Source organism: Ziziphus jujuba, chromosome 1 (genome assembly GCF_031755915.1).
Source record: "Ziziphus jujuba cultivar Dongzao chromosome 1, ASM3175591v1".
NCBI classification, from domain to species: domain Eukaryota; kingdom Viridiplantae; phylum Streptophyta; class Magnoliopsida; order Rosales; family Rhamnaceae; genus Ziziphus; species Ziziphus jujuba.
In genome coordinates, this window is record NC_083379.1 from 9,419,503 (window position 1) to 9,476,387 (window position 56,885).

Sequence of the window (56,885 nt, forward strand, 5' to 3'; positions counted from 1 at the left end):
CAAAATTCAAGTATGACTAAGCAACTTATTCAACCATTTGTCAACTTCCAAAACAACTCTTTTTCCACTTGGCATTAATTAAAGCTTATGCAATAACTAAGCAAAAATTAAGAAAATACATAAAACTTACTTAATCGATTTAAGAAATAATATTAAAACGACTTATGTTTGTATGGTAAAACACATATATTAAACTAGAATATTACAGAAGGCTAGCATAACTTATATCATGTGAGGATATTAATTTGAGGATATTGTGTAGATTTAATCATCTTTAAAAGGATATCTATGTATTTCAACTGTATTTTAAAATACATGTGTATCATTAAGTTAACTTCTTCACATGAATCGAACTATATCTATACATATGTTGGTCACGTGCAAGGGAGGTGGCTTAAATAAGATTAAACATATTCTGTCAGGACCCATTTAAGATCTCTTTCCGGAATCCTAAATAAGCCATTATCCTAGGGAAAACTCTACCGGACTATCCTATGAAAAATCTAGCAACATCTCCCCAAAGGGCAGAGCATGTCTCATAAATTGCCTGTACAAAAATGCACTCCTATATCATACCCCACCTAATCCCTCACACCTTACTACAATAAATTCTGCAATTGGCAGCACTTTGATAACTAATATAAATATATATGCATATATAAGAAATAATTTAAAAATACGAAATACCTTTAATTAATCGCGTCCACCCATACCGCCCACTTAGTACTGTACATTTCAAATATCATTTTACAAATATACGTAATATAGAATGAAGAATAATAAAACAACCACTACATTAACAATAATAAAGTAATCATTTTAATGATAGTAATAGTATTAATATAACTTGCTTGAGACATCTACGTACTTGAGGCTTCCATATTTGTTCGAAAACTTATATACTTGCTCGAAAGCTTCCACATTTATCCGAAGGCTAACATATAATACTAATAATAATAATAAAAATAATGATAAATGATAATAATACCAATAAAAATAATAATTAGAATAAGAATAATGATAATAAGAATAATAATAATAATAAAGAATAAATAATTAATAATCATAATAACAATAATAATAATCACAAAATAGCAATAATAAAAATAGTAACAATAATGATAATTAATGATAATAAATAATGGAATTAATACTAAAAATAATCATAATAAATGATAACAACAATTACAATAACAATAATAATAACGATGATGATAATAATAATAATAATAATAACAATGAAAATAATACTAATAATAATCATAGGAACAATAATAAATGATATTGATAATAATAATAATAATAATCATGATTAAATAAATAATTAAATACAACAATAAATAGAAGGATAATAATAATAACGACAACAAAATCAATTAAAAATATTATCAAGTAATCAAATCATGAATAGATAAGGTAACATAAGATAAAATAATATTTTAAAATCCTTAACATATAATGACACACTCATAACGGAGGTACATATGATACCATCTAACATGTTATGCGATTCATGATTCCAGCTGTCGACGGTACCTTACTACCAATACACCGAGGGTGGTTGCCTAGATTGGCTATCCAATCCTTTGGACTCGTAGGCAACATAGTTACGAGGCTAACTCTTTATGGACCACATCGGATTGTCGTCCCATATGTTGTGATACATAAAAACATAATATAATATAACATACATATATAAATGTATATATATATATATAAAGATACTTAATGCACTATACTATATAGCAGTAGTGTCTGACGGTACCTAACGTCTCGAGTACGGTCTGACAGAGAGGTTAAAGAGAGAACCTATATACGGTCGCCGTTGCGTTTCAACGGCACCGATGCTTATAATCTGCCATGGTTAAACAGTCGGCCGAGAAGGCGATTGATGCTCATTGTGCACGAAACTTGCCATACCTCGAACCCATAATTCCCACAAGATGGCCATGGCTATATGCACACTAACCATACTAATAGCCATCCCGCGACTAAGGCAGAGAAGACTAGTGTTAATTTTGCATTATATCCTGCCTACCCTCATGGAAACAACCTTAAATATAACTTGCGTACTGATCCATAATAGCCACCTGTGGCCAAGGAGAGGGGCGGCTAATACTCACAATGCAATACACTTGTCAATCCTCATGTGTATGACATCCATAGAATAGCCATAATAAATAACCAACAGTCATCCTGGCCATGGAAGGGATAGCTGATGCTCACTCTGCATTAAACCCTACCTACCTTTAGAACCATAACTTCCCCAGGAAAACCTTATAAACTTGTTCGCTATTCTCGTATATAGTATAGAATACCAGTACTGTATAATGTATCTAAAAAATATAAAATTTTTAATATTATAAAATAGTTGAATTTTGATAAAATACAATCGAATTTATGCAACTTTACCAAATCCAAAAAATTTCACATTCTTGCTTTAATCCATCATTACCAATCCATTAATTTACATAATCCATCTCTACCACCAGAAAATCAAGTTCATGAATAAACAAATTAATTAATTAATACATAAATATATTTTTGGAAATACTAAATTTTAAATAAATATATATTTTTTAAATCCATGAAATCAATTTACACCAAAACAATATTAAAAAATACAGAAAAAATTATACATAATTAAAATCACATAAATGCATTATTTATGCGTCAAAATTTCAACATTTAAATTAACAATAAATTTAATAAAAATTAAACCATAATTTCATAAAGTTACATAAAAATTAATTTCCATAATTTATCAGAAATCAAAACGTGCCTTAATGCACATATATATTTCAATTTATTCCAATTTTGTCATCAAAATTTCAAATTGAAATTTATTAAATATTCAACATACAATATAAAATTTTCAAATATTTAAATATCACAGTATATGTATAATTTAACATCTAATATAAATTTAAAAGTAGATCACTCACATTCATATATATATATATATATATATATACATACACACATATATACGAAATGTATATATTTAGAAACATGAATGTACATATATGTACATAAACTTGTATACGTATATAATTTACACTTAAGCACATGAATATAAATATTAATTTAAGAATGATAATAAAACTAAAATCATAAAGCTAAATAATGAAAATAATTATCCTTCTTTATACACAAAATTTTCATTATAAGCTCTAGATGCGCATATCAATCAATTAAGTACCAATTTCTAATAAAGGGAGAATAAAATGAATGCTTTCATGCCTCAAATCTTTAAAAAACATACCTTAAATCATTAAATTGAATGGACTTAACGTAAATATATGCATATCTATATATATAAATACATAATGATATATACACATCTCTATATAGAAATTGAAATACACAAATATATATATATATATATATATATATATGTCCGTATATTATTCCAAAACTCAACAATATGAAGGCCAATTTTTAGCCACCCTTGTATATATACCTATATATATATATATATATATATATTTCTCAACTATTAGTATAAGTATATATCTGTTGATATATTTATTTATAATTTGTCCACTCACAGCAATTGAGGTGCCGTGCCTAAACCAAATTCACTTAACAGTCGCCTTGGTTGGCTTACCGATTCGCTCCTTCCTTCAAACTTGAAAGAACCCAAAAAGATCCTGCTAAGTGGTGGTCCGAGTACATAAAAACCGGTGAGGCAGGGGCCATTTCTGGGTTCAAAATCAAGGGGTTTATAGGAGAAATTAGACTCTAAAACTTGTTCCAACAGATTCAGAGGCTTCAAATCCTTTGGAGACAAGTTAAGGATCAAAGTGGGTAGACAAGGATTTGAAGAAATCTCTTTCCCCTTCCCCCTTTGGTCAGAGACAAAACTAGAGACAGAGAGAGAGAATGTGGGAGACGAGCTGTCCAGACAGGTGAAGAAGAAGCAGAAAAGAAAAAGAAAGAGAACGAGTGGAAGAGAGATCCCATCGGGAGAGAGAGAGGAGAGAGAGGAAGAGATGGAGGAAGAAGAAGAAGGGAAGAGATGAAGACAAAGAAAGGAGGAAATGAAAATTCTTTTTCACCCCCACGTGGGTGAGAGAAAAAAAAGAGTAAAAGCAAAAATAAATAATAATTAAATAGTTAAATAATAAAATAATAAAATGATTATATACACATGGTGCGTTATCAATGCGATACACATGCACATTCCATATGATTACACATGTCACATTTCAAAGTCTCTTCTGAATATTATATTACTTGATAAATCAATTTCGGAAAAAATGAATATAATTTTACATATATGTCATTTTTTAACTATATATCCAAATTAAACATGCTGCCAATTTACGGATTCATTTTGACGAGTATTTTACAATCATATATATTTGCAGACAGGATATTACATATTTCATTGGCATATTATTCTTGTTTGTGTTTTAATTCATATGTTTAACTTTATTATAACAAGTACTAATTACACTACTAAACGAATTCTATATAGTACCATTATAAATATATAATTTAACCCCTATTTAAAATTACTATTAATAATATTTACTAATTAAACATATTTGTATGCAAAAGTATTGAATTGAACATTATAAAATGTGTTCAGAAATATATGATTAAGCATCTCAAATATATTTAAAAGTATATGATTGAACATTTCTAGATATGAAAATCTTGAATGTGTTCAGAAGTATACGACTGAATATCTCAAATGCATTCAGAAGTATGCGACCAAATATTTTCATATATTAACATGTCAATCATGTTCAAAAGTATATGATTGAACATTTCAAATGTGTTCAGAAATGTATGATTGGCCATCTTTAGAAATATTCATAATTTTGATATTGAATATTCCAATAAATATATTTTTTTATTGTCCAAAATTGTTATAACCGAAAAAAAAAAAAGTGGAATTTTCATTACTATATATGTTTTGTCCAAAAATATTATAAAGAGTTATGATGGAGTAATGTTTGATCTGTAAACGATTTGTGAAAAAAATCTTTTTTTTTATTCAATTAAAATTTTAAAAATTATATATATTTTAGATATTAGAAATATTATATAAAATTATTTTATATTTTTTATATATTTAAATGGTAATATGTAAAAAACCAATATTATATAAAAAAAAATTTAGATTGTAAAATGAACTATTATAAATAAATTAGAGGAAAATTGACATGATTAATCTTAAACTGTATTAAATTTTACACATTACAACCTAATTTTTTTTAGCAGTTTGCACCCGACTTACAAAATACTTGTATCATTGGTCTTCTGTTAAATTACCAGATGAAAACAGTCATGTGTACTGCACATGTTGCTCCAGCAAGGGCAAAGGAAGGGGGGCGGGCGGACAAGGGAAAATTCCATTAAACAAAAGCAATTAGATCTGATCAAAAGACATTAAAAGGATTACTTCAGATCAAGATCCTGGAGGCTGGATCTCACGTTACTGTATACTTAAAATTTGCATTAGGCCCTCAAAGTTCTCATGGAACTCAAGATCCTCAAATAACTTGGCTGAAGGCTGGTGCAATAGCGTAAAAAAAAAAAAAAAATATTATCTACGAGTTGTATTATTTATTTATTTTTATTTTGATGCTAGAAATTAGATTCCATTCCCATGGAGTTTCTTAATATTGCCATTGTTGATTCCTTAGGAAGCAATATTTTATAATCACTCCGGATTTTTGTGTTTAATGCATTTTGTATTCACCAAAAAACAAAAAAAATAAAAAATAAAAAAAAATAAAAAAGAAGAAGAAGAAGAAGAAAAAGAAAAAGAACTACATCATGCTCGTCCAGTGGCGACCCAAACCGTGAAGGGTAGCGGGCTGGATCAATGGCACTGGCTGTCTAAGATTGTAGCTAGCGGTGCCACCCTTCTTCCTTTACATCTAGTTAGGTTTTTGTACCTGTGTGTGTTTCCTGTAAATGTTACATGGTCTTTATCTATGTTTTGAAAACGTTTTTGGTATTTTTTGTACCTTCATAGATTATTTTCTACCGCCATTGATGCCCACCTTGATTTGATCGAGAAAGAAGAGCTTGGTTGAGTGTATATTTGGTTAGAATAGGCCTCGGGATCACAAGCTGATGCAATTGTTAAAAAAAAAAAAAAAAAAAAAAATGGAGCTGTGGGTAAAATGACGATAACTACCCCTACTGGAGCATCTTGTGCGGCTCTCGTGATCATTTCTAATTTGTATTGTGACAGAAGACAAACAGTGCAAGTGTTTTTTAGGTTCGGGATGCAAACTGTCAAAAATAAATAAATAAATAAAAATAATTTATATAGATGCAATGTGCAAGATTTAATAGAGTTTGGGTGCAACATGCTAATTTCTTTAAATTAAATTTAAAGTTTTTTAAATTAACTAATTGAAATAAATATTTCGAAAAGAGAGGGGAAAAAATAAAAAAAGGAAAGTATAACTGTGAATTTTTTGTTAAATTTATCGACAAATTATGTGATAGGATTTTATCTTATTCAGCCAAAACTGAAAAATGGAATAGGTCCAAAGAGTGCCTTCGTCTTTCAATTCATATTTGTATTCGGACTACAAAACCAGAAGCACCAAGGAATCAAAATAAGATTAGAATTTATTGATAACCCGATAAAAGATTGGAGTTAACTGAATTATATAAAAAGGTATCATCAAAATTCTGAAATATTACCTATTAAATGCATCGTACAGGACATTTGACAAACATTAAAAGGCTACAGCAAAAACTACCAACATAAATATTATTTCAGGTTACATGCTTAGGATAAGTCAATGACAAAATTAGACAATATATATAAAAGTTTATGAATAAGGTAAAACGACACTTGTTCACAAAAGTATTATAATGCAGCTGCAACCTGCAGAAACTAAAATAGAGAGAGGCAATAAGGTCTACCAACTCTAAATGAAGAATTCTTTACAGCTGTTTGAGACTTACCTCCACATCTAAATTCACGCCTAAAAGTAACGGATCTTCCTTGGCTAAGATACTCATCTACAGAATGGGTATCTCAATGATACAGCTATAATTTGTATGAAGTACATAACATAACAATCATGTTACAACATTTTCTCTCTGTCAGTATTAGTAAATGCGAAACAACCTCACTAAGAAAAGCCCAAATTTGAAGATCCACGTGACCATTAGGATGTGATCGGCATCATTTCACATACTTATGCTCCTAACCAGCAGGATGTTCACGGAAAGAAATGGATAACAACAACAAACTAACTCATGGATACCAACAACAAACTAACTCATATATAAAATTATAAATGATAATAATAATAATAACTAAGTAAAAAATCTATAAGCCAAAATAAGTTTGCATCATAGCTATTTCTTACTATCTAATTTTGCATCATAGCCATTGTCGATAAAACTTAACGAGAGAAAACAAAACCCAGGTCCATGAGCCTGCCTAAGTAAGAAATGTAAAAAGAAAAGAAGAATAAAGTAAAATCACCACGAATAAAAATTATGAAAGGATGTAATTAGCTGACAATATTGACCTCTAAATACGTAAAACCAACATGATTTTTAATCAGATATTTATCTAATTTTGATTATTCAATATATTTACTAGAGTACATAAACCAGAAACAGATCAAAAGAAGAGCCAAGTATTTTTTGTGACATGGCCTCAATATTATGTTCATTAGCAAAGTTGACAACATTGTTTTGGCTTCAAAGTCCAAGTTTCTGTTTATTTCTAGTAATACTAATAGGAAATTTCTCTGATTCCGATAGCAGATTTACCAAATTAGTAAAGTTTCTCCAATACCAAAAGGAGGATCTGTAAATTGAAAAGGTATACAGATTTGGAGGCATGAGAAATGAAATTACTACCAAAAAAACTCAGAAAAGTAATATTTTCTTTTCAAAAATTCAATATAGAATATGCCAGAATACAAACCTAATTGAGATGGAAAATTAGTGTCATACACAATAGCAGAAACTGGTCTGACAGTGCCCGTTCCACATGCTGCGGAACCTAGCTAGGTTGACCTCCAAGATCCGACAACTTTATTGTAACATTCCCTTTTGTTACCTTTTTCATAATAAATCCTTCCTGCAGATTGATATGCATCCAGTATTGTTAAAAATTAATGTGATATATTCGCAGATGGAAATGAAAAGAACTCATTATAAGTGCAAAGCGTACAAGCATTTGATTTATCCTTACTATGCAAAAATGAGTAGTTATTAACCATAAACCTTTTCAAAAGCTGTAACTCACCTGAATGATCATATCAATTTTCATCGGCTCTTGGAATCAGACAAAAGGAAAGAATGTTAATAAATGCAAGTGATGTCTTTCTAGTATTCTATAGCCCTATCAAAGAGAGCTCCATTTCCTGCTTGAAAAATAAGCTGAAATTTAATTCAACAATGAAATTAGCACAAACACCGCAAAAGGTGATACATTAAGGTTAAACAACAAATGAAAAGGCAAACTGATGATATTCTTGAGAATTTTGCCATAGCTGCAAAGAGGTTTTTGGTGCAATCAAAGAAACATCTATAAGAAATCAGTTTCTATCTGCAGTCATAGCTGTTAGAACTATAATATCATTATTAAATTAGCTTTACATATTGTAGGACATACGTTGACTTCTAAAAATTTCCAAATTCTAGAATCTAACTGAAAATTCCTTTCTTTACCTGCTTAACAGTTTTAGTGATTGAGTTCATTCAAGCTGCAATACATGCTCTTCCTCTATAATGCCCAGCAATATGAAGCGGTATATTTCATCATTTTTTTTAATATACTTAAATTATAATATCCAATCTGGCAACTGTAATTGTTCCATTCAAGTTCCTTTTTCTTTGAACAAACCCCATTCTTCTTGTTGCCAGTAGAATATATTAGAACCATTGGAAAATTAAAATATCATTTCAAACTAACATTTGGACCAGTAGAAATGCACAAGTTGAACAAAGTGCAAAATTTCACGTACAGGGAATGTCATTAGATGGACATCCTTCGATAAAACAGAACAAAAGCATAGCATTGTATGGGGAATTTTTATGCAATTGACTGCTGCAAACAATTGAGTTTTACAAAGTGTAAATATTTACATTTTAAAACTTATCTAAGCTATTAGAAAAGATATAGGATAGCTATTGTTTACAAAAGATGCAAAGTTTTAATGGTTGATATTGTATTGCATAGTCTGTTGTTTACTAGATTTGTTGTGTAAAATAGATGAGCAATTTCTGCGTATGATTCCCATAATGAATGGTAGGATTTGATTTGACATAGTGAAAACTTCATCCAAAAGCAACAAATATGATGGTCATTGCCCTATACATGATAAGCAAGTAACCTTTAGGCAATATAGAATGAGAAAACCCTTGGCAAAAAAGTATAGTAACTTGCTTCAAATCCAGTTTGTTTAATAAGATTTTCTTTGCCATGCTAGTATGCAACTATAAAGGTTGGATTGGCCATGTCAGAAACTATAATGATACAGAAAATGATAGGTTAAAGATCTTTTCAACTACTTTTGAAATTAGAGTTTTGTACCCATTCATGGAGTCTACGGCACTCTAAGAACTTAACACGGGGACATTTTCCTAACTGAAGTAAAACCTGTGCTAATATCACCAAGGTCCAAAAAATAGGGAATTGACTGCAGCCCATTGAAAACATCAGGACCAGCTAATGCTGGTTGAGATCCTTGAAGTGTCAGAAAGCCAAACAGAAGCAGAGTCTTTAGAAAACGACCAACTGAATTATCAAGGGAAAAAAAAAAAAAGACACCCCTAAGTAACACCCCGTATCAAAAATACATATATTTTAACAAGTTTGACCAGTGAACAATACGTGGGGCCAAATTTGACTTTTTTTATGGATAAGATTTTTGGTTTGACTGATGTACCATTGTTTAGAGCTCTTCGATATGAGTTCATAGACTGGTGGCATGCCAAATTCTGAGTTACGGATAAAAAGTTATGATTTTAAGAAATTTTCAGTATAAGTTTTATATTAGTGTTCAAACCAGTCCCCAACTTTCGTATGTTAGTGATCCAAGGCTTTATATAAGTGTGGGAAAGCATGCCCAGCTGGAAACAAGTTCTAAAATACTCATTTTGTCACCCAAATCCAAGAAATTTCTCTCTAGAGCCACAGACCCAAACTGGGTCATTTTGAACTCATTTTTCGCCTAACCGAGTCATCGCCGTTTTGTCCAATTTCGGCCACCTCCTTATGCACGCACCTGACACCCTTATTACCCACCTTAAGATGACCTCATCGGCCAAATTTCAGGCCAAACCACTGGCAAATGCGTGGGGCTCGGCCTTTGAAGCCGGCTACAGCCGTTTGACGTTTTCCGGCCATTTGGCCCTTTTTCGGCCATTTCAAGCCAACCCATAGACCTTTTCCACCATTTTTGGGCCCTCTAAACTCATTTCCGTGGTCCATTTGCCAATATTCCTCACCGTTTGAGAGATACCTCAACTTGGACTTTGACCGAAGTTTCAACCAAGTTTTCCGACCACCGGAGGAACTATTGGACCAAGGTGAGCATACTGGTGAGTTCCTTGTCTCTTGGACTTTCCATCAATATAAAGTTTGTGAATTTTAGAGGTCATTTGATAATTTTTTCATTTTTGGGTGAATTAGTTAATTTTCGGATAAATTCGGGTTGTGTTTAGACAAAATTGGTTAAATTGGATAAAATTGGAGTTGTATTAGAGAAATTAGATATTATTAGAACCCATTAGAAGATTCAATTTTAAAAAATTAGCTTCCGGATGAAAAGCTCCAATTTTGAGTACCAGGTACTAAGGGCACGCGGTATAATTGGACCTCCTGGTGTTCAATTTATACAATTTTATAGTAGTATAAATCAATTTGAGACATTTGGGTCATACAAGTATCTTTGGTTTAGTTATTGGAGCCTGAAAAATATTTTATTATATTATAGACACTCGTGTTTGAGTTTGGAGGCAGTCCTGCAGGGGAATAGGAGTGAGTATCTGCAGTACTGTGAGTGATTATTATTTTTAAAATATTTTGGGTATATATAATAATATATATATATATATGTGGTTTAGATATTTTATTTATATACCAGTTGATTAAAATGTTTGTTTTATACATATTTAATTATCTGCTATTACCGATATGTGTTATCATTTTATGTGGATTTTAATAAGATTTTTAATGGTTTCTAACTTTGATGAGTTCATAGTGAACTCATGAATTTTGTTAAATTAAACATTCTAGTATTTGAATTCAGATTTTAAATCATTTCAGAAATTGTTTGATTTGAGAAAGCAAATTGTAAACTTTATAATGTTAAGCATGTTCAAGTATTTCAGAATTTTATATGCTTAAAATTGGTCTATGGTGAATATATTTCACTGTGGTATTTCTGGTTTTCGCATGAAATGATGATTTGAAAATTTTGAAAATAAACGGTGGAATTTAAATATTAAATTATAATTTATGATACAGTATCGTTTGGGAAAAATATATATGATTTTACAAGAATGTTTTAAGGATACTGTATTGGTTATTTTTAAATTGATGTACCATGTAATGCCATTATCTTGGATCAGTATTATATTATATTATATTATATTACAGCGCGTTGGGTTTTTGCCACGATATCGTGAGGTTGGGCTCAGCTTATAGGATATTATTGCCATGGACCGTGGGATTAGATTTATCCGACGGTTTATTATTATTGCCACGATACAGTGAGATTGGGCTCAGCCTACAGGATATTATTGCCATGGATTGTGAGGTTGGGTTTATCCCACCGGTTATTATTACCACGGTATCGTGAGATTGGGCTCGGCTCACAAGATATTATTGTCACAGACCGTGAGGTTGGATATATCTAGACAGTTTACTGTTTCCATGATACCTTTCGGATATTGAGGATCGTGAGGTGGAGGTATCCTACGGTTTACAGTTTGGTACATTAAATGGTATATGTATACGTTCTAAGTACATTGTTGATTTTCAAATATTGTGATTATTACTAAATTTTCATAAATATTTTGTGGAATTACATTCATTATATATTATGATCAATATTTATATTTTGATCAAGGAATTTATAATATTGTATTGATTGTTCAGTTTACACTTTTGAGCATCGATTTTATGATATTAATTTAGGTACAAGTTTGGGTTTTGTGAAATAATTTTTAAATGGGAAACTTTTCAAACGAGTGGAACGAGAGGTCTTGAGGGAAAGATTTTTACGAAAATAAATTATTATTTTTCTATTATATTATGACATTCATTGAGATTCTTTATCTCAGTTTTTATTTGTTTTAAATTCGTTCCCCTAGGTTCAGACAGTTAGTAGCAGTCTACCTTGTGCATCGTTTATCACTTGTTCTTCCACGATAGCAGCAATATTTATCTGTTCTCTATCTTATCCTTACATTTTTGTACTCATTTATTTATTATTTGTACATCTAAACTTTGTTAACACTCTTAGAATGCTCAGATCAATGTTACGGAGTCCATATTACTTATGTGTGTGGTACTATAGGTCGGTTGTGGACTTGTGCTGTTGTGGATTTATTTTATATTTATATATTGAGGCATTATTGATATCGCTTGTGTTTGTTGTCCACGTTTTAAGGTAAGATTCCATTGGATATTCTCTAAGGATTGTCCAGGGAGACTTCACTAGGCGGGACCACTTGGAAAGTCCTAAGAGGGTTCCCGGGGTGGGTCCTATCACCTAGCTTTGAGAAATTCCCCTTTTAAGTGCTTTATCTAGGGAATCATAACCATCCATAACATGACTTGATTCAGTGGCTTCCCTGCACCTCTTGTAATCAGGATACCTTAATTCCTGCTTAAATTTACATTAGTAAAATAAAAATATGTATTGAGAAAATAAGGATGAAAATTATAACCTAACAATTACTTAGAAAACAAGTTTGGCATATGACATTAGTAAAACTAATTCTGCGCATTTTATACAAGGAAGTCTAAAGTCTTCTCTGGATGCCAAGTAATTCCATCATTGAGGAAAAATTCGATGTATTTTGAAAACAATAAAAATCAAGATTTAACATGCAGGGCATGAACATACTGAACTTTTGCCTTACACTATGTAAAATAAAGGATAACTCATTCATGTATTGCGAGAGTTTATGGTTTCTAACCATGACAGAACAGAAGTTAGGCATCTATATGACAATCTACTTAGACCAAGTAAGTAGGACTGAAAGAACCAATAAGGTCCTATTTGAAAAATTATCCAATAAGAGATTCATTTAATGGTAAGTAATTTTTGTACCTGCAAGGCTAAACAATCTTATAGAGTAGGACTAAGCAACTAATTCTTTTAAAACATTTAATGCAACATATATTCATAAAAATCTGATCCTAGTTCAATTTTCAATTTTTAAGGAAGGACAAGAAGAAAAACATGCACTTGTATTGGACTGGAAAAGGGTCCCGGGGCAATCTACCTCATTTTAATTGGGCCTCTAACATAGGCAAAAAAATTGTAACTCCTGGTAAAAAGTTTTCTAAAGAAAGATTTTGGTCATATAAGTAGAAGTTTCCACACTCTTTTTTATTGTTTTAAATGAGAATGTCAGACAATCAAACATAAATTTTTGGCTGGCATGGTTTCATGTATATCATTGAATTAGAGTCAAAATTGAAAATGACGAGGGACTATCTCCACACAGATATTTCAGTGATTACTTTGGCTTCAATAGTATTTGCTTTGCTGCTTTTATTGCTTTGGCTTGGGCAATGGGCTGGTTTAGAAAAGAAGAGCTTCATGGTCAGATATATTGTAATAATTTTCTGCATCGATATGAGCAGGTCCAGTGGCATTTGCAGAGAAGATGGTATTGGCAGTGTTTTCGATGCGTTTCCAAAACACCCTCAATGTTTCATTAACACTGCCTCTCAAGGTTGTTTTTTTCTTCCATATAACATGGCAAAATTTGTGCAGGTGCTAATAGTTCTATGGATGACAAGAAGCATAACAGATGATCTTCTTGGTTGGGCTGCACTCTTCAATGGGCAACTAGGTGATGGAACTGTCAGTTTAAGTTTCTCTGCTTTCAAGAAAATCCCAAATGCCATCCACACATAATAATCCCTTATCGAATTCAGATTGATTTTTATTTTTTATTTTCTAACTCTGAAATTTGAGAATAGGTGATGATGGCAACCTTGTTGTTCATAATTCCAAACAAGAAGCAAAAGGGTGAGAAGTTAATGGACTGGAATAAATGCAGGAAACTACCTTGGAAATCATATTGATCTTAGGGCTGGCTTTTCCATAGTTAATGGTGTCTGGACTAGCGGATTGACATATTTATTGTCGAAAGCCTTGGATTTTTTTGGAGGAAGCTCCATATTTAGCCATTGCCCCTGTTGTCTGTCTTATTTGTGGGACTATCACCGAGTTCTCAAACAATGCCACTACAACCCTTGTGATTCCTCTGCTGGTTCAGATTGCACATAGTATGCATGTCCACCCACTTTTGCATATGGTTCCTGGAGTACTTGGTGCATAGTTTTCATTCTTGCTCCCAATAGGAACATCTTCAAATGTTGTTGGGTTTTCAGCTGGCCATATTGAAATCAAAGATATAATCAAGACTAGTAGCCCACTTAAGATTACTGGAACAGTCGCACTGTCCCTTTGAGTGCCTACACTTGGTAATTAATTACTAATCCATCCTTTAATCTTTTGTTCACATGTTTCATTTATCTTAATAGCTTAGAAAATTTGTAGGCATTATACTGTATGTGTGTCATTAGAAACTGAGTTTTGCTTCTGCAGGAGCTTATGTATTCGGGATGATACGAACCTCGGACGACCTACTCCTAAAGCTGTATTATATTAGCCTGGATCTAATTATGTTCATGTTTTAATGGTCATTTTGACCCTTAATCAACCTGTGATTAGAAACCTTGGTATATAATGAAGACGCCACAAGGTGATGGAAGGCTTATTGATAAGTCAAACTAAAACACTCATTCACTAATTATGTTTTAGGTGTTCAAAGAGAACAAAGATAATTCAATCTCATAAATAATTTTCTGTATAAATAAAGTGCTGAATGCTATTGATAAAACAAGCCGTTAGATAGGCTAAAAAGTTACAAAATAAAACCCTAATTAACTAGGTAAAACTGGCCACCAAAAGAAAAGGAAACAAGTTGGCCGAATTTTACACTAATTTCCTAAATTAATTAATTTTAATTAATTATTTTATTTTGAATAAGAAATTAATTAATTTACAATGAAAAATTATAAAATAATAAATTTCCTAAGTTGATTTTTCCAGCCAATAAATAAATAAAAGCAAAACGAAAAGTCAAACGCAAATTAGGTAACGAGTTGACTAATTTGACAACTAAGTTGACTTATGCCTGATGTCCGAGCTAACTTGTGTTTATCTAATATCCGAGCTAACTTATGTCTACTTGATGTCCAAGCTAACTTATGTCTGCCTGATATCCGAACTAAGTTATATCTGATGTCTGAAGTCCGAAGTCCAATGTATGGTTGTCCGATGTATGATGTCTGATGACAGATGTCCAATGTATGGGTGTCCGATGTAAAATGTCTGATGTATGATGTCTGGTGACAGTTACCAGGATCCATATCAACCTCCACCACTTGGATGATTAAAACAGGTCTTGTATCTTTAGGTATGGACAAGCCCTTTTGAGAATGAATTACTTTTTGGATAAAGGTAGCAAGATTGTCCTTAAGCCTCTTAGCTTGAGCCCTAGTGATCGACCCGATCTTTATCCGTATCGGATCAATACCCCAATGGATTATCAGTTGTGCGAGCTCGGGCAAATTTGCATCATTCCCCTCCTCTTGAAAATGATTTGTCATCAAATCAAAGTCATCACCTACAGCAAAAGGAAACAAATCAGCAGCATTAAATGTAGCACTAACATTATACTCACCCGGCAAATCAAGTTTGTAAGCATTGTCATTTATCCGCTCTATAACTTGAAAAGGTCCATCTTCTCTCGGCATCACTTTTGATTTCTGCTATTCGGGAAACCTCTCTTTTCTTAGGTGCAACCAAACTGAATCTCTAGATTCCAACACAACTTTTTTTCAGCCTTGATTAGCATTCCTTGCATATTGCTCGGTCCTTCTCTCAATATTTACCTTAGTCTTTTCATGAATTCGCTTCACAAAATCAGCTTTTTGTTTCCCATCTAAATTAGCACATTCACTTAAAGGTAAAGGTGTTAGATCTAATGGAGTCAAAGGATTAAAACCATAAACAATTTCAAAAAGAGTAAATTTAGTTGCTGAATGCAAAGACCTATTATAAGCAAATTCAACATGTGGCAAACAATCCTCCCAAGTTCTCAAATTTCGACTAATTAATGCTCTCAACAATGTAGACAAAGTTCTATTAACTACTTGGGTTTGTCCATCAGTTTGTGGATGACAAGTAGTTGAAAATAAAACCTTAGTACCTAAATTAGCCCACAAAGTTTTCCAAAACTAACTTAAGAACTTAGCATCCCTATCCAAAACAATAGTCCTAGGCATTCCATGTAACCTCACAATTTCTTTGAAAAATAAATTAGCAACATTAGATGCATCACCAGTTTTATTACATGCAATAAAATATGCCATCTTAGAAAATCTATCCACAACAAGAAAAATTGAATCCTTACTTGTCCTTGACCTAGGCAAACCAAGAATAAAATCCATAGACAAATTTACCCAAGGATGTGAAGGAATTAGCAAAGGTTGGTACAATTCATGCGGCTTCAACGTGGACTTAGTCTTTCGGCATTTCAAGCCCCTTTCACATATTTTCTCAATATCTCTTTTCATGTTAGGCCAATAAAAATGTTCTTGCAGTAAGGATAAAGTTTTAAAAACACCAAAATGTCCCATTAGACTACCCCCATGACCTTCTCGAATTAACAATTCCCTAACGCTACAATTAGACACACAAAGTTTGTTTTCCTTAAATAAATACCCCTCAAATATGTAAATTTATTAAATCCATGTTTCAAACAGATTCTAAATATTTCTCCAAAGTCACTATTATGCTCATAAAGTTCCTTTAATTGTCAAAACCAAGCAATCTAGCATCTAAGGTAGAAAAGAGAATATACCTTTGGGATAATGCATCGGCAACCACATTTTTCTTACCTTTTTTGTAGCGGATCACATATGGAAAGATCTTAATAAATTCAATCCACTTGCCATGCCTTTGGTTGAGCATTCCTTGGCCTTTAATTTGCTTCAAATATTCATGACCCGTATGAATTACAAATTCTTTTGGCATGAGGTAATGTTGCCATGTTTCCAAAGCCTTCACCAAAGCATACATCTCCTTGTCATATGTCAGGTAGTTTAGTGTAGCTCCATTTAATTTCTCACTAAAGTAGACTATGGACCTTCTTTCTCGCATTAATACAACTCCAATACCTATACCCAAAGCATCACATTCAATTTCAAAAGTATTAGAAAAATTTGGCAAAACTAATAGAAATGCATTACATAATTTTTCTTTCCACAAATTAAAAGATTTTTCTTATATTTCTCCCCATTTAAAGCCAACATTCTTCTTTACAACTTCATTCAAAGGTGCTACGATGGTGCTAAAGTCCTTGACAAATCTTCAATAAAAACTTGCCAAACCATGAAAGCTCCTCACTTGAGTGATAGAAGTTGGTGTCGGCCACTCCTTGATTGCTTGAACTTTAGATTGATCAACTTTGATTCCTATAGCACTTACTACAAATCCTAGGAAAACAAGCTCATCTTTGCAAGAATCACACTTTTTCATGTTAGCAAACAACCTTTCTTTCCTATGGATATTTAAAACCTGCCTAAGATGATTTACATGTTCATCTAAGTTTCGGCTATACACCAAAATGTCATCAAAGTACACAACCACAAATCTACCAATAAATGGATGCATAACATGATTCATAAGCTTCATAAAAGTATTAGGTGCATTAGTTAAATCAAAAGGCATGACTAACCATTCATATAGCCCATATTTAGTGCGGTCTTCCACTCATCAGCTTCTTTCATCCTAATTTGATGGTATCCATTCTAAGATCAATTTTAGTAAACATGCAAGCACCGTGCAATTCATCAAGCATATCATCTAATCTAGGACTTGGATTTCTATATTTAATGGTGATATTATTTTTAGCCCTACAATCAACACACATTCTCCAAGAAGCATCTTTTTTAGGCATTAATAAAACAGGAATAGCACATGGACTTATACTCTCACGAATATAACCTTTATCAAGTAACTTACTTACCTGTTTTTGTAGCTCCTTTGTTTCTTTGGGATTGCTTCTATGTGCAGGTCTATTTGGTATGGAAGCCCCTAGAACAAAGTCAATTTGATGTTCAATCCCTCTAATTGGTGGTAATCCCTTTGGTATTTCAGCCGAAAAGACATTTTCAAAATCTTGCAAAAGAGAAAGAATGGCAATTCAAGTTCTTCAAGGTTAGCTTGATCATTAAAATAATTATCTTTATAAATCATGACCAGAAATGGTTTTTTACTCAAAATAGCTTTATTTACATCTTCAAAACTCAAATAAAAATTTTTATTCTTTCTTTCTTTCCTTTCTTTTCCTCTCTCTCTCTCTCTCTCTCTCTCTAGGCCACCATACAATTTCCCTTACTCTCGGCTTTTCTCACACTCTCAGGTTTCACTCCCCTTCTCACATCACTTTTGGTTTTCTCTTGGTTTTTCCACTCAAGTTAGGTCTTAGAACACTTACCTGGTTGGTATTGCACGACTTGGACTCCTTGGATGGGTGTTGTTGCCGTAGGGGCCATGCTATCTCTCTCCTTGAATTGTTCGGCCACACTCCTTTGTTGTATTTGTATTTGATCTTTGTACACCTTTTTAGGAGTTAATGCCTCTAGCTTAACCTTCTTACCTTTAAATCTAAAAATAATACTATTCTCTCTACCATAATGAATAGCATCTCTATCAAATTCCCAAGGCCTACCATGTAAAATATGTCTCGCATGCAGAGGCACAACATCAACAAAACCACATCCACATATTTATCAATGCTGAATTTTATTTTGGCTTGTTTATTAACTTTCATCTCACCACTATCATTAAGTCATCGTAACCTATATGGTTTTGGGTGTTTAATTGTTCTCAAGCCTAATTTATCGACCACAAGATTACTACTTACATTAGTACAACTTCCACTATCAACAACCATGCTACAAATCTTACCTTGGATCTCACATCAGGTGTGGAAGATGTTCTCTCTTTGAATCTCATCCTCATCTTTGTATGCAGCCAGCACTCTCCTAGAAACCAAGCTTAATTCAGCATGGGAAGCATTCAAAGTTTTGGCCTCACCTTCAAGCTTTTCCTTATCCTCTTGCTTGGTTTCATCACCACTTCCCTCACTTTCCGACTCTAGCTCACCATTACCCTTCAACACCATGATCCTTCTATTCGGGTATTGGCTAGCGATGTGTCCTCATCCTTGGCACTTAAAACAAATAATTTCTCTTGATCTTGAAGGTTTAGGGTCATATTTTACCTCATTTTTATGTGCTTGGACAGATTCGGCTTTAAGCTCCTTTCTTGACCAATTAGTGCTTTCTTCTTCCACTTTCGGCTTTGGCTTGCTTTCATAGGTTGGATTGTTTCTTCATCCACTTGGAATTGATCTTCTGCTGTTGGAAACTCCTTCAAACCATGAGCCTACACCCCTCCTCTTGAATTGATGCTCTAATTTAATAGCCACATGCAACATCTCCTCCAATTCCATATATTGTTGCAATTCTAGTTGGTTGGCTATCTCACGATTCAAACCACCTAAAAATCTTGCCATGGTTGCTTTTCTATCTTCATTCATACTTAACCTCATCATAAGCATCTCCATCTCCTTGTAATAATACTCCACGGACCTAATTCCTTGAGATAAAAATTGAAGTCTTTGATGCAGCAACCTATGATAGTGTGATGGTATGAACCGCTTCCTCATGGCTCCTTTCATTTGTCGCCATGTAGTGATCAAGTCATCACCAACTCTCCTTTGGGGTTTTGCTCATTGGTCCACCATTGAAGTGCATAATGACTAAACTCCATTGCTGCCAACTTCACCTTGTTGGCCTCCAAATAATTATGACAATAAAAAATTATCTTCATCCTTTCCTCCCATTCCAAATATACTTCTGGATCACTTTTTCCCATGAAAGGGGGAATGTTTACCTTGATATTCCCTAGATCATCATCTTCATTCCTTACTGGTCTCCCATGGATTAGCCTTTCTGAGGTTTAAAAGTTTCATCAAACCCCTCATCCAAGTCATCTCCAAAGTTACTTCCCCCAAATTCCTCTCTTGGTCGCCCTCGGCCTCCTCGACCTCGACTTCATCCTCCATGAGCATCTAACCTTATATTCGGCACTCCTTGGGATGTTTCTAACCTGTCCATCTTTTGATTTAAATGGTCAAATTAAGTATTCATCCACTATATTTGCTCCAAGACAGCAATCATGTCCGTTTACTCACCACTTTCTGAAGCTTGGGAATCGCCATGGAATCCTACGGACTCTTCTTCATTAATTCTTAAAGGTGAAGCTTTTCTTCTCACCTTTGAATCTGTCATGTTAGTATAAATAATGCAAAAATAAAATAAGGCCTCACCAAATTTACTCCCTCATGTGTTTCACTCAAACAAGGTCTCGACACTAGTGTTTTCACACTAGTTTCGGCTTTTGCCCTCTTTTAAGCTCACACTCTTGCCTTTTTTCACTTAGTGAATTATCTCAAAGTTCTAATTAAAACACCCACTAAATAGCAATTAGATCACAAGTATATTCTAATTAAACTTATCAACAAAACAGTAGCAAAAGTAAGCAATATCGAATGAATTAACAAATCCTAGTTTTCGGCTTTTCTAGGCAAAATAAGGCAAAACAATGAGAAAATTTTGGAATTTTTAAGAATTGGACCAGATGGTAAGAGATTAAGGATTCAAGAATAAAATTTAGGAAAAAGAATTTCAAACTCAAACAAGAATCAAATCGAACAAAAATATAGAATAGTGTTGGTTGTTGTTCTTGTAATTCAAGTTTTGTATCAAATCCTTTAACTAATTTTAATCCAATAATTTAAGCACCCAAAATTCCAAATACCAGCAGCAAAAATAATTCTCCAAAAAATCCAAATATGTAACAAATAGTCAACAATGCAGCAGTTCAAAGAAATTTCCAGCAAACACCAAATTCAACAAACTGATTTTTTTTTTATTCGGCCTTTTGCTTCTTTTTTTTTTTTTTTCATTCAAAGAACATAAAGCAACTTCAGTAGCAAGGATCAACACCAAAATTTACAATTCCAACACCAAATAATCACCAAACCCGTGACCTCCAACAAAATACAAAAATGCAGTTTATATATATATATCTGTTTGGCTTTTCTTCTACTTTTTTTTTCTTTTTTCTTTTTTTTTGCATATATGAATGCAAATATTTAAGACTAAAACAGCAAAGAAAAATAAATAAAAAAACCAAAATTAACAAGAACAATGATGAAAAACAACCAACAAACTAGGAAACAAAAAATACGGTAAAACTAGGAAACCTAATTCAACTAGGAATGATTTTTTTTTTTTTTAAAGATGCAGAATGTGTATAATGATAGAAGCAACCTTAACCTAATGCTAAAATTGCAGATTAACACAAAAACAAATAAAGCAAATAAAGATAGATCCAACCTGAACAAAATTCGGCTTTGATACCAAATGATACGAATCTAGGATGACCTGCTCCTAAACCCATATTATATTAGCCTGGATCTAATTATGTTCAAGTTCTAATGGTCACCTTGACCTCTAACCAACCTGTGATTAGAAACCTTGATATATAATGAAAATGCCACAATAGGTGATGGAAGACCTATTGATAAGTCAAATTAAAACACTCATTCACTAATAGTATTTTAAGTGTTCAAAGAGAACAAAGAAAATTCAATCTCACAAATACTTTTCTGTATGAATAAAGTGCTGAATGTTATTGATAAAACAAGCCGTTAAATAGGCTAAAAAGTTACAAAATAGAATCCTAATTAACTAGGAAAAACCGGCCACCAAAAGAAAAGGAAACAAGTTGGCCGAATTTTACACTAATTTCCTAAACTAATTTGTATTAATTAATTCTTTTATTTTTGAATAAGGAATTAATTAATTTACAATGAAAAATAGTAAAATAATAACTTTCTTAAGTTGATTTGTCCAGACAATAAATAAATAAAAACAAAACAAAAAGTCAAATGCAAATTAGGTAACGAGTTGACTAATTTGACAACTAAGCTAACTTATGTCTGATGTCCGAGTTAACTTGTGATGTTCGAGTAAACTTATGTCTGTGTAATGTTCGAGCTAACTTATGTCTGCCTGATGTCCAAACTAAGTTATGTCTGATGTTCGAAGTACAAAGTCCAATGTATGGGTGTCCGATATATGATGTCTGATGACAGATGTCCAATGTATGGGTGTCCAATGTAAAATGTCCGATGTATGATGTCTGGTGACAGCTACCAGGGTCCATATCAACCTCCACCACTTGGATGCTTAAAACAAATCTTGTATCTTGAGGTATGGACAAGCCTTTTTGAGAATGAATTACTCTTTGAATAAAGGTGGCAAAGTTGTCCTTAAACCTCTTAGCTTGAACCCAAGTGATCGGCTCGGTCTTCATCGGTATCGGATTAGTACCCCAGTGGGTTATCGGTTGTGCGAACTTGGGCAGATTGACACCACGAGACGAACGAACCAGTTGAGTAATTGGAAAATGCTTGCACATTATATACATAGTATTGGTCATATCAAGATACGACAAAGAACTATTTATAAGATCAGCAACAGTTTGATTGTTCTCTATTAGTGCAGATAAACAATCCTAATCTCATGTACATATCTTATTATCCTAGCCGTATCCTTATCTCATGTAAATATTTTATTTACTTAGTTATCGGGTTGTTAGTTCAAAGTCATCAGTCCTCATCCATCATTAACTTTGTTGTATATATAAGCTTGCTGTACACATCTGAGAGTAGCAGTTTTATAATAATACAAAATATATTAAATATTTTCATGGTATCAGAGCCTCAAAAGACTCACGTCATGGCCTTGACAACGATCACCTCCAAAATTCCTCCACTCGGCTAAGTTTCATTCCCAAACTCCAACTTCCCTTTTAAACTTGAAAAATGGCAACTACTTGTTGTGGAAATCCCATATACTACCTGCAGTAATCGGAAGGAACTTTGAAGGCTTCGTGAAAGGAGAAATTCAAGAACCACCAAAGACCATGCAGCTCAACAACATTGGTGATCAATCCAGACTACCAACTGTGGTCGAGGTTGGATTCAACCTTGCTTGTCTGGATGATGTCCTCCATCTCATGAGAGGTGCTTACACAAATTGTCAAACACGAGACCACTTTCCAATTATGGAATTCTTTGGAAAAACTTTTTAGGACTCATTCTAGAGCAAGAATGATGCAACTTAGATTGCAAATGCAATCAACTAAAAAAGGGTCACTCACAATGAGTGCTTATTTTTCAAAAATGAAGGAGACAGCAGACAACATTACACTAGCAAGTTATGATGTTACAAATGATGATTTTATTATACATTTGTTGCAAGGATTACCTATAGAGTATGATCCCATCATAGCAAACATTAACTCACAGTGGGACCCTCTTACAATTGAGGAAATTCAATCCTTGCTTCTTAGACAAGAGATTCAACTTCAGCAAACTGCAACTGAAATTACACCATCAGCTCATATAGTTGACAAAGGCAAGCAAAAAGAAAGCCGCAATGCAAATAAACCCGAATGGTTTGATCAAGAAAGGCTTGGAGGAACACGTGGTCATGGCAGTGGCAGAGGTTGAAATGAAGGAAGAGGTGGACATAGTTCACGTATTATTTGTCAAATCTGCATTGTTCCTGGACATTCTGCAAATCAATGTTGGTATAGGTTTGATAAAAATTTCCAGCCTACTAATAATTCTAAGTCTGCAGCATATTATTCCTCCCCAAATATAGTTGCCAATCCAGAGTGGCTACTTGAAAGTGGAGCTACTAATCATGTTACTTCAGATCATTCCAATATTCATAAAAAATATGAGTATGGTGGAACAGAGAAGTTAATTATCGGGAATGGTCAAGTTTTGCCAATTTCTCATACTGGATTGTCCTTTGTTCAATTACCACATAAAAAAAAGTTAATTTTGAAGGATATTTTGCATGTTCCACACATAAAAAAAATCTATTTAAGTATTGCCAAATTGACATTTGATAATCATGCAATAGTTGAATTTAATTCTGAAAATGTTTTTGTGAAGGATCAGGTTATGAAGAGGGTGCTTTTACAAGGAACACTTAGAGGGGGTCTCTATCGGATCCATTTTCCAAATAGCTTATCATGTCAATTTTCAAGTTCTTTAAATAATCCTAGGCCTAAATTATTTTCTGCTCATTTATCTAAAAATAACACCTAGCATTATCGCATAGATCACCCAAATTTATCAGTTATCAGGACTCTTGTTTCTCAATGTAAGGATATTCATTTTGATTTTTCCAAAATAATATAAATAAGTTTTGTTCTTCCTGCCAACTTGGAAAAATACATCGATTACATGCAACCCATCTCTAACTCGATCAAAAGCACCTCTTGATCTTATTCACTCTGGTGTGTGGGGTCCAACACTAGTTTTGTTTCATAAAGGGTATAGGTATTATATGTTTTATATGGATGATTTTTCACGTTATTCATGGGTTTATCCAATGCAATTAAAGTCAAAGGTTTCAAAAATATTTTTTCAATTAAATTAATGGTTGAAAATTTATTTCAAACCAAAATAAAAGTTTTTCAATCTGATTGGGGTGGTGAATTTCGTCCGCTCAAAATTCTTTTGTCCAATTTTGGTATTGTTTTTCAACATCCATGCCTATATACGCATAATCAAAATGGAAGAGTTGAACAGAAACACCGCCATATAATTGAGACTACATTATCACTTCTTGCTCACAGTCACCTACCTTTGTCATATTGGTGGTATGCATGTGCTACTGCCACCTTCTTAATTAACAGACTCCCAACTAAAATTTTAAATCAAAAATCTCCATATCAAATGCTTTTTAATAAAGAATTTGAATTTTCCAAATTAAAGGTTTTTGGCTGTGAGTGTTATCCTTTTCTCAGGTCGTACAACTCTCAAAAATTCTCTTTTCATTCTGAATAGTCCATTTTTCTTGGGTATAGTAGTGAGCATAAAGGATATGTTTGTGAATGTTTATCGACAAAAAAAATTTATGTTACACCTAATGTTGTGTTTCATGAACACAACTTTCCTAATTAGACAATGAAAACTTCATCTAAAAAAAAGAAAAAAAAACCCATATTTTCATTCTTTGGGATGATGAAGTTTATCAGTTCCTGGTATAGGAAATGCTCAGATCATTGTATAGGCACCATGAAAGAAGTCACTAGAGAAAATGAGAGAAGGGAAACTTTTTATGCATTAATTGTCTGCAACATTTTCCCAATATCTTTTTCTCTTTCCATTGTTAGTAAGTAGTTTTCTTTTGTATAGCTGTATAACGATTTCTGTTTTCAAAGATTGGAATAGTTTTTAGTCTGAAATTTCATAATATGAAATATATTTAGGCTTCGACTCATTCATGCTTCTTTCGAGTAATTTTGGCTGCTCATTTCATGCCCAAGCATATTCACATTACAGCATATTTTAAAAGAAACTACAGAAAGTACAGCTCCCCAATATACACATTTTGAAGCAGAGTAGAGGACATGCCTTTCAACCATAAACTTACTTCTTTTTAAAAGGTTGGCCTTCCAAAGGTTGGTTCTCTAAAAATTATACAAACTAGACTTAAATTTTAGTTAACGGTGCACAAATACATCATCCTTTACAGAAAAAGGCCAAGAGAACTTAAAAGTACACGTAAGAAGCATAACTCTATTGCATACCGAACATATATTTACAATGGCAGCGTCAATGTATAGAAAGCAGATATAATAATCTCCCAACTCACACAATCAATGGCCTTCCTTGATGTTGTGAATTTTTTTTTCTCCCCTGTAATCAATTCCTGAATCTTGATTTTTTTCTCCAAACCCCGGAGACTTGATAGAGCAAGGGAAATCCTTCAATTTGTGGCAATGACTAACCTCTAAGCTATCTGAGGCTCTTAGAAGACTGCGCAAGCTCTTTTCTATCGGCTCCATTCTTATATTGATGTGTCTCAAATTTGTTGCTAGTCTGGTGCAAAAAGAAGGGATTTTGGAGGGATGAGCTCAAACACGACCCACCTTTCTTGTATTCATATCTGAGAATGCAATCAGTGAGAACATTGTCAGCTTCATAAATGCCTGAGCTTGGATTAAGATTGCCTTGGTTTCCCATTGATTCTGGTAATTTTCATTGCTTTGTGGGTAATATACTTTGTTGTTTGCATTGCCCAAGAGGTTCTGGCCAAGTTCTGTCTGCTTATCTTGACAAAGCCCATTTGAGGAAAGAGCTCCAGATAATCCATGACAGTTCAAATAATATGGGCATTTTATGTCATGTTTTCATTTTCTTCATTAATTTATTCGGGATGTTTGTTTGTCCATAAATGTTTAGGCACTTTTTTTTTTTTTTTGGTTCATAAGAAATATATGTTAGAATTTACGGATCTAAATATGCATAATAAATTCCAATAAAAACATAAAACACTAATCTCCAAACGCAACCATTGATAAATTGAATCTTTAATCCTGTAAAATAGAAAACAACGTAAAGTAGTATGTAACCGCCCAGTCCACCCGCATGAGATATTATTTGCTTTGGGTCCAGCCCGCACGGTTTTAAAAGGCCTCTCAAGGGAAAGATATCCACACCCACTTATATGGAGTGTTTCGTTCCCCTTTCCAACTGATGTGGGATCTCACAATCCACCCACCTTGGGGCCCAGCGTCCTCGCTGGTACACCGATCCGGATCCGGTTCTGATACCATCTGTAACAGCCCAGTCCACCCGCATGAGATATTGTCCGCTTTAGGTCCAGCCCGCACGGTCTTAAAAGGCCTCTCAAGGCAAAGGTCTCCACATCCATTTATATGGAGTGTTTCGTTCCCCTTTCCAACCGATGTGGGATCTCACATAGTACCTATAGACACAATACAGTATGTATCTGTTTGCTTACCCTAGACCTTTTATAGTCTCTGCAAGTCAAACTTACCTATTAATTTTAACACACACCAAAATAATAATAATTTAATAATATAATAATAATAATAAAATATGGGCAAGTCAAATGAGCTTATAAAGAGAGTTGGTTCTCCAGTCTAATGGGCCAACTGGAGTATTACAGAGAATGTGTTACCAAGGACCTTACTACAAAATAATAAAATAAGTCAGTCCCATTAATGGCATAAATAGGCCCTGTAAGTGAGTAAATCATTATGCTAAGTTCACAAATCATCATATATAATCCAAACTCACTTACTACAGAACCTCCAGAACCATAATGCCATTTCATCTAAATATATAGCATGTCGACAGGGCATAACAATATACTAGACTGGGCTATAGAGATTCTCTCAGTAAATCTCCCAAAATATGATACTATTTCAACTGAGCATTTTGCATACAATAAACTCAGTCTAGGTAGTAGAGATTTACCAAACCATGTGCAATCACCCAACACACACAATACCATTTCATCGAGCACATTGTGTATCGATAAGATGCAACAATGTACCTAAACTAGGTAGTAGGGACTCATCATGGTACCAGTGGATCAATATACACATATACATAGACTAAAAGTCTCAACAGGCCTGTAAATATAAGGAGCAATAGTATGTGTAATAAAACATCTCATAAATAAATAATAATCCATATATATCAATATATCAAAATACTCAATGAAATAAATAATACTCAACATGGATATTACTGCATAATACATAATAAACTCCCACTAACCCATAGCAGTCTCAATTTCCTAACAATCCCATACGGGACACATGCTCCTTGAATATGCCTATTGGTAAGGCCTTGGTCAGTAGATCTGCCACCATGCTATAAGTAGACGTGTGACCAATAGTAATGAGGCCCTCTTCAACTTTCTCTTTTACCACAAAATACTTTACATCAATGTACCTCGCACCAGGAGTACCTTTTAAATTATTGGAGAAAGACACCGCTGCAGTATTGTCATAATACATCGTAATAGCCTTTTCAATGGAGTTAGCTACTCCTACATCATGAATAAAATTCTGAAGCCAAATTGCATGATGAGTAGCCTTATAACACGCCACATACTCTGCTTCCATAGTCGAGGATGCTATCACTGACTGCTTGGCACTCCGCCAAGACACAGCACCTCCTGCCATGATAAATATATATCCAGTGGTAGATTTCTTATCATCCACACAGCCTTTATAATCTGCATCACTATAATCAACTACATCAAGAGAGTTGGTATGTCGATATGTCAACATATGATCTTTAGTATCTTGTAGATACCTAAAGACCTTCTTAACTTCTTGGTAATGAATAGGATCAGGATTGCTCATAAATCTACCAAGCACACCCACAGCAAAAGCTATATCAGGCCGTATACAAACTTAAGCATACATCAAACTACCCACTGCTGAAGAACAACGAATATTTCTTATCACCATCCTCTCTCTATCATTTTTGGGACATTGATCCTTAGAAAACCTTTCACCCTTCGTGATCGGTACACTTCTAGGAGAACAATTATGCATATCAAACCTCTTAAGTATTCTATCAATATAGGCTCTCTAAGACAACTGCAACACATAATTAATTCTATTTCAAACAATCTTAATCCCCAAAACACAAAAAGCCTCACCAAGATCTTTCATATCAAAATGGTTGCACAACATATGTTTTGTCTTAGCCAATAGGTCAATGTCATTGGTAGCCAAGAGTATGTCATCAACATACAATACCAGAAATATAAAACTGCTCCCACTGACTTTCATATATATGCACCTATCAACTATATTCTCCTTAAAATGACTTTTGGTGTAGCCTTATCAAACTTGAGATACCATTGCCTTGAAGCTTGCTTAAGACTATAAATTGACTTCTTAAGCTTACAAACCAAATTACCATTCCCTGTTTACTAAAAGCCAACTGGTTGAACCATACATACATCCTCATATAAATCACCATTCAGAAAAAGCAGTTCTAACATCCATTTGGTGTAACTCCAGGTCATAATGCGCCACAATTTTCATAATGATTCTAAAAGAATTCTTTGTGGATACAGGAGAGAATGTCTCTATATAATCAATTCATTTCTTCTGGCTAAACCCTTTGGCAACAAGTCTAGCCTTATACCTCTTCACTTGTCCATCAGAGTCTCTTTTAGTCTTAAAGACCCATTTGCATCCTATAGGCTTGCTACTCATTGGTAACTCAACCAAATCCTAAACATCATTTGATGCCATGGATTTCATTTCATCTTCCATTATGTCCAACCAAAAATTTGAGTGTGAACTGCTTATAGCCTCCTCATAAGTGACTGGATCTGAATCATCACTTATGTCAAAATCATGTTCCTGGAAGTAAACCTCATAATCATTAGGAATAGTTGACCTCCTAGTCCTTTGTGACCTTCTTAAAGGTACATCAGCATCTACAATAGCTGGAATATCCTGCCTTTCAATAATGGGTTCATCAACTACTAGATTAATAACATCTCTATCAGGAACAACAACATTGGGAATGAATACATTTTCTTCTCTAAATTGAGACTCCTTTGAACCATTACTATCATCAAATCCAAAATCATCTTCAAAATAAACAGCCCTATCTAACTTTACAATTCTGGTGGTATGAGATGGACAAAAGAATTTTGAACCCCTAGATCCAATACAATAACCAACAAAATATCCACTGATAGTTTTAGGATCCAACTTCTTAATTTGAGGATTATAAATCCTTACTTCAACTTTGCAACCCCATACTCGAAAATTGTGCAAATTAGGCTTTTTTTCTGACCACAACTCAAAAGGAGTCTTAGGAACGGATTTACTTGGTACTTGATTCAAAATATAAGCTGCTGTCCTTAAAGCCTCTGCCCACAAGTAATCTAGCAAACTAGAATTTGCTAACATAAATCGTACCATATCCAACAAAGTGCGATTCCTCCTCTCAGCTATGTCATTCTGCTGAGGCATACCAGGCATTGTATATTGTACATCAATACCACACTCACGTAAATAATTTACGAATGGTCCTGGGTTCTATCCAGTCTCATCATATTTGCCATAAAACTCACCACCTCTATCAGACCTCACAGTCTTTATCTTCTTATCCTTTTGAAGCTCCATCTTTACCTTAAACTCCATAAAAGCAACTAAAGAATCTGACTTCTCATGGATAAGCTCAACATGTCCATAATGAGAGAAATCATCAATGAAGGTAATAAAATACCTATAACCATCCAAAGCAGTTAGTGTGAATGGTCCACATATATCAGTATGGATTAACTCCAAAACATCTCCACACCTCACTATCTTATCCTTTCTAACCTTAGAAGTTAATTTCCCTTTCACAAATTCAACACAAGTTGACAGATCAGAGAAATCAAAATTAGGAAGCATTCTATCCTTCATTAACCTTTCTATTTTGTGCCTAGAAATATGTCCCAAATACTTATGCCACAACATTAAGGAATTATCATTAACTCTTGGAAGTTTAGAATCAACAACAGCGGCAACAACAAAATTAACAGAAGAATTAAGACCATTACTAAATAAATTAAGTCTATATAAATTTCCACATAAAGTTTCAGAACTCACAACTTTATCATTCTTATACATCTCAACTTTATTATTACCAAACAAAAAACTAAAACCTTGACGATTCAAAAGAGAAATAGATAATAAGTTCGTCTTATTGAAGGTACATATGAACCTTCTTATAATTCTAAAACATATCCAGTGGCAAGCTTCAACTTGATTATTCCTATGATATTCACCTTCACTCTTTAGCTATCTCCCATATAAACATGCTACTTAAGATTGGTTGGCCTCCTTTGCCTTATCATCCCCTGCAATGAATTAGTAACATGAATTATTGCTCCAGTATCTAGCCACCAAGAATTCATAGGCACGTCAATAATATTGGTCTCAATCATTAAAATATTATCTTTCTTCTCTCGCTTTCCCTTTAAACTCCAACAACCTATCTTCTTGTGTCCAACTTTGTTGAAATAGCCGCACATTCCATTGAAGTATTGTTTCCTTTCTCCTATTCGATAAGCCCCATCATACTTAGTATTATTTAAAAAATTCAAATAATGATACTTCTCATTCATATCAAACTTAATAAATTTCTTTCCTATCTCTTCAAGAAGTTTCTTCTCAGTGTCAACCTTATGAATAGTAGCATATATAGCTTTATCCATATAGTTCTCCATCATCATGATGCAGCACTTATTAGAGTGCTTCTTATGCTCATAAAGTTTCCTAACTGCTGCACTACTCTCATCAATTGGTAACTCTGGTGGATCTACCTCCAAAGCCAAATCCAATTTCATAAAGGTCAAATTCATAACCAAGGTCTTTTTCCACTTCTGATAATTTTTCCTATATAACTTTATCATGGTAATCATTGGTAGAGTATTCGGGATGCTACTAACTGTGAAAATAGTAACACGACAAAGCATTTAATATACATAAAACAATAACTATTTTCCAGCCTCTCAACATAAAACATAAAATTAATATCGCTAGGGTCTTTTTAGCATTAAAGATATCCTTTTGCGGGTCAGGGACAGTCAACCAAATAACCAGAATAAAAATGCATTGAATTGAATTACCGACAGGGTAACTCAGAACCTGCGATTCATGGCATTTAATTAACTTCCACTACTATTCCAAGCGTCATACAAAGCAACTAAAACCACCATTAAGGTAGCCTAGTTATAAAGATCCTGGTTAATAAATGGGAGAAATATAACATATTGGCAATTTCATGAAATAGGTAAATATAAAATATCACATCCACTATGCCAACATATATTATATTGATACACATAATGCAGACAAAATAAGTTTCACGACAGGTGAGTATCTAAAATTCCACACTACTATACCAACTAGGCATAAAGCTTCTTTAGGGAAAGCTAACACAATCCAATTCTCCAAACATAGATCTTTAATTGAATTCAAGAAAATTGAAATGGAATAAATAAATAAATAAATAAATAACAATTTTTTTTTTAATAATATTGAACAATGGATAAATAAATAAAGAAATAAACAAACAAATAATCACAAATAAATAATAAATATAAATAAGAAAAAAAAAAATTGTCTCGGCTACTGATGTCACCAAAAGGGGTGCTGATGTCATCGTCTTCTTCCCTCAGCCAGGTTGTAGGTCAACCCAGTTTTCTAGTTAACGGGTCGTGTGACGCACTTCCCAACTCGGCTAGAGACACACCATTCCGGCCATCGTTTTCTGTGAAATTGGTACCAATTTACTCCTTTTGATGTGGGTAACAATTCTAAGGGATCAATTTGGCGAAAAAGAAGCTTAAAATAAACGCCCAAATCAGGAGTTATATTCGGCAAAAAACTCCAAATAAACATCCATGGAATCACAAAAAATTCCAAAAAATTTTGGGCAAAATTGGTGCCATTTTATTCGCCTCTTCTTGGGAAACTTTTTCCCCAAATCATTTTGGTCCAAAGACCTAGAAAATTAAACACCCAAGTAAGAATATTATTCGGCCATGGGTTTCTCAAAATATTTTTTTTTATTATTATTAGGAAAAATTAGATGTTTCAATACATAATTACGGCTCCAAAATTATTCCATTCAACTTAGAAAACATAATACCATAATACCCAGATAAAGATTTGTCAAGAAACAATTTTTTTTTTTTATTACACATAATAGTTGGGCATGAATATATATACATATATATTGTTTGGCAGACATCACAAACACGACGTGTAATCTCAGATCCATCAAGAAAAAGGGAAATAATTAAAAATATAAACATCATGTAATCAATTTACACAATCAATATTCAATGGCTGAAACACAATTTAATATACACAGTATTAACACAGTCAGTATAACAAAAAATTTCAAAAGAATTCATTGTGCATATTAACCATGCTCTGATACCTATTGTTAGAATTTACAGATCTAAATATTCATAATAAATTCCAATAAAACATAATATACTGACCTCCAAAAGCAGTCATTGATAAATTGAATCTTTAATCCTGCAAAATAGAAAACAACATAAAATAGCGCCTATGGACACATAGCTCTTAAACCACTCTCAATAATTTTTGAAAACCATAATCACAAAATACAGTATGTATCTGTTTGCTTGCCCTAGACCTTTTATAGTTTATATAAGTCAGACTTATCGATTAATTTTAACATACACTAAAATAATAATAATTTAATAATATAATAATAATAATAAAATATGGGTAAGTCGAATGGGCTTATAAAGAGAATTGGTTCTCTAGTCCAATGGGCCAACTAGAGTATTACAGAGAATGTGTGACCAAGGACCCTACTACAAAATAATAAAATAAGTCAGTCCCATTAATGACATAAATAGGCCCTGTAAGTGAGTAACTGATTATACTAAATCCATAAATATTTTTTTATTTAACAATATATATTTAAAAAAAATATACTTTGCTTGTAACATTCTTATTGGTCCACTTGTAAAGATCAATAATTCATAAATTTCTTTTAACAGTTATGATAAGAAATTGAAAAAAAGGGTGATATTGACTGATCTATAGATTAATTATTAAGTTGGAATTAAATAGTGGACCAATAAGAATGTTATGCTTGTCCTCTGCAAAAAACATTATTTATGAGGCTTTCGCATTGCTTTTTATGTTCACTGCTCCACCCAATTTCATCAAGGCCTTGAATCTACACCATGCATTTTCATTTTTTGTCGTATGCTTTTCAAATCAAATTGGACAAAAATAAATAAATAAATAAATAAATAATTTGGGCAAATTGTAATAATTTTCTGTATCAACATGAGCAGGTCCAATAACATTTGCAGAGAAGATGGTAGTGGCAGTGTTTTCGGTGCGTTTCCAAAGTACTCATTAATGTTTTATTAACACTGCCTCTCTTGGCTGTATTTTACTTCCATATAACATGACAGAATTTGTGCAGGTGCTACTATTCTATGGATGACAAGAAGCATAATAGGTGATATTCCAGGTTGGGCCGCACTCTTCAATGTGCAAGCTGGTGATGGAACTGTCAGTTTATGTTTCTCTGCTATCAAGAAAATCCCAAATGCCATCCACACATATGTAATTCCTTATTGAATTCAAATTGATTATTTATTTATTTATTTTTTCTAACTCTGAAATTTGAGAATAGGTGATGATGGCAACCTTGTTGTTCATAATTCCAAACAAGAAGCAAAGTTGATAGATTGGAAAAAATGCAAGAAACTACCTTGGAACATCATATTGCTGTTAGGTGCTAGCTTTACCATAGCTGATGGTGTCCGAACTATCGGCCTGACAGATATATTGTCGAAAGCCTTGGATTTCTTGGAGGAAGCTCCATATTTAGCCATTGCCCCTGCTGTCTGTCTTATAAGTGAGACTATCACTGAGTTCATGTCAAACAATGCCACTACAACCCTTGTGATTCCTCTGCTGGTTCAGATTGCACACAGTATGCATGTCCACCCACTTTTGCTTTTGGTTCCTGGAGCAATTGGTGCACAGTTTGCATTCTTGCTCCCAATAGGATCACCTTCAAATGTTGTTGGGTTTTCAATGGCCATATTGAAATCAAAGATATGATCAAGATTGGTATCCCACTTAAAATTGCTGGAATTGCTGCACTTTCCTTTTTGATGCCTACGCTTGGTAATTAATTACTAATCCATCCCCTAGTCTTTTGCTCACCTATTTCATTAATCTTAATAGATTAGAAAATTGCTGGAATTGCTGCACTTTCCCTTTTGATGCCTACGCTTGGTAATTAATTACTAATCCATCCCCTAATCTTTTGCTCACCTATTTCATTAATCTTAATAGATTAGAAAATTTGTAGGCACTATACTGTATGTGTGTCATTAATAACTGAGTTTTGCTTCTGCAGGAGCTTATGTATTCGGGACCAGTCAAATAATTGGCAAATCCTTGCATATTGTAGTATTAGTCATAACAAGAACAACAGTTTGATTGTTCTATGGGACGATGAAGTGTATCAGTTCCTGACATAGGAAAAGTTCAGATCATTGTATAGGCACCATGAAACAACTCACTAGAGAAAATGAGAGAAGGGAAATTTTTTACACATCAAATTTCTGCAACACTTTCCCCATATCGTTTTTCCTTTCCTTTGTTGGTAAGTAGTTTTCGTTTGTATATCTATATAACGATTTCTGTTTCCAGATATTGGAACCGTTTTGAGAATTTCATAATGTGAAATATATCTCATTCATGCTCCTTTTGAGTAGTTTTGGCTGCTCACTTCATGGCCAAACACATTTACATTACAGCAGATTTTAAAGGAAACAGAAAGAAAGTACAGCAGCTCGATATACACCTTTTGATGCAGAGTACAGGACATGCCTCTCAAACTATGAACTTACTTCCTCTTAAAAGGTTGGCCTGCCAAACGTTGGTGCACTAAAAATTTTGTAAACTGGACTTAAGTTTCATTTAATGGTACACAAATACATCATCCCGTACAGAAAAAGGCCTAGAGAACTTACAAGTACACCAAAGAAGCATTGTTATACTGTACACCGAACATATATTTACAATGACAACGTCAATGTATGGAAAGCAAATATAATAATTTCCAACTCACACAATCATTGACCTTCCTTGACAATGCGATTTCCACCCCCAACGCCCCACCCCCGGGTGAATCAATTACTGAAACTTGATTTTTACTCCAAACCTCTGGTGACTTGACAGAGCATGGGAAATCCTTCAATTTGTAGCAATGATTAACCTCCAAGCTATCCGAGACTCTTAGAAAACTGCCCAAGCTCTTCTCTATCTGCTCCATTCTCATATTGATGTGTTACACATTTGTTGCCAGTTCTGTTGCAAAAAGATGGGGTTATCGTGGCAGGATGAGCCAACCTCAATGTTTTTTACTAGAAGAGAAAATCTTCTACGTTGAAGATATTCCAAAGTAGCCACACAAAGAGAACCTTAATTGAGATTTATTAGAATATATTTATGTTAGAAGATGGTAGGGTTGATCCATTGATGGGCAGCATGTGATGCCAAAGATATGAAAGGAAAGGAATTGTGAAATATTTGGAAAAGGGAGAAATTTGTGTGGAGATTACTGATTGGCCAAAAGTGAAATCTTGGTTTCCATTAAATGTGGTAGACACAAAATTATTATTCGTTAATTACCTTAGATTTTGCTCTAAATTGATTTCATTCTTGCGGGGTTAACTCTTGGATGGTTAAAGAAAAAAAAGTTATATTGATGGCCAGCACGTGATACCAATAGGCCTGGTAATATGTCATGTTAAATCGTGTTCGTGTTGTGTTGTATCGTGTTCATGTGGAATTAAATTAACCCAAACACTAAACGTTAAGCTTTCGTGTGAAAATAGATAAATTCGAACCCATTCGATAATTTTTCGTGTAACCCATCACCCAACCCGTTAACCCATTAATAATAAATATAAATTTGAAAATTTAAATTTCATTTAGTTTGAATAATAAAATAATAATTTTTTAAAAAAAATTACAAAGGTTCTTGTTTGCTTTTAGATTTTCTAAAAATTAAATTAAAAAAGAATAAATTAGTACATATTTAACAATAAATTAAGTAATTTTAATATTATAAAACTTGTGTAATCGCCAAAATACTCCTCTTCAATGGGACTAATGGGTTTATTGTGTTTCACCTATTAAAACTCATTAATTTATTGGGTCTTATTGGATTATATTGATATAGAACCAACACGATATTGTCAACCCAAACCTGTAAATTATCGTATGGGTTCGTATCGTGTTATCGTATCGTATGAGATTTTGTTAGGCCTTGATGCCAAGGATATCAAAGGAAAGGAATCGTGATATATTTGGAAATAGGGAGAAATTTGTGTGGAGATCACGGATTGGCCAAAAGTTAAATCTTGCTTTCCACTAAATGTGGTAGATACAAAATTATTATTCCTTAATTACCTTAGATTTTGCTTTAAATTGATTTCATTCTTGCACGGTTAACTATTGGATGGTAAAATAAAAAATGAATCCTGTTATTTATCATCATCGGTGACAATTATTATTTTATGTAGCATATTTTAATTTGAATATTTTAATTGTTATTTTGCATGTATGTAACAGCCTAGTTCACCCGCATGAGATATTATCCACTTTGGACCCAGCCTGCATGGTTTTAAAAGTCCTCTCAAGGGAACAGTATCCACACCCTCTTATAAGGCATGCTTCGTTTGCTTTTCCAACCGATGTGGGATCTCACAATCCACCCCCCTTGGGGCCCAGCGTCCTCGCTAGCACACCAATCCGGGTCCGGCTTTGATACCAACTGTAACAGTCCAATCCAACTGCATGAGATATTGTCCGCTTTGGGCCCAGCCCGCACGGTTTTAAAAGATCGCTCAAAGGAAAGGTATCCACACCCTCTTATAAGGCATGCTTTGTTCCCCTTTCCAACCGATGTGGGATCTCACATGTAGGTTTACTGATGCTTATCTTTTGGCCAAGACATTTAATGTAATTAATATTGAACTTAGCAATTACTGTGGTGTAATGAACTGGGTAGTTTCAATGGTTGAGCACCCCTATCTGTGCTCATGAGAGCACGGGTTCGAATCACACGGGGCTGTGGGGTGATTTTGGTTAGTTTGTAAAATAAGTAAATTCATGGGCACACATGTAACACCCCGTCCCAAATCGCACCGGAATCCATGCACGTTGACCGAGGTTGACTGTTGACCGTTGACCGAAGGGGGCAAAAGTTGACTTTTTGCTCCAGTTAGAATTTCGAGTTGACCAGGGTACCGTGGTGAAGTGCACGATGCCCCGAGTTCGTAGACTAGTAGCACGTCAAAAACGGAGCTACGGTTTGAAAGTTATGAGCAAAACAAGTTACGCTCCAAACTGTCCAAGGGGTGCCGGAGTTGACTTTTTATTTATGGGGAAATGAGCTTTGACTCGTGCGTGGTTGTGAAGTGCTCGTCGATACGAGTTCACAAACTAGCAGCACGTTCAAACGGACATCCGGTTAAAAAGTTATGGACGCTTGAAGTTTACCGGATACCGTAATATTTTAATGTTTTTGAGTCGATGAACAGTGAACACCACGTGTCAGCTTCTAATTGGTCCATGTGGCATGAACAGTGCCACACAGGGGTTTTTATTTGATAAAATTCTCGGGGAAGAGAGAGAAAAAGAGAGAGGAGAGAGAAAGAGAGAGAGAGTCCGCCGGCCACCGGAATTTTTCAAATTTTCTGGCCAATCTACAGTACACGCGCAGGCCAGAAAGTTTTCCCTCCCCATTTTCGGCAAAACCTCCATGTTTCACGGCGAACGGCCACCGAACGCGCCCGGATCGGACGTCCGAAGATCGGCGGCGAGTTTTTCCCTCCACCGCCGGCCACCGCAAATCGACCTACTTCCGGCCATTTTCCGGCCACACGCGCCATAGACCCTTGATCCTCTCCTCAAGTCCGGCCTACCCACCAAAAATCACGGCCATCGGACCACCGACGCGCCGGGATCGGAGCGTTTTCCGGCGAGGGGCCGAAAATCTTCCAACCGTGATTTCTCCACCGTCCGGCCTCCGTTTTGCTCATCGCCGGTCCCGTTGGGTTGCTCTCCCCACGATCTACAAATCTGTAAAAAATCACAGCCAACGGCCACCGCACGTGCCGCCGCCGGCGACGGTTGCCGGTGACCGCGGCGGCTCGCCGGAAATTACTGTTCCGATGAGTACCCAGTTTTCCGGCCGGCTTCAGTCCACTGTGTTCGACCTCCTGAACCCGAATCCGGCATCCGTTTCCGCTAATTCGCGACGGTTTGGGAGGATTGCGGAGCCGAAACCCGAAAAGCTTTCCGGCGAGATTCCGACCCCGTCGGGTCCGATCACCGGAAAGTAAGACCGAATCCGTGATCCTTCGATTCGGTATATAACTCATAACCTTTAGATATCGCTTGGTGTTCGCTCCCCGAGTACCCATTTGGGAATTACCTGAATAAAATGTTAATACTTTTGGTTGGTACTCTGTGGTTGTTTAGGTGCGCGTACGAGTGGCGGAGTTGATCCCGAGGAGGATCTTAGTTGATTTGCGTGCTCAAAGTGAGTGACCCACCTTCAAAAATTATTTTGGGCAATTAATTATGTTTAATTGGTATTTAAATTATGCTCATGTAATGTGGTTTAATTATGGTTTTACTGTGGTTTAATTTATTTATTATGCATGAGCAAAGTGTATTTCGGTAGTATTTGTATGTGGTTTCAGTATTAATTTTTCGGGCATAATTGGGTTAAATATTTTATGAAAATATTTGTTTAAATTTTATAAATTATGCCCGCGGTATTTTTATGGTTGCATCTCGTACTTCGAGAAAATTGTGGTTTGTTGGTTATCAATGTTTCATACCGGGTTATTGAATAAAAATATGTGGGATGGTAAGTGTGAGAATTAAATGTATTTCCCACGGTGGTTTTTGGAAAAACGGTACGGTTTGTTAATAATGTTTATTTTTAGACGCACTCATACAGTATTGGTGTTCTGGTGTATGGTGTATGGACACGTGGTAGCACGCAGTTATTATGTGGTTTAGCGTGCGGTTATTACTTCACCCGTGAGTTGCCATTGGACCGTGGGCAGGCAAGTTTGTTATTGGCCACAGCCGCCCCCCTCCTTGGCCGGGTTGATGGTTTTAGCAGTGGTACTGTCGGGATGCCGAAGTGACCGTTGCAGGTTTCTCTCTTTAACCCCCCCGCCAGTCGGTGCTCGGGACGCTGGGTATCGGAGGGCATCACCGGTATATGGTGTGGTGCGTCGGTGTAAATTGCAAATAATGTTTTAAACCCCAAAGGTGTTCAAAATTATTTACTATAATTTATTACATTTTAATTATATATTGGGGTATGTATTTATTTAATTATTGTTATCAAATGGTTTAATCCCTTGGTTTTCGGGAGCTATGTACATTGGGTTTTGCGAAAAGGTTTTAAAAAGGGAACATTTCAAACAGAGTGATTGGTGAGAGTTTTGAGGGAAATTATTATTTTCCAACAGTTATTACTATTATTTATTAATTGTTGGTATTTGTTCTATTCCTTAATTGCTATTAATATTATTTTATTATCACTAAAGGTGTTCAGTAGTTAGGGTCACTCACTGAGATGATTAGCATCTCACACTCTTAAATTCCGTTCCCTTAGGTGCAAGTGGTGGTAGACGTTCTTCCGGAGCGAACCAAGTTTTCCGCTGCTGTTGTGTTTCGAGAAGTATCTTTGTACTCTTTCATTTCAGTGTATTATTTCTTTCAGCCTTGTTGTATTCTGTTGTTTAGCACTTCTTAAAGCTCTGTATACTATTGGGATACTTCTGTTTTTATTTATGCACTGGACTGTTGTTGTTTTTGAGAAGTGCTGAAATTTGTGGAACCAACTTGTAGTTCGTGGGAGGAATAAGGGGATGTTTATAGAAGTGTGTTTTCAGTGCAGGTAAATTTGTGGTTAGTCCTACCCTTAGGGGAGGTGTTGCCGGATTTTCCGTTGGAAGGTTCGGTGGTATTTCCTTGGGATCAGGGCTTGTCTAGGGTTCCGGGGAAGGAATTCTGGACGGGTCCTGACACACAAGAATGCGAGAGGATTTTGTTTAGTTTGTAAATTAGGTAAATTGTTTCAAAAAAATTACTGTAGTGCCAAGGCAGAAGACTTTCAACATTGCTTTGAAATTTTATTAATTTAATATTTGATTATTCAAATATTATTTTAATTATAGGAAAAAAAAATTCAAATATTCAAATATTGAAGAAGAATGTATTGTCCTACATGATTTAGAAGTGAAAGAGCTTTGGATGTTCATAAGTATAAATGAGACTTGTTAAAGAAATCAAAATAAAAAAAAATCCCATATCAAAAACACAAGAAGCATTTTGAGAAACTACTCACTAATATATTGAAGCTGCTTCACTAACATTTGAAATAATGTCACGCTTTTTGCATAACTACAAACCAAAAGGACTAGCTGGTTAATTTTCAATAGAATTTATTATTAGTACTTGTTTGACAGGGTTCTTTTTTTTATCAAAAGTTCTACTTGAAGGTCAAAAACTCTGTTGTTAAAAAAATAAAAGTGTTTGGCAATAGTTAACAAGCACTTGTTAACAAAAAAATAGTTTTTTTTAAGCTATTTTATATAAACCTAAATTTTTTGCTTTTTTAAGAAAACCCATTTTTCTTAATTTTTATGGAAACCTAATGAGCATTTAATATAGCTTAATGAGCATTTGATGTAGTCTTTTTATTTATTTATTTATAATCAAACACATATTAACTTTTTAATAAAATTTTTTTTTCAAAAGATCTATTATACAAAATTTTACATGCTAAAACTCTATTTTTATCCACTATAACAAACAGACCCTTAGTCTAGTATTGTTAGTTGTTGTCAATTAGAATTTCATTTGTAAAAGTTCTTTATTTTATTTGTAAAAGTCCTTTTGTGTTCTTTGATTCAAATTCAAAGGCAAGTGCAATTATGACTTATTAATTATTATATTCTCTATAATTAGTAACAATTATTTAAATTAATATTTATTTATTTGATGCATACTTTTTTCAATTTTGATTTATTTGGTGCATACTTTTCCTTTTTTTAAACTCCAACATTTTTCAAATGGCTCACTCCACTTGCAACAGGAATCGCATAAAAATGTTCACAATAAGTATGCCAAACCATCGTTTGACGATAAAGGCAGAAACTCTACAATGCTTGACAAAGGGCCCATAAAAGCGCATTATTCAGGCTGTGAAGGTCACACGGGCTATGAGGCCGATTAAGCAAAGGAATTGTTGGGGAAGGCCCTATCGGTAAGCGGAAAAGTAGCCCCACCGCAAGCTTATTCATAAGCTCAAGATAGCCAAGATGGATGGAGTAGGGTTAGTCTACGACAAACCAGACCGATCTCCGTTTTCCTGCTGACAAGGAAGAAGGCCTCAAACTTAAGGTTTTATAAAGGGATTTAACTGTATGCGAAATAACTATCAGCTCAAGCCCAGAAAAATAAAAATATAAATGGATGGTAACAGATTAACGACTATAGATCCAAGTATCTTTAAAATCAAATATATTTGTGAGTCTTTAATGTGTTTAATTCCATCCGGGTTTCTGATAATTGTGATGGCAATTACTTGATTAATTGATTGATGATTGTGGGTGGGATTGGATAGTTCTTCTTTATGAAGCTTTGCAAGTCAAGGAATATTTTTAAGTAGAGATCATGAAATTCAACAAGAATGGTCTTTGAAGATTTAAGCATTTTTGGTTGGAAGTTGGAACCCAATAGTCTTCGACAGAATTTCTTTTGATCCAATTGTACCTAGTTTGCAACGGATTAGAGACCCACAAGTATATTTGATTTATAGATACTTGGATCTGTTCATAGTCTTTTTCTATCATTTATATTTATACTTTTTTTTCTTTTTTGCATGAACTGATTTTATTTTGGATCCAGTAAAATCCCATTTTTAAATCTTGAGGCCTTCTTCCTTTTCCTCCATTAATAACTTGTGCTTTTCCTTCAAAGTGACTATGGCCGCGGTTTGTCGCTGTTAATTTCCTTCATATGAACACACAAAAGCCAAGATAAATAAGGCTTTAATAATTATGTTAAAACCATGTGTTATTAAATAATTTAGCATAAAAATGATCATTATATTAAATAAAATTGAAAAAAATTGTTGAAATTGAAAAGGTAAGCATAAACAAACACTTAAAAATCAAGTATAGGATTTTGGTATATAGGAATTAATCCGTTGGCTGTATTCTTTTCTTATATCATATGCACATATATATGCTATTTTCTTTAAAGAAAATAGTATCTAATTCCACCAATATTTACCTTTCAGTTTTTATTTTTACCAAGTTATTTGGTTGGTTTCCACTTTGTAGTGATCGTGGATCATTGGTGGTCGAAAGGAATAACACAAACTATTATTGTCATTACAAAAATTGAAAAAAATAGTGGGAACCAAAAAATAATTGGTTTCTGGCTTTCTGCATCCATTTTCACATGTAACTAAAGTACAGGACATGACTCACATGGAATAAGAAAAAAATAACATGTTTTTTTATTTTTATTATTACTATTTATCTTTAATTTTTCGGCTTCCAGCAAATTGGGGCCTTTTTTTTTTTAGTGAAAAGAAAAGCAGCGAAAAAACCAAAAAAGAATAAGGAGCGGAAGCTCCTTTGTGATACTGATGATTTTACTCCTCAGTGTAAAGTAATTATAAACTTCTTCATCGACAAGGTAGACCCCAAAAGAAAATAAAAATAAAAAAAAATGTAAATCAGACGGTTATTATTAAAAAAATATAAATCCGACAGTGTAAAATGAAACTTAAAACACCTAGCGTATGGCAGGCACCATTCATGAGTCATATCCCCATGAACTAAATGATGGGTCAATTGTAGACATTATTACCATTTTCAACGACAAATTTCTGATATTTTATTGTTGTTATTTTTAAAATTTAATGTCGATATACGTTTTTTAATAGTAAATGTCACTGTCCATGTGAAAATGCATTAGTTTTCTAACGATACATTCTCAAAAATAATATAATCAAATAATAATGAAATTGACAAAGAGGATTAGCTCTAATGGTTAAGCATTCTATTTGTACCTATGAAAATACAAGTTCGAATCATGGAAAGGAAAAAATTTTGGATAAATTGTAATTTAGATAAATTGTTCAAAAAAAATAATAATAATGAAATTCACTTTTATTAATTAAGAAGCAAAATTTATAATAATTTAAATATTAAATTAAAAAATGTTAAATAGTGGTCGACTCATAAACTTTATTATAGTGAAATTTACTATTAAGTTAAATTTTGATAATTAACTGTTATCAAATTTTGTAATGTGTCATTGTACCGGATGTATATCAAAATTTGGCATTACAATGTCAATATGAATGCCATTAGAGATGCTGAATGTTTTGTTTTGTTTTGTTTTTTTTTTTTAAATAAACTTATCCAATTGTTAATTTATTTTTTTGGGGTAAATTCCAAAGTATTAACTTATGAATATATATATATATATATATATATATATTATATCATATTATATTTCATTTTGTTATTAGTTAGTCTATGAATATATATTGAACCTGGATTTAACAACAAATAAAACACTATTATTATTTTTATCTTTTTAGATTAAAATAAAAAATTCAAATTCAGGAGTACATACGAAACTGGCCCTATTAATCAAAGGAATTCGTGCTAAAGCCCTAGTTGTAAGCAAACAAGGAAAAGTAGCCCCATCCCAAGCTTACTCATAAGCTCAAGATAGCCAAGATGGATGTAGTAGGGCTCGTCTAAGACAAGATAGATCCATCTCCATTCTCCTGCTGAAAAGCAAGATGGCTCAACCTTAAGGTTTAAAATTGGGATTTAACCTTTAACGGTATGCGCAATAACTATCAGTTCAAGCCCAAAATAATAATAATAATAATAAAAATATAAATGGATAGTAACAGATTATGAACTATAGATCCAAGTATCTTCAAAATGAAATATACTTGTGAATCTCTAGTGTGTTTAATTAATCCCTTGGCTGTATTCTTTTCTTATATCACATGCTTATATATGCTATTTTCTTTAAAGAAAATAGTATCTGGTTCCACCAACATTTACCTTTCAGTTTTTATTTTTATTTTTTTACCAATTTATTTGGTTGGTTTTCCACTTTATAGTGATCGTCGATCACCGGTGGTCGAAAGGAATAAAACAAACTATTATTGTCATAAAAAAAGTTGAAAAAAGAAAAAAGAAAAAAAAATTCAAAGTGGGAACCAACAAATAATTGGCTTCTGGATTTCTGCATCCATTTTCACATGTAACTAAAGTAATGGACATGACTCACGTGGAATAAGAAAAAATAGCATGTTTTTTATTTTTATTATTACTATTTATCATTATTTTTGGGGCTTCCAGCAAAGCGGGGCCTGATTTTTTTTAGTCAAAAGAAAAGCAGCAAAATAACCAAAAAAGAAAAAGAAACGGAAGCTCCTCTACAATATTGATGATTTTGCTCAGTGTAAAGTAATTATAAACTTCTTCGTCAACAAGGTAGACCCCAAAACAAAAAATAAAAAATATAAAAATAAAAAGTAAATCAGACTGTTATTATTAAAAAAAAATTGGATCTGACTGTGTAAAATGAAACGCAAAAAATACTCTTAGCTTATGGCAGGCACCGCTCATAAGTCATCGCACTGTGAACTAAATGATGGGCCAATTATAGAGATTCATAGTATCTCCAATAAAAATTTATTTTATTATTGTTACTTTTAAAATTTAATATTGATATATATTTTTTAATAACAAATGTCACTATCAATATTAAAACACATTGGTTTTTGAATGGTATATACTGAAAAAAAATAATATGGTAAAAATAATAATAAAATTCACTTTTAACTAAAAAGCAAAATTTGTAATAATTTAAATATAATATTAAATAATGGTGGGCCTCATAAAATTTAGTATGGTGGAATTCACTATTAAAATTTGACAATCAGCAATTATCAAATTTTGTAATGTATTATTAGAAAGGACTTATATATCAAAATTTGGCATTAGAATGACAACATGAATGTCATTAGAGATGCTGAATGTTTTGTTTTTGTTTTTTCTTCTTGGTAATAAACTTATCAAAATGTTAATATATATTTTTTTGGTAAATTTTAAAGTATTAACTTATGAATATGTATATATATATTATATCATATTATAATTATTTTGTTGTTAGTTAGTCTATGAATAAATATTAAACCTGGATCCAAAAATAAATAAAACATTACTATTATTTTTATTTTTTGATATTGAAATAAAAAATTCAAATTCAAATCATTATCTAAAAAGATAAATTAAATACTATCTTGAAATAAAATCTTGCTTCAAACTCAGGAGTACATACTAAACTGATCTTTAAATATTTTTAACTTTTTGCTTAAGTGGTCATTGGTTGTTTTGAAATGTTCTTGTCAGATAATCCTATAGTAAAAATAATTATTTCTTTGGATAATAATTCTATTTCGACTTTCCTATCTTTAATATATATATTTATATTTATAGAGTCTTTCTATGGTCCGAACCGACCGGACGAAAATGGTATGGTCAAAAAACTTGGGAAATTGCTCAGCCATCGGATTACAAGGAGTCTCGCGAACGGCTCAGATTACTTTTTGTCACACGTGAGAAATAATTGCGGGAAATTTTACATTCCTTTAATATTCCCGCTATTCATTTTCTGCCTCATGCGCACCATATTTTCACACAGATCTGGCCATTTAAAATTTTCCACCCATCATCATAAATTTTTCCACCAAACGGTGTAGCTAGGAGGCCCGACTTGACCATTTCAAAAATCCATTGACCATTTCAAAAATCCCAAATCCTTCTGAATCGGCCACCATTTCGAACGCCACACCACCGCCGTCGGTACCATACTCAGGGTTAAAGGTTAGTATTTCATTTCCTGTATCGTAATCATTAAGTTTAATCCGTTAAATTTAAAGATAAAATTTTTAAATTATGACAATGTGTATAAATGAATTTCTTTTTGTTTCCCATTTAGAAAAATAAAGGGGAAAGAAACATGGACAGAGGAGAGGAGGAAGCTCCAATTGTGGGAAGCCAAGGTTTCACCTGTTTTATACATGTTCATCTATTAATTTTGATTGCTTCTATCCTTTTCTGTGAGCTTCATTTTTGTAAAATCTATGCTTCCATCCCTTCCTTGTGGCATTAATGATTAATAGCATGTTGTATAAATTATAAGTAGTCAGTAAATGTAATTTGAAAGTGGATTGAAATGTATTATATGGAAATTAATAATAATCATATGTTGATTTATTATCTCAGATGGCAACGTGAATGATTTACAGTACGAAGCAAATAATCATCATGCTAGTGATGTAGAAATATCCCTGCTGTCATGCTCTAATGACGTTGATGATGTTTACATTCCCCAAGTATTGGAAAACTTAAAACCAACGGTTGGACAAGAGTTTCTATTGATAGATGAGACACTTTAATTTTACATTAAGTATTCAAAAGAGGCGGGATTTAGTGTTCGTAGCAATTCTAGTAAGAGACATAAAGGTACCAATGAAGTTATAAGGAAAGAATTTGTTTGTTATAAAAAAGGAGAATCTTCTAAAAAGGGCGGTAAGAAAAAAAAGGTATCGGGGGATAACAAGAGATAATTGTAAGGCAAAATTAGCTGTGGTTATGTCCAAAATGGGAAAATATGTCATTAGTGTATTTGTTGAAGAGCACAGTCATCCATTATCAAGCCCTAAAAAAGTACATTTATTGAGATCACATCGTAATGTATCTGAAGCCAAAAAATCATTAACACAGTAGTTTTCAGTAGCAAACATGCCAACTCACCAACAAATAAGTATTCTTGAATTTGAAGCTGAGGGTATATAGAATATTGGGTGTACGAAGAAGGATATTTATAGCTATGAAGCTAAGTTGCATAATGAAATGCAGGACAAGATTCGAAACTATTGAAGGAATATTTCCTAATAGAGCAAGAAAGGGATCCATCATTTATGTTTGAAATAGATGCATATGATGAATGTAAATTGAAGCGTTTTTTTTGGTCTAATTCAGTTTATAGAAGAGCTTATGGATGTTTTGGTGATGTAGTGGTATTTGATACAACTTACAACATTAATCAGTATGGTATGATATCTGCGCCTTTAGTTGAGGTTAACAATCATGGTCAAACAGTGATATTCGTATGTACATTCTTAAGCGATGAAAGAACTAAATCTTTTGTTTGGTTATTTGAGCTATTAAAGAAGAGCATGCTTGCAAACACCCCAAAGATGATTATTACCAATCAAGATCTTGCAATGACAGAGGCTGTAGCTAAAAGCTTACCAAATACATTCCATAGATATTGTAGTTGGCACATACTTGAGAAGTTTTTTATATATTTAAATGCAATCACTTATAGGGATTTTTACAAGGAGTTCAAACACTGCATTTGGGAATCAAAATGTGTAACATCCCGTCCCGAAGTGCATCGAAAATTTCTCAAATTTGACCGTCGTTGACCGAGAAGGGGTCAAATGTTGACTTTTTGCTCCTGATGGAATTTCACATAGACCGAGGTACCGTTAAAAAGTACACGTTGTTACGAGTTCATAGACTAGTAGCATGTCGCAAACGGAGCTACGGTTTGAAAGTTATGAGCAAAAAAAGTTGAGGTTTAAACTGTCCAAGGGATGCTGGAGTTGACTTTTTGTTCATGCAAAGTTGAGCTTTGACTCATGCATGGTTGTGAAGTACTCGTCGATATGAGTTCGTAGACTAGCTGTATGTCCGATTTGGACATGTGGTTTGAAAGTTATGGACCTGTAGAGTTTTTCAAATACAGTATTATTTTAATATTATTTTTAAATATGTGAACAGTGTCCCACGTATAACTTAATAAAGGGTGCCATGTGTCACAATAGTGAGATGCCACATGTCAACCATGATTAAATACCATATTATTTTATTATTATTCTATACAATAATATTATTTTACTATTATTTAATTATTTTCTTTTATTTTCTTTTCTTTCTTTCTTTTTTCCTTCCCCCACGGGCCCCTCCCTCTTTCTTTCTTCTTCTTCTTCCTTCTTCCCCTTCTTTCTTCATTTTCTCTTTCCCATCAATATCTCTCTCCCTGCTACATCTTTTTTAGCCACCGGATGGCCACACGTGCTAGCCAGGGAAGAAGCCCATTTCTGGGTGACGCCAACCTCCAATTTTCCCGGCCAAATGCCACCAGACGCACCCAGATCGGGCCGGTGAAGTCGGCGGTGGTGGGTTTGAGTTTTCCAGCAATTCTCACCGTTTCCGGCCAGCCCAGTCCGATCTTCCACCCCTTTCCCCTTATTTTGGGTCTTCTGAGTTCAAAGATGAATTGTTTAAATTAGAAGTGGTTCGTGAGTTATGAGGAAGTGAAGTTCGGCCGGTACTTCCCGGGCAAATTCCGACCACCACGGGCGGAATTAGGGTCAATGGAGGCCGATAATACGATCCTCATTCCATGAGCTTCATTTCAGTATATTACTCACAAATTTTGGTTAACGTTTGTGTTAAACCTCCCAGGTATCGGATATTATTTACCCGAATAAAATATTAATTTATTTGAGTATTATAATATTGTTGTTCTAGGAGCACGCGTGCATCGTGGAATTGATCCTATGGAGGATCTTGGGTTAATTGCGTGCTTGAGGTGAGTAACTGTAACAGTCCAGTCCACCCGTATGCGATATTGTCCGCTTTGGGCCCAGCCCGCACAGTTTTGTCAAAACGCGTCGCAAGGGAAAGGTATCCACACCTTCTTTTAAGGCATGCTTTGTTCCCCTTTCCAACTGATGTGGGATCTCACAATCCTCTCCCCTTGGGGCCCAGTGTCCTCACTGGCACACCAATCTGGGTATTGGCTCTGATACCATCTGTAACAGCCCAGTCCACCCGCATGAGATATTGTCCGCTTTGGGCCCAGCCCGCACGGTTTTGTCAAAACGCGTCGCAAGGGAAAGGTATCCACACCCTCTTTTAAGGCATGCTTCGTTCTCATTTCCAACCGATGTGGGATCTCACAGTGACCCACCTTCAAAAATTAATTTCGGGTGTCAAATTAATTATATTTCGTTATATTTTAATATTTGGATGTTTATATTATATTAATTATGTGATAACTTGCAAATTAAATTTTGATGCTAATATTTGGACAATTTGAAATGTGTATATGTGTGTGCACCGAAGCATATTTCGATTTTGATAAATTATGGAAATTCATTTTATGAAAATTTTATATTTAAAGAAATTATGATTTTAACATTATTGATTTATTGTTAAAATTATTATGAGTTTATTTCAAGCAATAAAAATGCATATATATGGATTTACGAATTTTGGAATTTTTATGTGATTTAATTATATTTTGAATTTTGAGGAATTGAAGGAATATTTATTTTAAATTATTGATAAATTTCACTGATGGATTTATTATGTGTTTGAAATGTATATTTATGAGAATTTTGATTATTGGTGGATTGGCATGATAAAGGAAGTTTCCGAATTAGAATCAAGGTACGTAAGTTACCGAAAAGTGGAAGCGGGAAGTAGAAATGTTAGCACACCTTTTACTGGTACGAGAGTGGTTCTCATTGAGACAAGTCGGTCGAGCTGTTCGTAAAGCATATCATGAGACTACACCGAGTATCAATCACCATCACGACTATTTGAGATTTGAGCTTTACTTCAAGACTATGATGAAGGTTAACAGATACACTTGGAGCTAGAGTTAACTACTGCATTGCCTTCCACCACAGGTCATTGGACAAGCGAAGTGCAGAATTTATACTTTGGAAGTTATGCTGAGACCGTGCATTATGTAATGTCGAATGAAGTGGGAATAAGCAATTATCGTTGATAAGGTCCGTTGTAATAGTAGCTACCAAGCGAGCATCGAGGTGTCTTCGTATGAGATTCTATATGGAAGGCAGTGTCGAACTCCACAGTGTTGAAGTGAAGTGGGTGAGGAGAAGTACCATACGACGACCAATGTGAATAGGATGCGAACACCTACGGATGACTATGAATAAGGTGAAGTCAGGACCGACAAATGAGTTAAGTCAATGTGCATGGAAAAAGACCCTGAACTTGAAGTCCGAGATTGAGTTTCCTTGGAATTTTCTTCGTAGAAGAGAGTCGTACGCTTTCGCTAACAAGAAAACCAAGTTCTTGTTACATTGGTTCTACAGCATTATCGGAAGAATTGGTTTGTGGCATGCAAATTAGTATTTTCGGGACTGTCAGGACCCATCCAAGATTCCTCGTCGGAATCCTAGACAAGTCCTAATCCCAGGGAAACCCTACCGGACCTCCCAATGGAAAATCCAGCAGAACCTTCCCTAAGGGTTGGACTTATCACAAATTTTTCCTGCACATAAAACACACTCCAATAAACACCACCTTATTCCTCCCACCTTACTACAATTTGTTTCCACAAATTTACAGCACTCCAAAATAATAACAGGGAATCAGTAAGCAATTAAACAAATATCTGTCCAATCCGTATATAGAGCATTATACAAATAAATATGAAATTAATACAATGACAGATGAAGCAATACAAGATGAAGAGGAAAAAGGGAGGAAAAGCTTCTCTTGGACTTTCAGCAATGAACTGAGCATCGAGTTCGCCCCCGGACAATCAACGTCGACTAACCTGGACCTAAGGGAACGGAATTTAAAAACATGAAATGCTAATCATCTCAGTGAGTAACCCAATCTACTATACAATAATAATAATAATAATAAGAGGGTAAATAACTTAATTAATTGATTAATAAGAAATAAGTAAATAAATAATAGGTAGTTTAAAATAATATTTTCCCTCAAAACCCTCACGATCCACTCAGTTGGAAAAGTTTCCCTTTTTTAAAACGTTTTACAAAACCCGCTATTTGTATGCCCCGAATGTAACAGCCCAATACCACCCACATCAAGATATTGTCCTTTTTGGCCCAGGGTTCACTCCCTCTCTCCCCCCTGGCCTCAAGGTTTTGTCAAAACGCGTCTTGAAGGGAAAGGTATCCACACGCTTATAAGCCATGCTTCGTTCCCCTTTCCAACCGATGTGGGATGTTACAATCCTCCCCCCTTGGGGCCCAGCGTCCTTGCTGGCACACCGATCCGGGTCCGGCTCTGATACCACTGTAACAGCCCAGTACCACCCGCATCAAGATATTGTCCTCTTTGGCCCAGGGTTCACTCCCTCTCTCCCCCCTGGCCTCAAGGTTTTGTCAAAATGCGTCTTGAAGGGAAATGTATCCACCAACTTATAAGCCATGCTTTGTTCCCCTTTCCAACCGATGTGGGATGTTACAATCCTCCCCTCTTGGGGCCCAGCATCCTTGCTGGCACACCGATTTGGGTCCGGCTCTGATACCACTGTAACAGCCCAGTACCACCCGCATCAAGATATTGTCCTCTTTGGCCCAGGGTTCACTCCCTCTCTCACCCCTGGCCTCAAGGTTTTGTCAAAATACGTCTTGAAGGGAAAGGTATCCACACACTTATAAGCCATGCTTCATTCCCTTTTCCAACCGATGTGGGATGTTACACCGAAAACCAAGGAAAACAATTAGTCAATAGTTTTCTAATAAAATACGATAATTCAAGAATCCAAATTTATAATGAAATAAATTGAAATAAAAATAAGTTATAACAATTACTAAATAATTAATGCATGTCATAACAATTAATACCGAAATATTAATAAAACTCACATTAAAACAATTCACAGAATAATTAAGTAATTAAAATAAATCAATTTATTGAACAGTTAAGCAAAGTAAAAATTAAATCAAATTAAAACCTCCATTTGAAATAATTAATAAAAACAACATTAAATATATTCTTAATTTAAATATAATTTCAAAATATTAGATTTGAAATTCATGTTCTGAGAAACATTTGATACACCCACTATATACCAATGGCGCCAACAGTACCCACCGTCCCAAGGTACAGCCAGACAGGAGGTTAAAGAGAGAAACCGGCATACGGTCGCATGGCGTCCCACCGTGCCGCTACTAACAGGCGTCCGGCCATGGAGGGGCGGCCTACCCTCATCTGATGGCAACCATAGGACAACCCCATAATCACCTGTGCACTACTCACACCCACCTGCGCGCTAATCATATCCATGTGCGCACTAATCACATCCATATACATAGAACACCAGTACGTGTATGGTGCATCTAAAAACTCGTAAATCATAAATCAATATTTTTCAAAATCTCAAAATTTCATAAATATCATCAGGTTTATTCCATCCAATTAAACCCGTAATTTTCCATATTCTTTTTTAAATCATCATTATAAATCTAGCAAGTTCAAATTCATTAATTTGAATATACAAATTTTTCAATGGCATAAGGTCAAGCCATTAATATTTTAATGCATAAATATTTCTGAAACATAATAATTTAAATCCATATTTTTCTCAAATTCTCAAAAATCAATTTAAATCAATAATATGAAAACCAAATAAATTCCATATATAAATAATTCATATAATTGTGAACAATAATTGAATAATAACCATAGCGATAATTAACATAAATCAAAACCACAATTTCTTTAAATTCCCAAATATATTCTTTTGGCACCAAAACATATATTAAAAATATTATAAATTGGCAATACAATTCTAGATAGAAATTCTCATAATATCGAACACATAAACATATTTTTGAAATATTCAATTATGAAATATTCCAACAAATTAATTTAATAATTAATAATTTCAATTTCAATTCCATAAAATTCTTTAGATCAAAATATTTCTTAATATATAAATATTTTGATTCACTCAATTGAGCCTCAATTTTCCAAATATAAATATACTAAATATTTATCACATAGAATATCAATTTCAAATATTAAATTGATACAAAATATTCACAAATTTTATTCCCGAAATTAATTTGAAGGTGGGTCACTCACTTTGAGCACGCAATTAACCCAAGATCCTCCATGGGATCAATTCCACGAAGCACATGTGCTCCTAGAACAATAATATTATACAACTCAAATAAATTAATATTTTATTCGGATAAATAATACTCGGTACCCCGGGGGTTTAACACAAACGTTAACCAAAATTTGTGATTAATATACCAAAATGAAGCTTATGGAACGAGGATCGCATTATCGGCCTCCATTGACCCCAATTCCGCCATTGGTGGTCGGAATTTGCTCGGGAAGTACCGGCCGAACTTCACCTCCTCATAACGTACGAACCACTTCGAATTTAAACAATTGGAGACCATATTTGAACTCAAAAGACTCAAAATAGGGGGAAAGGGGTGGAAGATCGAACTGGGTTAGCCGAAAACAACGAGAATCGTTGGAAAACTCAAACCCACCACCGCCGACTTCACCGGCCCAATCTGGGTGAAGAAGAACGAAGAAAGATTCAGGATTTTCAGAGAGAAAGCTTTTCGATTTTTAGTATGATTCTTAAGACAAAAAGATTAAATTTTGTTTTTTGGGGTTGGAAAAAAAAATAATACCTGTCAAAAACCCATCAATCTAAAAACTTCCAAACACGAGCTAGAAACTCCAAATTCAGCAACCCAAAAGATGCAAAAGCTGAAATTTGTACAGTTCTTGTTTCTAAGTGTGATCAGACAAAAAGAGAAAGAGAGAAATAGGGAGAGAAGGGGAGACGGGGGCGATTGAAATCATCCATGGAAAATTAATTGACAGGAGTGAAATTGGTTGGCTGCCATGAAGTCAGGTGTGAGAAAGAGAGAGAGAGAGAGAAAGAGATGGTGCAGACTAATAAAGGGGTTGGATATATGAGGAGGAGAAGCACGTGAGAGAGCTTTGGGAGGAGAAGAGGAAGGTGTAATCTCAACCATTCGTTTTCATCCAAGGGCTATATTTTTATGCACGTTTTGGGACCGCATATGGTAGTATCAGGTCGGTCCTGATTGTAGACTTTCTCTCTCTCTCTCTCTCTCTATATATATATATATATATATATATGTATATAAAAGGGAAAAACGCACCGTTTTATTAAAAGGGTGTTAAAAACTGGCCTATAGCAATTTCTGTTAGGTGCTTTTTCTTGTTTTGTTTTTTTGTTTTTTTTTTTTTTTTAAATCAACGACAGCCGCTCTCTCATATATATTTTATGAAAATATATATAAAGCTTAGTACGAAAATATATATAAAGCTTAGGACTTGACATTATCAATAGTTAGAAAATATCAATCTATTTTCCCAAGATTTCACCAAAAATTTTAAAAACTATCGCTTAGGACCTTGAAATTAACAATAGTTAGAAAAACATTTATTTCATATTCGTTTTTTTAATCATTTTATTGATAGCAATATTATTATAAGATGAAAAGTATGGGCCGATTTTACGCACCTTTCACGTAAATGCAGATTCATCCCCCCAAAAAAAAAATAATTAATGTAAATGCGGTAAAAAATGAATTTCATCATTAAAAAAAAAAGTTAATAAAATAACCACATCCCTCTCCTAAACAATTATGTATAGGTTCTATAGCACTACATTATAATATATATCACTGTTCATTTAATTGTTACAAACATCTAAGATAATATAATAACATTTTTAAAAAAAAAAAAAAGATAATATAATAATTCCAGATTTTATTCTAATATCTCAAATCCATTTTCAGTTTAGAATTATGAATTCACAATCTTCCAAATATTTTGAATCTACAATTTTCTAAAAGTAAATATAAATGTTTAGCAATTAAACTAACTATAATATAATAAAGATAAATTGGCCAATTTAACATCTATATTCAAAAATAAATAAATAATGAATTGATGTTTAAGTTCTTAAGAAGTGCATAATTTAAACGAATTCGTGATCATGGATTCATAAATGCAAATATAATCATAACATTGCTTATGCATATACAGCGTTGTCATCTATAGTTTTAAAATGTAAATCAAATCGCAATGCAAGTTGGGAAAATGTGTCCTCTTTTTTCTTAATCAAATTGCCAAGCATTTCTGATTGATTTTTTCACATGAAAAACTTAAATTATTATTAGGAATACTGATAGTGTTGCATTCCTAATTATATCCAATTTTGCATATTGTATTATAAATAATTTTTTTTTTTAGTATTTTATGTTTTGAACTAGCGAATACAGTTAAATATAATATGTGATAGATGTATTTTTTTATCCATTACTAACATGTAATAGTGTAGACAATTTCTTCTTGAATACACAGGACCTTTCAATTAATTTCTACGTGACAGATCTGCATATGGGCATACCAGATCACAAAAAAAACAAAAAACTTAATCTGAAAAACATTTTAAAATCTTACAGTTTCTATTTTTCTCTGAAAGTGTTTGATTTTATCATTAAAATTCTCAATCTCTAAAAAATAACATATAAAATTTTATATGACTGAACTTTAGTAAACGATGTATTTATAGACTACTAATCCTAATTCTCGTAAGATTTCATAACATCTTGGACCAAATTAATATCGTTTTTGTATCTTAACAATCAGTTAAATTGGCTCTATCATTTAATAAGGTAGTTTGAAAATTCTACAGTCTATTATTAATTAAAGCTTATGATCAATGGATTAACATGCTCCAAAATCATACTAACCAAAATTTTTTACTGTGGTGGTAACATGCTCCATGAGCAAGCTAACCAAAAATCTGCACTGTGGTGGTTCGTTTTGCATTTATTTAATCAAAAAGTTGACAGAAATAGCGCGTGATTATCGCTTGAGTTTAGCACAAAGTGCAAGTTCGAGGACTGGTCCTGTCATAAGGAAAGTTAGCGGATTTGCTGGTCTGGGAATTTGGTGCCGCCTCGTTTTCATTGTGAAATATGTTGTTTTCGTGATTGGATTGTGGCTTTTCAATGGGTTTTCCAATGACATAGTCCCATGGAATCAGAAACCCAAAGAGAGAAGAAAAATGAAGTGAAGAATT

The 56,885-nt window shown here is 33.7% G+C and overlaps 2 pseudogenes; both read left to right on the plus strand.

The window, feature by feature from the left end:
• Nucleotides 1-13,664: 13,664 nt before the first annotated feature.
• Nucleotides 13,665-15,651, plus strand: LOC107435402 (tonoplast dicarboxylate transporter-like; annotated as a pseudogene).
• Nucleotides 15,652-23,586: 7,935 nt separating this feature from the next.
• Nucleotides 23,587-35,276, plus strand: LOC107435403 (tonoplast dicarboxylate transporter-like; annotated as a pseudogene).
• The last annotated feature ends 21,609 nt before the right edge of the window (nucleotides 35,277-56,885 follow it).